Source organism: Cucumis melo, chromosome 7, assembly GCF_025177605.1.
Source record: "Cucumis melo cultivar AY chromosome 7, USDA_Cmelo_AY_1.0, whole genome shotgun sequence".
Lineage (NCBI taxonomy): Eukaryota > Viridiplantae > Streptophyta > Magnoliopsida > Cucurbitales > Cucurbitaceae > Cucumis > Cucumis melo.
In genome coordinates, this window is record NC_066863.1 from 5508253 (window position 1) to 5580341 (window position 72089).

Below are 72089 nucleotides of genomic sequence, written 5' to 3' on the forward strand. Positions count from 1 at the left end.
ATTTTTATAAAAAAATTGTTATTTAATTACTTTTGTAATTTTGAATTATTTAGAGTACATTAAAGAATATAGAAACGTTCCAACAATGAGGCGCTATAAAATACAAATTGAGTGGTCAAATTGGAGACATATGAGTGGATGATGCATAATAACGAGAATAAGGGAAAGTATAAAAAGAAAAAAGAATTGATTTCTTTAATGCTACTATTTATATTAATTTTAGAAGTCTGTTTCCTACGAGCAATATAATTTATATTAGGTGGAAATTTTTTTTATATAAATGTCACGTAAGAAAAATTATATGGATGATACTATTTAGCAATATGTTTTATTTCGCAAACTAATTATCACGATAGATTTCAATTGATAATTAGCAATATGTTTTATTTCGGAAATTTAAATACGTATGCTTCCATATATACATAAATCAAAACATAAACATAAATGAAGTTTGCACAAAAACGTATTTTCAAAAAAGTAGTAGAAGTCAATTACTTAATTTGTAAACATATTAACTTAGTTTACCTTTGAAGATATTTCCAACATTTCAAAACCAACATTGGTATTATGTGATTAGGTTAACAACATTTGAAATTAACGCGTTGTTAGGATTATTTTCCAACAGGGTGTCAATCTATAATTTAGAATGGACGAACACGAGTTGGCGTCTATTGTAAATGCGTTCATAGCATCCCAACGACAGTTGTTACTAATGTTGGAGCTCTTGAAGAACGATACGAAGAGGATAACGCACATCCCGTATGAAACTAGGCATAGGATTAGACAGTTAGCTTACTTTCGCATGATTCATGGGTCAGACCTTGTCTGTCGCCAAAGTACGAGAATGGACCGAAGATGTTTCGCCATTCTGTGTCACCTACTGAGGACCATTGCTGGACTAACGTCGACGGAAGTCGTCGATGTTGAGGAGATGGTAGCAATGTTCCTCCACATTCTTGCGCACGATGTGAAAAATCGTGTCATTCAACGAGAGTTCATGCGGTCGGGTGAGACAATTTCCCGCCATTTCAACATGGTCTTGTTGGCTGTCATTCGACTTCATGAGGAGCTGTTGAAAAAACCACAACCAGTGCCTAATGAATGCACAGATCAAAGATGGAGGTGGTTTGAGGTACACATTTGTCTCGAACTACGTACTTCCAACACAACGACGTTAGTTCTTCTCAATAAATTTTAGTTATGCGATGCAGAATTGCCTAGGTGCATTAGATGGCACGTACATAAAAGTCAACGTTCCAGCAAGTGACCGGGCTAGGTATAGAACACGCAAGGGGGAGGTGGCCACAAATGTACTTGGCGTGTGTGACACGAAAGGAGATTTTGTTTACGTACTTGCCGGTTGGGAAGGATCAGCTGCGGACTTACGCATCCTCCGTGATGCCCTTTCAAGACCTAATAGGCTTAAGGTGCCCAAGGGTAAGTAACAAGGGCATTGTACCTATGAATGGAATTTTAGAAGTAACAACTGCGACATTTTAATCGTGCATTGTGATTACAGGCTATTACTACTTGGTTGATGCCGGGTACCCAAATGCGGAGGGTTTCCTGGCACCATACAGAGGCCAACGCTATCACTTACAAGAATGGCGTGGCCCTGAAAATGCACCTTCAACGTCGAAAGAGTTCTTCAATATGAAACATTCTTCTGCTCGTAATGTAATCGAAAGAGCATTCGGTGTCTTGAAGGGTCGATGGGCGATACTGCGGGGAAAGTCATACTATCCTGTAGAAGTTCAATGTCGCACAATACTCGCATGTTGTCTCCTCCACAACCTTATCAATAGGGAGATGACGAACTTTGATATAGAAGACAACATAGATGAGGTTGATTCCACCCACGCGACTACTGCCGCGGATGACATACATTACATAGAGACGTCGAATGAGTGGAGTCAATGGAGGGACAACCTTGCAGAAGAAATGTTTACTGAATGGGAGTTGCGTAACCAATAGAAAAATTAAATGTTCCCCGTTCATTTTCATACTTAAGTAGTTCTGCCAATAAGTCTTATTTTGTCATAGTTTTTGTAACATGATTATTTTGAATGTATTGGTTAACCAATTAACTTACTGCCAAACTGTTTTTCAGCAGGAGTTCATTGTACTATGAAATTAATCGTATGTATGTTATCTAATCATACGGAACTTAATGAAACTAATATGTTTTGCATTTTACGTCTAGCATGACAAGTTCATCGAGACTACCTAAACATACTTGGACTAAAGAGGAAGAGGCAGGCCTCGTGGAGTGCCTCGTGGAGTTGGTCAATGCTGGTGGGTGGAGGTCCGACAATGGGACCTTTCGTCCCGGGTACTTAAATCAGCTGGCGAGAATGATGGCGTTCAAGATCCCAGGTTCTAATATCCATGCTTCAACCATCGATAGTCGAATCAAATTGATGAAGAGAATGTTTCACGCACTTGCGGAGATGCGTGGCCCAAACTGTAGTGGTTTTGGGTGGAATGATGAAAAAAAATGCATCGTCGCTGAGAAAGAAGTCTTTGACGATTGGGTAAAGGTGCGTTACTAGATATTTGAACACTTGTTTGATTATTTGAATACATGGACTAATAATTTATTATTGCACTTATACAGAGTCATCCGGCGGCGAAAGGCCTCCTTAATAAGTCGTTTGTCCACTATGACGAACTGTCGTACGTGTTTGGCAAAGATCGTGCAACAGGAGGTCGGGCTGAGAGTTTTGCGGACATTGGGTCAAACGATCCTCCTGGGTATGACGCAGGAGCTGCTGATGCTATGCCAGATACGGACTTTCCGCCAATGTACAGTCCGGGATTGAACTTGTCGCCTGATGATTTGATGGAAACAAGAACCGCTAGGGTCAGTGAACGTAGAAATGTTTCAAGCGGGTCTAAGCGGAAACGTCCAGGACATGCCACAGATAGTGGGGACATAGTTCGTACTGCCATTGAGTATGGAAATGAACAACTTCATCGCATTGCTGAATGGCCTATCCTACAACGTCAAGATGCTACCCAAACACGTCAAGAGATTGTTCGACATTTGGAGGCCATCCCTGAGCTCACATTGATGGATAGGTGTCGCTTAATGCGTATACTTATGCGTAACGTCGATGACATGAAAGCTTTCCTTGAAGTTCCCGACCATATGAAGTACCCGTACTGCAGCCTCATTCTTCAAGAAAACCAATGACTAGTTAGTTTGTTTTATTTGTATTAATGAAACTTTTCTTACTTGGACTATATGTTATTATTCTAACTTGTTATGTCTTATTATATAACGAACTTTAAATTCTGTTGAAGTTAATTAGTTTGTAGTTTCGTTTCGCTTTAAAATGTAATGGTATGAATTGTTGTATTATCCTATTAATGTACTGTTTTCGTTCAAGTTTTTTTTTTACAATATTTATAAGTTGGTAATACGTGGAAATAATTTGGTTTAAATACGCTAATGAATTTACGGATTTACGAATTAATTTTGGACGACATAACGTAAGAGAATTATATTTTCAAAACCTAGTTACAGAATTATGTTTAGATTATTCTAATTACATAATTGAATATTGATCATGAAAAAAAAATTATATATTTTTTATTCTTATATTAACATTCCTTATTTAAAAAAAATAACATAAATCTAATTAACGTAATCTTTGCCCCAAACAAGTTTTATAATAATACTACAATCATAACTCTTCCTCCAAACACATTTTATAATAATACTATAATAATAATCTTTCCCCCAAACACATATTATAATAATACTACTATAATAATTCTTTCCCCAAACACATATTATTATAACACTACTATAATAATCCCTTTCCCAAACACATACTATTATAACACTACCAATAATAATTCTTCCCCCAAACACATATTATAATAACACTACCAATAATAATTCTTCCCCCAAACACATATTATCATAACACTATCAATAATAAATCTTCCCCCAAACACATATTATCATAATACTAGGATTATCATAATCCTAGGATTATAATAATCCTTTTCCCCCATAACTCTTTCCCTCCCCCAAACACACCCTTAGAATTTTAGTAGTTTTACAATATCATTCTTATTACTATAAAAAGAGTCTTCTTCGCTACATTTTCTAAAACCTGTCTTCACTTGGTTTATTTTACACAACTTAATTTCTCTCCAAATTCATATTTTGATTTAAAGAAGGATAGATAAGAAATTTTTTTTTGTTCCTTTATCTACACAATTTCCTCTTAGCAAATTCTATTTTGTATGACTGATAGACAAAAACAAAAGAATTACTAAAGATTTTTGTTGCAATCCAAGAGTTTTTAATAATTATATAGGTCTTCCTACTCATGCTAGCATATGTTCGTGGAATGTATTTGGCTAGAAGATCATTCTTGGGTCTTTGAGACTGATATGAATGTTTCATTTGTTATAATATTTTCATTATTGACTTGGATTTTCTTTTCTGTACTAAAAAAACAAGCACACTATGTTATAGACTTAATGACTAGGTAACTGCAAGTATATCTTTTATATTTTCATTTTCTTTTAATTGACATACTCTTCTTTTTGCTACAATAATAATAAATAATGTGAAGTAGTCTTTTATTTTAAGATATATTTTAAAATCAATGTAACCTACTTTTAAAGAAAAATATTTGTTATAATTTAAGAAATTTTGTATTAATTACAATATCTCTTTTCTTAAATATTATGTTTTACATAACTCATTAAACTTGAATATCTTAGCTTTTAAATACAAAAATCTTAACATTCTCATACCTCCTCTTTTTTCTTTTAGGTTAATTTTTTTATTTCAATATTTATTAATTTGTGGTAGAATTTTTTTAGTTTATAATATAAACCTTTTGAAAACTAATTAAAATTCTAATTCTTACAATTAATTATTATATATATATATATATATATATGACAACTATGTTTTGTTTATTTTTATTTGTTTTGAAGTTTATGTTTTTCTTCCTCTGTGTACTTTTTCCTTTAATATTTAATGATATAGAAATAGATCTTTAATAATTAATCTACCGTTCTTATACCCATTCTATTGTTTAGCCATTTTTTTATAATTTTCTTCCATTATTTTTGCCTAAATTTTTAAATAGAATCTAAAAAAAAAATTAATTTAAAAATTAATATGATAGATCGTGATAAAGAAAAAAGTTTGAAATATCACGAGACATTTATATCGATAATTTCTTGTGCAAGGTTAAAGTAAGAAACACGTTACTTTCAATTGAGATGAAGTTACAAAAGTCAACAAATTATTAGAATATTAGAAATACTGGAATATTTATTTAATTAGGAATAACACATTTGATACTCTAACACATTAGATATTCTAATACCTTTAACTGTTTAGAGCTTGAAATTAGTGTACTATAGGATAAAGTGTAGGGACTGAACTTTTGTAGAGTCCACATATTCGTATAACATTTTTATCAATGTTGACTACTTGTTCAATGTATAATTTGTTTCATTTTAACTAATGGATGAATCTAATTGGGAGGCACATGTTCAAAGTTAATTATGAAAAAAATTTCATATTCACTCTCTATTTATTGTGTGTCAAGTCATTATATTTTTAAAAATAAATTGAGTCTATTAATAGTTTCTAAGACACCATGAACTAAAGAAAGTCTAATACTATATAGTATATAAATTTAAACTGAACATGCAAACGATGAAAGCATATACTTTTTCATATTCACCGTTTCATTTTCACTTTTTTTGCGTCTATTTGTGAAAGTTTGTAGCTCTCAACAAAAATACTATTTAAGTTTTTTTTCTATAAAAAGTGACTTAATTAATTATATGTAGCTTTTCTTTAAATAAATACATAAAATGATAGAGGCAAAGACTCAAATGTAAATTGGTATATGATATGATTAGTCATGTTAAAAGAATTAAAGTTTTTAATAACATAATTAATTAGTATAACAAGTTTTTTTTTTTAACAACACATGTGGCTACGGTAGGGAGATTAAATCTCTGACCTTGAAGTTAATATTTTGCCAATAATATTAGTTGAATTATATGCTTCATTTTGGTTAACATATAAAAATGTTATTAAGTTACTATAAGGTTTCGTTTGTTTCATAGGAATTGTCACGAGATTTCAGACAAATATTAAGGGGTCGTTTGGGGGAAGGGTCGAGTTATGGAAATGTTAATATTATGATAAAACTAGTGCTATGATGATATGCATTTAGGAAAAGGATTATGTAGGTAGTGCTATGATAGTATGTGTTTGGGGGAAGGATAATGATAATAATGTTATGATACTTTTTTCCTAAAATATATAAGGTAGATCCAATATACAAATTTCATAGATTTATTTTATTAAATAATCTTATTTTTCTTAAAATCATTTGCCTTAATTTTCTTAATTACACGACATTGTTGACGTTGTAAATTCGGCCGCTCTGTTAATTCAAGAAGAATGTATCCTTTTTATCTATGTTATACATTTATTCATTAACTTAGTCCAGAAATTTCAAAATGTTACAATCTCATTACTGAAATTGAAATTTGTATTTTGTTTTAATTTAATCTTCGATTCACATTTTTAATCTAAGTTTTTCATTAAATTCTCAATATCATTTGTGTTAAATTCAACTTTATGTTTTTTTGGTATAATAAATATAATTGAAATAAAAATTTTCTAAATTGTTGATGCGAAAAATGGACCAACCGTAAAATTTGTTTTCACGGAGGAGACTCGTCCGAGTGCCTATGAGACAAAAGAGAGTAAGTACGGGTGTGATGTTTAACCACACACACTCCAACGCTCAAGTCAGTTTAGTGTTTTGGAGTAGTCAATCAGTGAGAAAATAGTAAATATTCAGGCGTATTTGGACGTATTCAGACGTACCTTCAACCAAATGGTCGTGGTCAGTTATATAACTGTAGGAATGGAATTCCTAAAGCGAAAGCTTATGAACGCCCGTGCGAGTGAAATTCAATTTATGAAACCAATAAATTCAAAGAAAAATAATAAACATGCTTTTCATGGTAAAGGTGAAAATAAACTGACCTTTGTAGAACCAATTCAATTCTTCTTCCAAGCTTGGCACCACAAAATCTTCCTCGTTATTCTCCAAGTAAAGAATCACAGAGAGTTGTGGGCTTCTGTAATTTTGGTGAGGGAAGAAGCTTTTGAGAGAATTTTCTTTTGTTGGGATACAGAGAGATCGTAAGATTGTTTTTTTGCTGTTAAAAAAAAACTTTTCTTTTTATTTTCTTTTAAAACAAATCTCAACAATGGAGGGGGAAGTTATCAAATAACTTCCCCATCCTTCCCACGTAGAATAACTCCCAAGGGAGTTATTCTATTCTATTTGAATATATTAATATATATATATATATATTAATTAAATTAAATAAAATCAATATAAATTTAATTAATATATATTATATCTCATATAACATAAAATTAATATAAATTTAATTACAAATATATTATATCTCATATAATATAAACTTTATATTATATCATATATAATATAACCAATGATTTAGATCTCTCATATAATCTATAGTTCTAATATGAATCGAATTCAATTTTAACCTATAGTTTATTTATGAATCTCATTCATATTATTATTATTATTTGAATCATATTCAAATATTAACTTCTCTCATAAAAAACTTTACATTATAATGTATCAAATAAATTATATTAATTGTATCATATACAATTTATTCCCTTTAATCAATTTGAACAATTCAAATTAAACCAAAATAAATTTGATTCTCATTTATCCTTATTGAGCTAACAAGGGGACCTTATGGACCTACAGATTGAAGCTCTAATGAAATGAGATTAATTAATTAAACTCTTTAATTAAATTTAATCTCTACTCATTAACTATTAGTCATTCCACTAAAGACTAATAGTTGCACTCTTCTAACTGTAGATATATTTTTGTGTCCATTAGATATAACCAATCAACAGTGCAATGACCCTTCACAAATTGCTCGTAAGTACAGCTAGGCCAAAAATTACCGTTTTGCCCCTGTAGTTACATCTAACTCCTTAAGTACCATTGATTCCTCTAATGAACAATAATTATAGTCCTACTATAACTGAACTCCTCTCAGGCCAAGAGAGGGTGTGGCGCCACATTGTTCAAGCCCTGAAATCAACCCTTAAGAGAGCAAATTCTCTACTTACTCCATCTATAGAGAAGGAGTGAATTCCTTCTTGTGTAGCTGCGTTCCCAGCTCCCCAATCAGACGAATCCCCAAAATGGTAGGCATATTGAGTCGGCTACATAGGCCACTCTCACCCATACAAATCAAAGGATCGCCTACATAGGCAGGAGTTCACAACTCACTCAAGATTCAGGTCAAGTCACCTATAGTCATCCTGGTGAAATGTAGTCTCAACTAGTAACGGTGTTAATAAGAGAGACTATTCATTTCATGGTGTACAAAATAAAAAATAAAATACTATAATAGTACACAAAACAAGAAACTAGGGCATACAATATGCACCCAGTAAATCTCCCACTTGCCCTAGGTTAAATGTGGCATGTCACGTAGACCCAGACTCTCTAGGTGACCCTCAAACACCTTAGCCGTGAGGGGCTTTGTAAACGGATCAGCAACATTGTGTGTCGAAGCTATCTGTGTGACGATCACGTCCCCTCGATGCACTATCTCTCGAATCAAGTGATACTTGCGCTCAATATGCTTTCCACGCTTGTGGCTTCTGGGCTCCCTAGAATTAGCCACAGCCCCACTATTATCACAGTAAAGAGTAATTGGCTTTGACATGTTTGGAACTACTTCCAAATCAATCAAGAAATTTCTAAGCCAAACAGCCTCTTTGGCAGCTTCACAAGCGGCAACGTACTCTGCCTCCATAGTGGAGTCAGCAATACATCCTTGCTTGATACTTCTCCAAACTACAGCTCCTCCGTTAAGAGTGAACACTGAACCTGAAGTAGATTTCCTAGAATCTCTATCAGTCTGAAAGTCAGAGTCTGTGTATCCTGTAAGAATCAAATCCTTAGAACCATACACAAGCGTGTAGTCCCTCGTTCTCCTAAGATACTTGAGGATAGTTTTAACGGCAGTCCAATGAGCTAATCCTGGATTAGATTGATATCTACTGACTATCCCCACCGCATAACAAATGTCAGGTCTAGTACATAACATCGCATACATCAAGCTGCCAACAGCTGATGCATAGGGGATATGTCTCATTTCCTCAACGTCTTTAGGTGTCTTAGGACACTGTTCCTTAGACAAAGTAACTCCATGCCTGAAAGGTAGTAAGCCTCTCTTGGAGTTTTGCATTGAATATTTAACAACTATTTTGTCAATATACGATGCTTGAGACAAAGCTAGCATTTTGTTCTTACGATCTCTAAAGATCTGAATACCCAGAACAAATTGTGCCTCTCCCAAATCTTTCATTTGAAATTGGGTTGCTAGCCATTGTTTGATGTCAGTTAGTAAACCTATATCATTCCCAATGAGTAGGATATCATCTACGTACAAAACTAAGAAAGCTACTGATTTGTTGATGATTCTTTTGTAGACACAAGGTTCATCAACGATTTGATCAAATCCATAAGATTTTATTGCGGTATCAAATCTTATGTTCCAAGATCGAGAAGCTTGTTTTAATCCATAAATAGAACGATTAAGCTTGCAAATCTTTTGCTCTTGACCTGGAATTATGAATCCTTCTGGTTGTTGCATATAGATGGTCTCCTCAAGATTGCCATTCAAAAAGGCAGTCTTTACATCCATTTGCCAAATCTCATAGTCAAAATATGCAACAATGGACAAAAGTATTCGAATAGACTTTAACATGGCAACAGGTGAGAAAGTCTCCTCATAGTCAACTCCCTCAACTTGGGTATAACCCTTTGCCACTAGTCTAGCTTTAAAAGTTTGTACCTTACCATCTGCACCTCTTTTTCTCTTGTAGATCCATTTACAACCTATAGGTTTTACCCCATCAGGTTGATCTACAAGATCCCAGACCGAATTGAAGTACATAGACTCCAATTCAAGATTCATAGCTTTGATCCATTCATCTTTATCCACATCCTCCATTGCCTTCTTAAAAGTCAATGGATCCTCAATGTCGCCATCAGATATGACAGTTAAGGTTTCAGTTAAACTCATATAACGAATAGGTAAGTTTGTAACCCTCCCACTTCGTCGAGGTTCCCTCAACGATTGAGGTTGATGTGTCCTAGTAGATAAACCGACATGAACAACTCTTGTTAATGCACTAGGCTCTTCAACAACTCTTGTTGAAGGTTCAGTAGTTTCTTTGGAAAGTTCATTTAATACTATCTTACTACGCGGTTTGTGCTCCCTTATGTGGTCCTCTTCTAAAAATGTAGCATTTGTCGATACAAACACTTTATTATCTTTAGGATCATAGAAGTAACCACCTCTAGTTCCTTTGGGGTAGCCTACAAATAAACATAATTTTGAACGAGGTTCCAATTTCTTAGGGTTATTCTCAAGCACGTGTGCTGGACAACCCCAAATTCTGAAATGACGTAAACTACCTTTACGACCATTCCATAATTTTAAAGGTGTTTCAGAAACACTTTTAGATGGAACACAATTCAAAATATAGACTGCAGTTTGCACTGCATAACCCCAAAACGAATTAGGTAAGTGAGCGTAACTCATCATAGACCGAACCATGTCCAACAAGGTTCGATTTCTCCTTTCTGATACACCATTCTGTTGAGGTGTACCAGGTGCTGAGAGTTGAGATACAATTCCACATTCCATCAAATAGTTTTGGAATTTCAAATCCATATACTCTCCACCTCGATCCGATCGAAATGTTTTAATAGTTTTACTTAATGCGTTTTCAACTTCAGCCTTGTATTCCTTGAACTTTTCAAGGGCTTCAGACTTATGTTGCATTAAATAAACATACCCATATCTTGAATAATCATCAGTAAAAGTGATGAAATATTCAAATCCTCCTCTTGCTTGAACATTCATAGGACCACATAGATCTGAATGTACAAGTTCTAGAGGTTCTTTGGCCCTATGACCTTTTCCAGTAAAAGGTCTTTTGGTCATCTTACCTTCAAGGCATGACTCACATACAGGTAAAGAATTTTCTTCTAACTCACTTAGAAGTCCATTCTTTACTAATCTCTCAATCCTATTGAGATTTATATGCCCTAATCTTAGGTGCCAAAGATGAGCATTTTCTTTTGGAGAAATTTTAAGTCTTTTATTTTGAGTTATTGCAGTTTTGAACATTTCAGTATTAAGAAGAGCTTTAGATGTTAATGATCTTAACACATAAAGATTATTTTCTAACTTTGCAGAACAAATCTCAACACCATTTTTGTAAATAAACACTTTATTTACATTAAAAGTTAACGAGTAAGATTGTTCTAGTAAGCACTTTACAGAAATCAAATTCCTTTTTAAATCAGGAACAACATATACATTTTCTAATAAAAGAAAAGATTTCTGTAAACAAAGTCGAAGCCCTCCCACTGCAATTGCTGAGACGACATGCCCAGTTCCAACTCGCATCGTCATCTCTCCAGTCTCCAACTGCCGCCAGGAACTAATTCCCTGAAATGAAGAACAAACATGATTAGTGGCACCTGAATCTATTATCCAGGCTGAATCATCATTTTCCACTAAACAAGTCTCTAGCACTAGTAAATCATATTTACCTTGTTTAGCCTTCTTCTTTTCTGCCAAGTACTTGGGACAGTTTCTCTTCCAATGTCCCTCTTGGTTGCAATGGAAACATATTCCCTTTGCAGCTTTGGCTTTCTTGGTCGTTTTAGCAGCAGCGAGGTTAGCTTTATTTCCTTGGCCACCCTTCTTTTTCTTCTTCCACTTCTTATTGCCAGATGAAGAAGGCATAGACTTAGTTCCTGAGGTCGAACCCCTATGGAACTTTCTTGTGGAAGTAGCAACATTTGCCTCTCCCTTCTGTCCCTTGATTTTCATCAGAGACTCAAAAGTCTGTAGCTCGTTGAGAAGGGTGGTAAGGGTATAAGCAATCTTATTCATAACAGCATTGCTTCTAAATTGCAGGAAACTCTCTGGCAGAGATTCCAAAATAAAGCTAACCTGACTGGCTTCATCGATGACAGCCCCATTCATTTCTGCCACGTTGAAATGAACCATCATATTGAGAACATGTTCTCACACTGAGGCTCCCTCATTCATACGGGCATTATAAATGTATTTCAGAGCATCATGCTTGATCTGATAAGAGGCCTGACCAAACATCTCCTGCAAGGAGTCCATAATCTCACGAGCAGTGAGCATTGATTCATGTTTCTTGGCCAATACTTCAGATAAGCTTGCCAAGATGTATGCTCGGGCTTTTTCATTTGTCTTGGCCCAACGCTCATATGGTTCTCGAACAGTTCGAGTTGCATTAGCAGCTGGGACTTGAGGACACTCCTCAACTAGGACAAATCTAAGGTCATCGATGATTAGCACAGTGTTGATAGTATTTTTCCAAGATGCATAATTATTGCCATTAAGTTTATCAGCAGCCAGCATATTCAAAGTAGCACTCGTCATTATCAAATTACTGAAAACATACAATTTATTTATATTAGTTATACTAGCATTTTCCATATAAAACCAATCAATTTAGCAAAATTTTAATGTATCCTAAGTGATATCTATTTTGCAATGATGCTTCAGTGAGGTAGGATAAAAATCTCCGTAGGGTGATTAATTATCCCTTCACTAAATTGAGACAATCTCAACTAAATATTACACTAGAATAACTCTTATTCCTATAATAGTTAGTCATCATTGTTTAGTCAAGAAATGATTAACTTACTTAAAAATTTCTTGTAAGTGTAACCTTTCATTTTAGATTCTAGAGTTCCGCCCCAATAAGTAATCCGTAGGGAAAAAACCGATTGGAGCAAAAACTAAAGAAATCTTATCCATTTCTGGAGTTTGAGTAAAATCTAATGCAAACACCTTCCGTAGGGGAACACAAGCAAAGGTGCCTCAAGGCCAAGCATGAGAATTTACTTAAAACTAATGAAAGAGACCGCGGGATGTGTTGACACACATCCCTCTCCCACTTACTATAAACACTATCTCCATTCACCTTGTTATTGACTTACACAAACACCATCCGTAGGGGGACACAAGCAAAGGTGCCTCGAGGCCGAGCATAAGTCTCACGGTGTGAATGTTTAAGGAGAAACATGAAAAGAAAAAATGAAGTATCATATACCTCATTTCCTCCCACTTAGTGTTTTACTTAAAAAAAACAACTTAGAAAATACGGCTAATTATTTATCTAAGTCCATTGTTAAATTGGCCCAATATAACTCTTATATTGGATAGTTTAACAATATATGATTATTGTTCATCAAACACTTTGATAAATATAATCATGTATTGTATGCTTATAAAATGTTTGACTAATTCACCTTCCAGGTCAGTTCCCAGGTAGGGGTGTTCCGTTACCGTCAGCTTAAGTACCCCAGCCTAGACAGAACCTTCCTTAGACAAAGGTCCCTTATAGACAAATATTTTATAAATTTAATCTTTTATTGATATCATTTTAATCCTAATAAAACGAGAAAAGATTAACCCTATTTCTAATCTCATTAGAAATATTATTCATTAAGGTCTAGGTGAATTAATTTTAAACTATTTAAAACTAATTGTGACCTTATGTTAGCATGCAACTCTTTATTATAGATTTTAATTCTAAATTCATAAACTTATAACACTTATAAGGAAAGAAAATAATTAAAATCTATAAACATGCAATTCTAATGTCATTTAATATATATATTCTCTAAGTAATGACATGCTCAATGCATTTTCATTTTCATCACACAATACAACAATTATATTAATGCAATGAAAATAAAAACATCCATCAATCAAACTATATAATACAACATGTTAAATTATAGGATGATGCATGGATATATTAATTATACATGCTATCATATAATATAACAATTATATTAAATATGATGCATGAGCATGCTTAGAAAATCATGCAACTAAAATACAACACTTATATTTAAGTATGATGCATGATAATTATAATCCTAAGGTGGGATTTTAAACTATATGACATACATTATGTATATAATTAGTTTAATAAAACATCACATGCAATAAAAGATTAAAAGCAAAATAGACCGAATTTGGCACTCCTAAAAAAATAATCAAATTAATTTAATTAATTAAAACCAAAAAAAATGAAAAACTGCACAATCTGGAACTCGAAGCCACGACCTCTTGCAACAGAAATGGACAACCAGCCACTGCACCAGGAAGCAATCCACGATGTTTGAAAGACGCGCGTAAAAGATATATTTGTTTTCTTGTTTTTTTTTTTTTTAATAACAAAATCTGCTGCAACTCTGTACAGATTTGAATCTGTACGAACTGGAAAAAAAACTCCGTAATGCCTCCGAAAATCGTTCATCAACCCAGCAACACTTGCCTCGAACGACATGGACTTACAGACTCGATTACAGAATTAAAATGGCCAAAACAACAGCCCCTTACATCAATCAAATTAATGAAAAATAAAAAAAAATTGTAATCTAAGGTGCCAAAATCGAAAACATCTATTTTGCAAACCCACATACAACAATGCAGAGAAAAAATACCCACCTTTTCTTTGAATTTTGTTTCAAAAAAAATTGAAAAAACAATTGCACGATTTGGCTCTGATACCATTTGTAGGAATGGAATTCCTAAAGCGAAAGCTTATGAACGCCCGTGCGAGTGAAATTCAATTTATGAAACCAATAAATTCAAAGAAAAATAATAAACATGCTTTTCATGGTAAAGGTGAAAATAAACTGACCTTTGTAGAACCAATTCAATTCTTCTTCCAAGCTTGGCACCACAAAATCTTCCTCGTTATTCTCCAAGTAAAGAATCACAGAGAGTTGTGGGCTTCTGTAATTTTGGTGAGGGAAGAAGCTTTTGAGAGAATTTTCTTTTGTTGGGATACAGAGAGATCGTAAGATTGTTTTTTTGCTGTTAAAAAAAAACTTTTCTTTTTATTTTCTTTTAAAACAAATCTCAACAATGGAGGGGGAAGTTATCAAATAACTTCCCCATCCTTCCCACGTAGAATAACTCCCAAGGGAGTTATTCTATTCTATTTGAATATATTAATATATATATATATATATTAATTAAATTAAATAAAATCAATATAAATTTAATTAATATATATTATATCTCATATAACATAAAATTAATATAAATTTAATTACAAATATATTATATCTCATATAATATAAACTTTATATTATATCATATATAATATAACCAATGATTTAGATCTCTCATATAATCTATAGTTCTAATATGAATCGAATTCAATTTTAACCTATAGTTTATTTATGAATCTCATTCATATTATTATTATTATTTGAATCATATTCAAATATTAACTTCTCTCATAAAAAACTTTACATTATAATGTATCAAATAAATTATATTAATTGTATCATATACAATTTATTCCCTTTAATCAATTTGAACAATTCAAATTAAACCAAAATAAATTTGATTCTCATTTATCCTTATTGAGCTAACAAGGGGACCTTATGGACCTACAGATTGAAGCTCTAATGAAATGAGATTAATTAATTAAACTCTTTAATTAAATTTAATCTCTACTCATTAACTATTAGTCATTCCACTAAAGACTAATAGTTGCACTCTTCTAACTGTAGATATATTTTTGTGTCCATTAGATATAACCAATCAACAGTGCAATGACCCTTCACAAATTGCTCGTAAGTACAGCTAGGCCAAAAATTACCGTTTTGCCCCTGTAGTTACATCTAACTCCTTAAGTACCATTGATTCCTCTAATGAACAATAATTATAGTCCTACTATAACTGAACTCCTCTCAGGCCAAGAGAGGGTGTGGCGCCACATTGTTCAAGCCCTGAAATCAACCCTTAAGAGAGCAAATTCTCTACTTACTCCATCTATAGAGAAGGAGTGAATTCCTTCTTGTGTAGCTGCGTTCCCAGCTCCCCAATCAGACGAATCCCCAAAATGGTAGGCATATTGAGTCGGCTACATAGGCCACTCTCACCCATACAAATCAAAGGATCGCCTACATAGGCAGGAGTTCACAACTCACTCAAGATTCAGGTCAAGTCACCTATAGTCATCCTGGTGAAATGTAGTCTCAACTAGTAACGGTGTTAATAAGAGAGACTATTCATTTCATGGTCCGGTCTTATACAAACTCTTTGTATAGAATACCCCCGCTCTAATGTCTCGACATAAATGATTAGGATCAAATCATTTGTAGCACTTTAGAACAATTGTAACAACTACAAAGCAGACCGTATTCGTAGTGTCACCAGGATAAGGTATCCAGCCTTATCCATTTACTACAGACCATTTAGGTTATCACTTAAACATGATCCACTTGTATGTCTCTACATACATGTTTAGGTTACAGAAGATAACCTTGGATGTTAGTTTATTGGTTTTGTGAGTTAATGCAACTAAATATCAAATAAAATAAAACACTTTATTTTATTAGATAAATAAAAAGTTTGTATTATATATACAATTACAAACTACAAGACCACGAGATTTAGGGCATCAACCCCAACAATAACATGGTGATGTGTAACCAATACTTGAGTCATAATTGTGCATCTTGAACTTCCACAACCGTTGAGCGATTGCTTTAACCTAAAATCTCATAACAATATTTCAATAATTCAACTACCTTATCCGTGCAATGTTAGATATATTTAAATAATACGTATAAAATGTGGGCTATGTATCTAAATTAATAATTTATCACATTGGGTTATTTTATTTTTATTGGCCTATTATGTGATCTATTTAATTATAAGGTCCAGGATTCCTAATTGAGTATGAACTAAATGGGTAGAAGCATATTCTTAGATTGATTAGGATTTAATGGAGAATACTATGATAGATATGATGGATCAGGTGAACAACATCCGGGACTCTTTGCCAAATACCTAGAGGAATGTGGAATCGTCCCGCATTACACTATGCCAGGGAAACCCAACATGAACGATGTAGCGGAAAGGTAAAATAGAACACTTAAGGATATGGTAAGAAGTATGATTAGTCATTCTTCTTTACCAAAATCCCTCTGGGTGAGGCACTAAAGACTGCAACATATATCCTCAATAGGGTACTTAATAAAGCAATAGTTAAAACCCCTTATGAGTTGTGGACAGGAAAGGAGCCTAGTATTAGGCATTTTCACATGTGAGGTTGTCCAACTGAGGCTAGGCCTTACAGGTCTAACGAAAGACAATTGGATCCAAGAACTATTAACTGCTATTTTGTTGGGTATTCTGAGCATTCTCAGGGTTTCAAGTTTTATGATCCCACTTCGAAATCATTTTTTGAGACTGGAAATGCCAAATTCCTTGAGGATGTTGAGTTTGAAGGGGAAGATAACATAAAGAAAGTTGTCTTTGATGATGAGTTAGTTTCTTTTCCTAATGTGGCCATAGATGATGTTCAGACTCCAATTCCTGACTTCACTATGGAACCAATTATAGAACAAGACAACAATGAAGTCCCTGAAGTGCAAACTCAACAATCTCAAGACGTGTCATTAAGGAGATCCATTAAAGAAAAGAGAAGGGCAATTTCAGATGATTATATTGTGTTTCTTCAAGAACATCAGGATGACATTGGCATAATGGAAGATGATCCAATCAACTTCCAACAAGCTCTACAAAGTTCAAACTCTCAAAAGTAGATAAATACTATGGAAGAGGAAATAAAATCCATGAAAGACAATGACGTTTGGAAACTTGTTGAATTGCCATCAGGAGTGAAACCTATAGGTTGTAAATAGATATTTAAAATCAAAAGGGATTCACAAAGGCAAAATCGAAAGATATAAAGCTCATCTTGTCCAAAGGTTTTTACTCAAAAGGAATGCATTGATTACAAATAGACTTTCTCTTCGATTTCATCGAAAGACCCTTTTCAGGGTAATCGTGGCATTAATAGCTCACTTAGATTTAAAGCTACATCAGATGGATGTGAAAATCGTGTTTCTCAATGGAAACATTGTTGAGACGATTTATATAGTACAATCAGAAAACTTTGTAACTAATAATTCAAAGTCTATGGTGTGCAAATTTGAAGAAATCCATCTATAGTCTCAAACAAGTCTTTCGTCAATGGTATCACAAATTTCATGAAGTAATTACCTCTTTTGGTTTTGAGATGAATATGGTAGAAGATTGTGTATATCACAAGTTCAGTGAGAGTAAATCTATTTTTCTGGTGTTATATGTTGATGACATACTCATAGCAAGTAATGATGTAGGTTTATTGCATGACACTAAGAGGTTTCTCAAAAGAAATTTTGAGATGAAGGATCTTGGTGATGCTTCTTTTGTATTAGAAATAGAAATACTACGAGATTGCTCTGGTATTTTGAGATTATCACAAAAGAACTACATTAAAAAAATTGAGTAGATTTGACATGAAAGATTGTGCACCAGGAGATACCCATGTTGCTAAAGGTGATAAATTTTATTTAGGTCAATGCCCCGATACCACACTTGAGATTAAAGAGATGCATAAGGTTCCCTATGTATCAGCTGTTGGAAGCCTATTGTGTTCATAGTTAGAGTGTTAGGCAAATATTTGAGCAACTCGAGGGTGGATCATTAAAGAGCAGCCAATCGGGTTATAAGGTATTTATAAAGAACAAAAGGTTATATGCTCACTTATCGGAGATCAGAAATTTTGGAGATCATTTGGTATTTTGATTCTGATTATGTTGGATGCCAATACAATTTGTGATCCACTTCAGCATATAACTTCATGTTGGCTGAAGGAGTTATATTTTGAAAAAGCGTTAAACAAACACTTATCGCTTATTCTACCATAGATATGAAGTTTATAGCATGTTATGAGGCATATAGTCATGAAATATAGTTGCAAAATTTTGTCACTAGACTGTAAATAGTAGTTGACAAAGAACAACAAAATTACTTTGTGCCAATAACTCAGCAGTAATGTATTCCAATAACAACATAAACAATACAAAATCAAAGCATGTAGACGTAAAACTTTTAATTGTGAAAGAAAAAGTTCAGAATGGTCAAATTTTTTATAGAACACATAAAAAACAAACTTGATGGTGACAGATCTATTGACTAAAAGTACACTACTAAAGTTTTCCTTGTATGTTGCTCATATTGGTGTTAGTCAATTTTCTGATTCCATGGTTTAATGGAAGTTTGTTATTGAGGATGTTCTTTGACCTTAATTTGTTTATTTTCTATATAGAATAAAGTTGATGGTTTATGTTTTATTATCTAAACTTGTTTATCAGCATGCAGTTTGCAAATGCGGTTTAGCATAAAGTTTTTTAAGAATGATCTCACTAAAGAATTTAGGATCAGTTAGAAACATGCATGATGTAGATCACTTTACATTTAGGTTCCATGCTATCCATCCATACTTGATCTATGTAATTGAACGTATTTGGAATTGGTGATCAAGGAAGGTTTAGTTACAAGGATAGTAACAAAAGTCGCCTTGGTTCCATGCTAATACAGAAGATGGACCAGATTGAGCTAAAGAGAAATTCTATTACTAAAATAACCCGTTTATGCGCGCTTAAGATTTACGTGATCTAATTATATCAAGAATACAAACATAGTCCAAGTGGGAGACTGTTAGATGTATTTAAATAATACGTATAAAGTGTAGGTTATGTATGTAAATTAATAATTTATCAAATTAAATTATTTTATTTTTATTGGGTCTATTATGTGATCTATTTAATTATAAAGCTCAAGATTCCTAATTGAGTATCGACTAAATGGGTAGAAGCCTATTCTTAGATTGATTAGGATTTAATAGGGTTCCTCATTAAACTAGTATATAAAGAACCCTAGGGCTATGGTCCCCGATATACCCAAACAATAAACACTCAGTTTTTCTTTTATCCCATCAAAAGAAAGATCCCACTAAGGACATTCAAGGTTTTGGTTGAGGAAGACAATAGCTATTTTATAGGCATCAGTTTATTGTCATCATCAATTTAAGGAGATGGATTCTGGTATGTAACTTATTCTTGACAGTTTGGCATGAATGATCTTGGTTTAATCTATTATATAGATTTAAAATATTTATTCAAACATGCAAATGTTGAGTTAGACATAGACAAAATAAAATATAATAAAAATACGATATGTGCGTAACACACTCTTGTAAAAAAACTTATGAAAGATTTAGACAAAAGACCTAATTTGAATATAAAATTTCACGAATATCTTAAAATAAGATTTTTTTTTACTTAATTAGGAATTCTCATATTTTTAGGACAATTTTATCCTTATGATTATCATTAACTACATAGGTCATTTAAAATTAAGAAGTATTTTTTTACTTTATTTACATTATATTTATCATTATTGTCTAAATTATAACTTCCTTAATTATGATCTTAATTAATGTGAAATCTTAATTATTAATAAAAAAACGTTACCTTATATAATTTATTTTAAATTATCATTAAATAATATATCTTAAATTTGGTTTCTAAATTATTCATTAGCCGCTTAATTATTTCATCCTTATCTCCATCGTCAACAAATTCTTCTCCGTTACGTCCGCCACCTGTAAGTTATCCAATTTCTCCACCAATTCCGGTGCATCCTCTGTCGGAAAGTTATCGAATTTTTTTACCAATTTCATCCAGCTTCATTCTTAAACACTTTACAATTCGTCCATTATCGATTCCGATTCTGTTATTCACATAATCTCAATTTATTTCCTCCTTTCGTTCGTCTCATACATCCAGTTAATTATTTTCCTCAGTTCATTATATTTTTATGTACTCCATTAAATTGTAGTATTAAATTGTAGTATTCCTAGAACTTTTAACGTTATATTCTGGAATATTTATTTTAGACATATACCACTTCATATATATAACAATGGATATATTTTTACATACAATCCCCAAGGAATATCAATTGTCCGTTATGTGAATTAGTTTATATATACCTCTTCATATATAGTAATGCATATAAATTGAGATACAGTAATCGATTAATATTATTTTTGTATTTTGTTATTTTTTAAATATATACCCCTTCATGTATACAATAATATACATAAATTGACAAATATGATCAGTGTGTTATGTTCTTTTTTTAGATATATATTCCTTCTTATTTACCATAATACATATATATGGACGTCCAGTAACCGTAGAAGATCATATATTTTTTCAGTGATTAGTATATATATACCTCTACTTAATTACAACATAAATTTGGAGTGACATATATTTCTAATATGTTTTGGCAGGATGGCTAAAATTGCAGTTTACTTTGATGATTTTTTCAATGAATCGAACAATTGTGTTAGTTTTAGTGTGTCCGAAATTACAGTTAATGAACATATATACGATGAAGAATTGTATACTAGTCTTAGATCCAAGTTAGGCAGTATTATTGATATGAACAATATTGATATATACCTTTACCTAGGTCCTATAGAATGTGTTAAGAAGGATTTGACTATTACGAATGATAACGATGTTAAATGGGTTTACCATATAATAACATCGAATGTTGAGCGACATATTGCCTTTATTGTTCATTTTGTTGGCCCTTTATCGATTTGTTTGGGTTCATCGTCGTTAAGTTCTTTTCAAACTCAAATCCATGATGATGGGGGTCATTTTTTTTTTAAAAAAACATAGATATCTCTAAGGTAGATTCCAACTTTGCATTGAAAATTCACGACATGTCTTCAACCAAATCTTTGTTTAAATAGTGCGTACAAGGAAGTTTTAATTTTGCAATGCGTAATTGAAGATTACAAATGGTCATTGCATGCTTCTTGTTGTATTCATGGGGATAGGACATTATAGGTTCTTACTAGGTTTGATTCTAAACATACATGACAGACCACTTTTACTGTTATCAAGGACCTAATTAAGAATAAAATAACTTTAGCTGGTTCTGAATTGTCAACTCCCAAAGATATAGTTCATTACATTTGTGCTGAACATGGTTTAAGCATATCTTACCAAAAAGTATGACGTGCACGTGATGCTGTGTTGGAAGAGAATCGAGGATCTCCGAAGGACTCCTACAAGATGATACCCAAATTTGCTTAAATATTGGAACTCAACAACCCAAGTATATTTGCAATATATATATTCATATGTGTAATTATTTTTTCGTCATTCTTTCTTTACCATTTTTTCGTCATATATTTACATATTCTTTATGTTCATAGGTTCTGTTGTTGAGTACAAAGCTGATGCCGATGGTAGATTTCTTTACTTCTTCATGACATTATCTGATTCCATTTCTGGTTGACAACATTGTCGTCTAGTAATTTCTATTGATGGAACAAGTCTAAAGAATAAGTACATTGATACTCTTTTATCTGCTTCAACATATGATGTCAATGATTAGATATTTCCATTAACATTTTGTGTTGTGGATTCTGAGAATGATTCCTCATGGACCTAGTTTTGCAACCAATTGAAGAAAATTATAGGTAGGCGGAATGATGTTGTCATAGTATCTAATAGTGCAAAGCCATAAAGGTAGTATTTTTCAACGTTCTACATTGACGTGCCATGTTCATTTACTTAGGAGCCTGAAGTTGAAGTATAAGAGAATAGTCAATACCGTATTTTATGCAAGTGGGAAGACTTTTAATATTGTAGACTTCGAACACGAAATGCGTTTGTTGGAATCTTCTGCCTCTGGTATACGTGAAGAGCTTGAATCCATTGATTTTGCTAAGTGGTCTCGTGCGTACTCACCATATAGGAGATATAATGTCATGACCACTAATATATTTGAGAGTTTGAATTCTGCCATGCTGAAGGCTAGGGAGTTACCAATATGTTCAATGCTTGAGGTTTTACGAATGATGTTGCAAAGATAGTTTTTCGAATGAAGAAATGAAGTTGATTATCAAGTTATAGATTTTACTAAAACATTTGAAGGTATATTGAGGGAATAGATTGAACATGGTCGATCAATGAAGATATGCTCAATTTATATATACTTACGTATTCGACATATACATCAACATATTGCATATATACATTATATAATTCTTTTGTATATTTGCAATGTAGGTTAATCCGGTTAATAACATGAAATACCAGGTCATAGATGAAACCTCCCAATATGTGATTTACTTATCTACGAAGGTTTGTAGTTGCAGGATGTGGGATATATTGAAAATACCTTGTGCTTATGCATGTGCTGTTTTCACCATGAAACATTTGTTAATTAAGTCAAATGTTTCACCCCTTTACTTGAACAACACTTTGAGATCAATATATAAAGGAGTAATAAATCCCTTAGGCGATCGTCAACAATGACAAATACCTGATGATATTATGTCCACTGTCATCCTTCTACTTAAATGTGGCTGTTGTGGACGTGTTGGTCATAACCGGAAGAGATGTAAGTTTTTATTATTGAGCTAGATTAATCTTTATTTATTATGTTTTATATTTATAATTTAATTAATTTTTCTTTTTATATTTCTAATCACATCTAGTCTTCCATAGATGTTTAATTTCTGTACCCTTAACCATCGACTCATTTTCAGGATTAATGGTGCACTCTGCAAACATACTTTGTAGGAAAATATCATTTTATGTATATTTAATATATACAATTAAATTACATGACACTAAGTATATTTCAATAACTTAATCAGTACCTCATAATCATCCTCTACCTCATCTATTTTTTTTCCTTTTTTTTCTCCTTAGTAGATTTTTGAAAAAATATTAGTAATATACATTTTAAATTATAAGAGCAATTTTCAATGAAAAATAAGTGTACTTTACTGTAAACAAATATTATATACATATATTATATATACCTTTTTGTTTGATTTTCTTCCTCCCTTCTTCACATTTTTTGTTCCTTGTTTTTTCATCTCTTGTTTCTTATCACTCTTTTTTAGCTTCTTAGTATTTTCTTTCTTCTCTTCCCTTCCTTTGATCACTTTCTCTATCTTTCTTTCCTTAGATGCCTACATTTTATATAAACAATAAAAAAGTTATATTAATGTAACGTTACTTTCTTAAAAACAAATACAACTAAGGTTTACATCACACGTACATTTTTATTTCCAATGGCCTTCCCTTTCCCCTTCAATACAGATTCGAACAATCTCCTTTTGGTAATGGGTAAATTGTCCTATAGAAAATAAAATACCATTAACGTACAATTTCATAACTCATCATTTGTAGAATAGACCATTTCCAATTCATACAGATCATAAATAAACCTCATCAGACTTTGAATGAATCGTTAAGTGGTACATCATATGATGTTTCTTCTTCATTCATCTATAAACAAATATAATAAAAGCATTAGCAAATAGCAGATGAAATATATACATTAGTAAATATATAATATACTTACTAGTTTTGATTGTTTTCCTTTGTCATGTGTTGACATTTTTGCTTCCGGTGTTTCAAAGACAACATCTAGTTTCACAAACTTCTGATCCTGGTACACCACAATCTATGTACCTGTAGGTTCTTTTAACTTCTATTCATCATCTTCTAGATATATACTTTGCAGTGGTTCATATTGAATTGGTTCTTCATATCTTACTTCCTCTTACCATATATATACATATTATATTTTTGTTTAACGATTTATACCTTTTCAAATACACATTTAGAAACTAAAAAATATACCTCTGTATTATCGTCAATCACAATTGGATCATCCTTGTTTGATTTAATATGTTTCAACCTTGATCCTAGGCATCTTTCTCTTCGACGCACCATTTCTTTCAACTGCATATACATATTATGATACAATATAAACTACCATTTACGATATTACGATTTTTGTAGATTCCAACTTTTATTTTTTAGTGGAAACATAGTCAAACTTCAAAAACATCATAGCTAAACACTTATTGTTTCATTTAAAAGTTGAATTTTAAGAATATAAACAACAGAAGAAAATATACAACATGCATTACTTAATTTGTGGTTTAAATAGAAAATAAACACTTTATAGACTTTAAAGTGGTGGTTTAAAAAATATAATAAACATTGATTGCTTCCATAGTCTCATTTTCTAAATAAAATAGTATGAAGAAGACTGTTCAAGACTTTAAAGAAATACAATCTGATAGTAAGTATACCCCCTTTTATTTCATATAAGAAGTATAAAAATAGACTCACCGTAATGAAAGATTGCTCCGGAACATAGTGATGGAAGAACTCTTACACCCGGACGACGGACTTGCTAGAGACGAAGAATCAAAACCCTAATGTGAACAATGGTTAACAGTAAAGGACTACGAAAGATGAAGAATGAGAAAACGATGGTAGTTTTGGCCAGACGAAATGCGCTTTTCTTATACGTACATTGATATCCCCTTTTTCACCCTATTAATATCTCAAAACCTTCGGTTTTTATTTTTTTTAAACTTTGTTTACATTAAAAAAGTATGGGTATTGTAATAAATTGGCTCAGTCTTTTGTGAAATAAATTAGCCTATTTAAGATTTTTATGGAATATATGAGGAATAGAATATATCAGGAAAAAAAGTGTAGTGTGTAATATCATATAGCAAATTAGACTATTTGAGTTGAAATCCAAAACTTATTAATCAAGAATTTTTGACAAAAACCGAACAGCCCGACAGTTTTAACAACACCTTTAAAACGTGGAGAGGCAAAATTAAGCCCATTTGACAAGCGAGGCCCAGAGTATATAGATGGACCAAGCCCAATTAAACACAAACAAGAACAAGCCCACTAATAATTTGAGGCCCATATCCAAATACAATTAGGGTTTCAGTCGAACCAATTATAAGTATTGTTTCTAGGATTTACGATCTCATCGTCTCAACAGAACTAAACGGTAATCAAAGCTCCAATCCAGTGTAGAAATGGTGAAATTCATCAAGCCGAACAAAGCTGTTATTGTTCTCCAAGGCCGATTTGCCGGCCGGAAAGCTGTGATCGTCCGAAACTTTGATGAAGGAACCCGCGACCGGCCCTACGGCCATTGTTTGGTAGCAGGGATGAAAAAGTACCCGAGCAAGGTCATTCGCAAAGATTCAAAGAAAAAGACAGATAAAAAATCGAGAGTGAAAGCATTCATCAAGCTTGTGAATTACCAGCACATTATGCCGACGAGGTACACGCTCGACGTTGATCTCAAGGATGTGGTTAATGTGGATTGCTTACAGTCGAAAGTGTCGAAGGTTGCGGCGTCGAAGGAGATCAAAAAAAGATTGGAGGACAGGTTTAAGACTGGGAAGAACAGGTGGTTTTTCACCAAACTTAGGTTCTGAGGGTATTATTTCAAGTTTTGGAGGGCCTTTTTTTTTTTTCTTTCTCTTGATTCAAATTGTGATGAACGATTTTTATTATGACGATGAATGAATGTGTTGATTTTCCTTTAGCTCTAAATGATTTTGAATCGCTCAATCTCATTTAAATTTCTGATATTTGGACCCAGATTCAATACCAATTGTTGATGAAAACAATAAGAATTTTAGAGGATCAAATAGTATTTATTAATAGCGATCACATATAATAGTAGTAGTACATCTAGGGAGATTAGGGAGATTCTTTCACATTGTTCTTTCATTAGTTTGATTCATTCAGTCTCTACTTTTGTTATTTTCTATATGAAAAGTGGATCACTTTTGTTATATTTGTAATCGTAATGAAATCTGCCACCAAATCTGTGATTAAAATGGCAATTCATTATAATTGATTCATCTCATAGTAGGATGAATAAGAATCTCATGCTTATATATTTGTTTAGTTGAAACTTGAAATCTTGATAAAGAAGAAACGGACAATTAAAATTGAGATAATACACAAGCTCCAATTTGACTTTTCTGTTTATTCTTACTTATTCAGAAACAATTGGAGCAAACACTAAAATAGAACTCTCACTTCACACATTCACCTTGATGTTCATGTTCTTTTAAACAAACTTTTCGACATAATCTGCTTTGATCTGGTCGGGTTGGCTACTTCTGTTGAGATTTGAGTTCCTTCACCCTTTGTTCAGTATCCTTCAATGCTTTCCCATAGATTCTTATAATCTGAAAATAATACCATTTTAGAATTATAACAAATGCTCTCTCTACTATTCCAAAACCCATAAATTAGGATCACATCCCCCCTTCCCCCTCCCTAAACGTCAGTTTGTGCTTATGAAATTCTTTGATCAAAGATAATAAATTGATGGAAGGATTTTCTTTTGTAATATGGAAGGTACCTCATCAATTTCTTCAGGTTTGATACAGAAGGGAGGACTCATCGTTATAGTATCCCCAGAGACACGTACTAGCATTCCATATTTCTCACACCTTTCACCAAAATATGCAGCTACCCCTGGCACATTCAATGAAACCCCTTGTTAGAACAAATCTATAGACAATATTCGTTTTTCATGTAGTAAGAAACCTGATATGTTCATCAAGTTATTACTCAACATGTATTTAATATGAAATGTGATGTTATATTTGGAAGTCCTTTTAACGATATGAGTTTAATTCACAGGACACACATAGACAACAAAAGTAGATTACTACCCCATTCAGTAGGAAACGGAGTGTTGGGTGATTTATTGTCTGTGAATTCTGTGCCTGAAATCAATCCGATCCCCCTTATCTGCAAAAAGATCAAACCAGTTGACACACAAAGGTATTAGAGCATAACGAGAATGAAACAATTTCTCGAACTATACCTCTCCAATGATGGGACTGTTTTGGTAGGCTTTTATACCATCTTGAAACCTTGGAGCGAGGTTATTTACTACCTGAAGAATATTTCTCTCTCTACAAAAGGACATTGCACAATACCAAACACGAACACCAGAATGTTAGGTTACAGATATATAATATGTCAAGCTATAAAAAGTTAGTCATTCATATGTTCATAACCATGGAGGTCAACTAACGAAATATTCTTATGGTTGCAAGGTAGTCTTGAGGTTTGTCAACACTTGATTAACAAAATTAGAAAAGATTGAAGAAAAAAAAATCAAACATACTTGTATATCTTCAGTGTTTCAAGTGCCACAGCACACGCAACGGGATGTCCAGAATATGTAAATCCGTGGGCAAAATTACCTGAACAAAATGACAATCAATTTGTGTATACGAGTACGTTTTTGTTTGTGCCACAACTAACGTACCAAGCTTATTGCTTTGAGAGTGTATAACATCTGAAACTTCAGGACTGACAAGGACACCACCAATAGGAATATATGCAGAAGAAAGAGCCTGCAAAGTTCAACGCCAAGAACAAGCTTTATTAGGAAAATATCTTCTTCTCAGGCTATACACACTAAACAAGCTGTCTCGATTCTTCAAATTAGCACAACTTCACTTCACCTTAGCTATTGATACCAAGTCTGGCTTAATATTGTATTTATCACATCCAAACATCGTCCCGAGCCTTCCAAAACCACAAATAACCTATGGCAGCGAAGAGGTTATAGGAGACTAGGTAAGAGAAGTGAAAGGTATGGAGGCAAGTCATATTTGTATTACCTCATCTGCAATGAAAAGAACATCATATTTCTTCAGCACCGCTTGGACCTGCAAATGGAATTGAAAATTAGCGAGTAATTTTCAACTTGTTCCTTTTATATTGTTATGAAGAATAGGAACTTTACTAGCACTCATGAGTATGCATCTAAATAAGAAACAAGTCAGTACGAGCATTTGATGTTTCAAACTTGTCAAGAAAGTAGTAGCTTACTTTATCAAAATATGTTGCAGGAGGAAGTATCACACCACCAGATCCTATAACGGGTTCGGCAATAAAGGCAGCAATCTGAAACAAACAAAGGTTTGAAATACTATAGATTGTTTACATATGTCAAATATTTGAATATTCAAGTCAGGTTTTGGGACATTACAGTTTCAGGTCCTTCCTTCAGGATAAGATTCTCCAAATTGTTTGCTAATCTCGTCGAAAATTCTTCCTCGGTTTCACCTGGCATATTATAGACACGTTGAGCAATATAAAGGAAATGCTCTCAACTTTGATGTCCCATACAAATAACCGAGATTGCACACAATTAAAATAGTTCAGTGACAACCAGGAAGATGATAGCGCCAGAAATGAGGACAGTCTGTGTGGAGGACAAATGGAACCGGAAGATCAAATTGTTGATGCAAAGCTGGAATACTACAATAAAATTTCCTCAGTTAATAGGCGTTGCACAAGCAAGTAATAAAAACCTTTTGAAGTACTTCAAGATTTTCTTGACAAGATGTCTTTGATTATCTTCATACCCGGTAAGACTGGCTGCTACAAGTGTGGAACCATGGTACCTGAGATAGCAAAGATAGCAAGCCTTGGATGAGTGAAATGAGTGAAACATGTTTGATAAGAGCATCGGTTATTGAACATACCCTTTCAAACGAGAGATTATTTTCTTTTTTTTTGGTCGCCCCAGTGCATTATTATAATACCAGACCAGTTTTACCTACACGAGTTAGAAAATGACGTTATTCATATGATTTTACATCAAAGTAGCTAACCACATTGCAGACAAATGTCAATTGAGTTGAGTGAGCTATTGCAATTATGATCAATGCACAATTACATTCAGTTCAAATGGACACTTAATGATCTTAAATGAAGGTTTCATATTTACCTGACCTCTTTTCCTTCAGTAGTTGGCAAAAAGGTAATTATATTTTCAATAGTCAGAATATACATCTTACTGACATGATAACAATGCTGATTGAAGATGCAAAAAAGGCACCTGAGAATCATTCGCTTCTGATCCACTATTTGCAAAGAACACCTTCCCCATTTTCCTTGCTGTAAAAATTTCTAGTATTTCTTTTGTTAGCTCCTGCAGGAGACAACATGATAAAACAAAAGAAAGTGTAAGATCCCTCTGATAATGAATCTCTTTGACTCATCTGTTGCAGCGAAGGTATGAATTTGTTAGAATATTGCTACAGTGAGGTCGCAAAAAATGTATCTTGTTTTAGAGCAATGGTCGTTGCAGCAACATTCTTTGTCATCTTTACAGTGCATGGATCATATTTAGCGAGGTTGCTGTTTATATAGCAGTTTCATTATTTATGAGTCCTGTTATTCAACCTTATAGCATCTCTAGTCAACATTAACATAGCTCAAAACATAGCTCAACTGACACAAAATTTATATTATCAGCCTCAAGGAAAGAGGTTTGATTTTGCACCCCACACTATAGTTTGATTCTATCCAACTTTGCTTGATTTCTTTATAACTGAACTTTCATGTCAGGACATCTAATGGCAATAATTTTTAGTAGCTTTATTCTAGGAAGGTAAAACAATACCAGAGAAGGCTTCGTTGTGCGATTCCAAAAGGAATGATAAAATGGCAGTGTCTTTAGTTGTTCGGTTGCAGCAGCAACAAGCCGAGGCTCACTTCCCCCTGCAAATATCCAATAATCACATGCAACTTGAGACATTTGAATTGCAGCTAATTAGATTTCCGCAGCACACAGACTGGGTACGCCACTAAAGTTCCATTCATATTTCATAGTCCCTCTGTTACGACCTCAAGTCCGCACGATTAGGGTATAAATTTTATTTCTGATTTCAACACCGTGACACCCTCCTATGTTGTATTCACCATGTCTTTCAAGAGCATGCCTGGTGTATATTTAGCCTCCGCAAGCTTGTCTAGACTCCTTTAACTTACTAAGAGCAATTTCATGATTCTACAACTCTAAAAATTAAAAAAAAAAAAAATAGAGCATGCGTCATGTATTTGGAGTTCAACTAAGCTGCAAACATGTTCTCTATTTTCGGTTTGATTGAAACAAGAAACAGATTATGATATTTTAATCGTTACAACACACGATGAAGTTGACACTAATGCTTGATAGAGCCTCTGATACTTACAGTTGCATACAATAACGTTGAGATTAAATTTCTTAGGAGGGCTAGAAATATGATTGACACAAGGAAAGAAATCTTTGACATCTTAATAAGATTGAGAAAATAATGCCACAGAAATATCAAGACTTCAAAAACCATTATATATTTAAGGCAGTAAGAATACCCAAGGATGTGGACCATAAACCAGCAAGGGAGTCGAGATATTTCTTCCCGTTAATGTCGTAAAGATAGGTACCCTGCAGCCATGACAAACAAACCAACATTTTAAAAAGATATCAACGGATTGAGAAAGCCTAAGTCCTTGTGGTACTTCCAGGTAATATAATGTTGAAAGGTGACCAGGAGGTATACCTCAGATCTTTCTATGACCAAAGGATTCACATCAGCAATCTGCCAACCAGGAGTGAAAGGAGCAAGCATACCATGGCCTTTGAAGCTGGGATTTCAGATGTGTCAAATATGTGACATTTCATGTAGATTCAAATTAAAAAATGCTTTAAATGGATTAATATATATATACATGTTGATGTACTGAAAATGGAATTTGAGGGGGTTTGTGAAATATAAAATCTTCTCACATATACTCCAAGTTACCTTTGACCACTTCTTGTATCAATAGTAGAATTATCATCCCTTTGCAATGATGCTTCCGTACTATACTGCTGGGAAAGTAATTGAACCTGAATGAGCCGCTCACCAGAAGTTCTAAAAGCAGCAACATCTTTTGCGCAAGAACCAAGCTGGACAGGATTAAGATGCATAAGTTCATAATCAACAAAACTAACTTACAAATCAGAGAAAACAGCCATGCTTTATGGGGTACATTCTGAAACTGATCACTTTAATAGTTACCCTAGTGCCCAAAGCAAACTTAAGTTCTCAAGTTTGGGGTCCTTTTACTTCCTTCTGCTTACGCAACAAGGAAAGAAACCACCAAGCCCCCGAACTTGAACATTGAATGTTGGCTATGTTAATTAAAACATACTCTTTAGCTTTGTTTCAAAAATATTTCCGTTCTTTCAAATGTTGCAATGCTACCTTTTACATTTTATATAAAATTTTCAAAATTGTTACGGAGTAGAAAAACCATTGGAATGTCGGACGAAAATTTAATGAATCTAAATGTCATTCTTCTAGACTTAATGCAAGCAAGCGTCCTAGTCACCATCGCGTCGGTTTTTGGTCCTGCAAAAGGATTTTCATTCCACAAGTAGTTTTAAAATGTTTATAAAAGGTTAGAGGTATTATAGGAACTTTTAAAAGAATAGGGATTTTTCGAAACAATGAGTAGAGTTTAGAAATAATCTTTTATGATTTAGCCTAAAACTAGGGCTAGAATATGTGAGAAATCAAGAGTGGAACGGAAAATAGAATCGTGAAGTGTGAAAATAATTTTTTTAGATCACCAATTCAACCCAAAAGCTTAAGCTCATGAGTAGACACAAATTTAATCTTTCCCTCACTTGTGGAACAAGTGGAAATCAATATTAAATGAGGAAATAACATTGCACGAGCTTGAATATAGGACCTTCCCGATCCATCTGCTCTTAAATCATCCTAAATCACTAATTGATCCAAAAGTTTAAGCCGAGTGAACGTAAATATAATATAATATCTCACTCTCTCTCACTTGTGTACTTGAAATATGAAGAAAGACCTAACAAATGAAAATCAATATTAGATTGGGAGGAAATGACAATGTACGAGTTTAAAGCCAGGACATCCTGAAGCAACATGCTCTGATACCATCTTAAATCAACATTTCATTCCAAAAGCTTAAGTTTATGGATGAAGGCAAATTTAATATAATATCTAATACTCTCACTCACTTGTGTAACTGGAAATCAATATTAAATGGGAGGAAATAGCATTGCAGAGTCATTTTAAATCACCAATTGACCTAAAGTTGATGAGTGAAGGTAAATTTAATAAGGTAAACTTAATGTAATATCTAACAAGAGTAAGACATGCAATCCAAACATGAGTTTTGGATTACATGACATTGCAAACTCATTCCATTACGAGTCTCCAAATAGCCCCGATATATGTTTCCTCTTTTATCTCTCCAAAAGCCTCGAGATATTTATATTTACTAATTATTATAGTTGATCCCTGGGAATGGTTCGGAAAGAATCCAACTCCCATTAGTTCCAGGGAGTAGGAAGACAGTTTTGGGGCGGACTAAAGCATTTAGAACACCATAAATGTAATTAGCAGTTATGTTCAAGGACTTGAAAAGCGATAAAGACAGTAGAGAATAAACCAAACAGAAAATTGGTTAATCAAAAAACAGAAGAAGAAGAAGAAGAAGATGAAAGATGATCAAATTTGAAAAAGGTAATGATGATCTAAAACCTTGGGATTAGTAATCACACGAAGCAGCTGGTTAAAGCCCATTTCTAGTTCGAGGGAAAGCAATAGATATGGAACTACTATAGAAAGGAAAGGAAGAGCAGTAGAGTGTGCGCCGTACTGGGATGATGAGGCCACACTTTAAAGCATCGGAATTTCACCCTTTTCTCAAATCTCAATAATGGAGTCGTTTCTACTGTGTGTTCCTTTTTAAAAGTTATTAGACACCATAATTTCCATTTCGTCTTCTTCTGGTCTTTGATATCCAACTTTCTCTTAAAACTTTTAAGGCCTAAACGATAGAAAATTGCCATGAACTTTACAGCTCGTTTCAGTATGAATACTTTACAACATAAAAAAGTTGCACAGGACCCTTGTACTTTCAAACTTACCCTTATCCTAAAGTTTTTGACAGAAATCGTTTCTTCTTTTATTCATATCTCCCCGCTTTCTTCTTCACATGTCCATTTGTAATTCCCTTTTCTCTTAACATTGTTACCTTACCTCCCCACTTTGCCATAATCCCAAATCTAGCAAACGAATTTCTTTAAGATTACAGAGTTTAGAGAAATAAAATAACGAACCAGAGGAAGAACAGAGCATCGGCATTATCCAATGAGAACACCAATCGACAGTAGTTTTGCCATTGCCTCGTCGGAACTGAAAGAACTCAAATCAACAATAATCAATGGTTAGATGTTAATTCTATGACGAAGCCAAAAGAAAGGAAAGGAACTACGAAAATCTAATTCTCAATTCTCACAGTTACTCCTCGCCGTCGTTGTCGTAAAAGTGGCCCGTCGATGTCTTTACCGCGGAAAACACTCGTCTTTGCATTTAGAAACCTTTTTTCCCTCCAAAACTTAACCGTAAAAGATATTTTATTATTATTAAAAAAATTAAAATACCATTTTGGTTCTAAAATTCTTTTTTATTTAAATAATAATAATTTTAGATTTTTTTGGAATTTTTTCAAAAATAAAAAAAGTTTGATATACTACTCATGAGACCCTAATTTGGTTCTATTCTTTATAAAATTTATGGGTCTAACTTGGTTTTTAATTAATTCCAAAATCGAGAAGTTTCAATCGATCAGACTCTAAGTTGGATCTATTCTTTATAAAATTTATGGTCTAACTTGGTTTTTAGTTAGTTTCAAAATCGAGAAGTTTCTCATCAATGTTCAACCTTACCAACAAATATAATATGAAATTATAGTTAGTTAATAATAATAGTTTTTACTTAAGGAAATATAATATAGAAATATGTTCCTAAAATTATAGGAAATGATATGTTGCGAATGACCAACAATTATCAATTTAAGCCCATGACACAGAGCATTTTTACACTTGTTCTTGTCATACATTTAAAGTTAAAGATCGATAACACGGTATAAATATGAGAATTCTTTGAGGAAATTGAAAAACATGGATAGAGTAGTAGTTAAGGTTCTTCCTACCACATGTGATATCGATTTTTCATTTGTTTGATTTGTATAATAATTTGAAAATTATTTTTCACCTAAATTTCAAGCGTTCCCTTCTTCTTCGAAAAATAGTCAAACTAGAATGAATTTTGAATATATATAAATCTTTCTCATCTTTCTTCTTCCATCTTTTTGATTTTGAGTTACAGTTTTCTCTCGTTGATTCCAACCCTCTATTCAGTGAGTGTCGTGTAAGAATTGAAGAACAACTAAGATAAACACTTTGCATTGGACATAATTTATGCCAAAATTATTTTTAAGATAGTGGTTTTGCACGATATAACAATTTAGTTTCAAGTTTTTCAAAGATAATTAATAATAAATTAAATTATTTAAAATTTAAAATTTAATAAATACAATAAGAATTATAATAGAATAAATTTTAAAATACATAGAATAAAGAAAGTAAAAGATTCGATTGAAATGAAGTTAAAAACTATATATTTTATAGATTTAATTAGTTGTTTTGAAGAAAAGCAAAAGGATGGTCTTCTCGGTTGATTGCTGCGTCACCCACTACTTAAATTGGTCTTCAAAAGAAATTTTAATATGCAAAGTATGTTGATTTTCAAAGAATATTACAAAATCTACAACTTTTCTTTTTCTCCCATACCCCTTAATTGATAATAATATCTTTTTAAGTGTATATATCGGTATGTGTGAGATGAAAAAGGATATGAACAATTTAAAACCCGTGCTTCTTTTAAAGTTGTGTATACAATGGAGTGTGTAATATCGACCAACCTTAAAAAATGAAACAATTCTCATTTTATTGTTCCTTTGCCTCTTTAATAGATAAAGATGCTTTAAAATGTCAATTGTCTCCATCATTCATTAATTTAACAACCTCCAAACAATCGGATTCAATCGAAATATTCGATATATATATAAATCTTAGCCTAATGTTTTGTATGTTTGTTCAACAGAAAATTATTATAAATTATGTTTCTAAACTTATAAATACGGTGTCTAATAAACCTTCACATTATTAAAAAGTATTTAATTAAGATTCTAAGCTAAGTAACATAAAACTCTATTATTTTTTTTCTTTCGGTTGATGTCTTGAATATTTATTTAAAAGATTAATTAATGGACTGCTATTATCTATCATTGATAGACACCTTGATACTTTTCTATATTTAAAGTATTTTCCAACATTTTTGTTAATGAAAAAACGCAATATTTTAATGCATCGTAAATTATATTAGGTCGTCAATATGAGCTTAGCGCAACCTAGCACATGTAGTACATGTAGATATGAGATGCTAAGTTCGAATCCTTTACTCCAAGTTGTACTAAAAAGTTATATTCGAATTTTCGGTTTATTCCAACCGTTTATAATAGAAAGAGAGAATAAAAAAAAAAAGGATAAAAAAATGAATTGACGCACGTTGAAGCAAAATCCCAAGAAAAAGTAGTCATAGCTTTCTTTAGCTTTAGATAAGATGGAAATTATTAATAATAACGTTTGAAACAAATATTGGTATGACCTATGGGTCCATCCTCTTTGAACAAAATAGAATCCTTTTTTATTTTTATTATCAATTATTGGACTTTACTTTTTTGACTCAATCTAAGTTTTTTATTGGATATTAACTTATCATGCTTTTTCTTTATCAAAATTCAAAATTACAAGTTTATTATTCTATAAAATTTTCACATTTCTATCCTAATTGAATCAGTTTTTAAACTTTCGATATAGATGTCTAAAGCGGTAGATACCTATTTATTATTAGACCAATCGGTAATACTAATACAAAGTTAGTTTTTTCTATATATAAACTATAAAGAACACAAAGTTGAGGAAGGCTTACAGGCCTACACTAAATCCGTTGGTAAAAAGTAAGCATAATATATAGTTAAGTGTTATCCTTATTCGATTAAGAAAAGTGATGATTAATGTGTACTCTTTTTTGTTTGAGAATTATTCTACTTGTATTAGAAAAACGGTCATTGAATTGCATTATTGTGTTTAATAAGATTTTTTTTTTGTTTAATGATTTGTTGGCCTTATAAATAAAAATTAAACTATTTGTGCCTTCGTCTTAAAAATTAAGTTTCTTGGTTATATAAAAAACCAAACCATATTTTTTGAAAATCTAAAAGCAAAACATTTTTTTAAGAAACTAAATGCTAAGAAATCATATAGTTGTTTAGAAAAATATGAAAACGGGTAATCAATTACATGAGAAAACAAACACAAATTTATAAAACTGAATGATAGGGTTTGTTTGGAACTTTTCAAGTGTTTAATTTTGAAAATAAGTTATTTTGAATAAAAATGGAAGTATTTGAGAACCTTGTTAATAATATTAGAAATTCAAAATGTATTTAAATAAAACTTTTACATTTCAAATTTTGGTATAATATTAAAGAATATTAGAAAAGAAGTAACCAAATATAGAAATATATGAGTAAAAGTAATCTTTATTATAAACTTAATTGTTTCACCAATATTAAAATAAAAAGAAAATTAAAAATGGGGCCAAGAATTTTTAAAAAAAGTGCATTATTTGATGATCAAATGATTCAATATCACAGTTCCATGCTCATCTATTTTAGTTTGAAACTTGAAATCTTGACAAAAGTTGTTTTCTTTTTTCAAGAAATGGATGATTAAAGTTTAGAGAATCCACACACTAACTCCATTATGACTTCTTCTTTTTATGATATTCATATAAATTTATTCACCAATAATTGAAGTTCACTCAAATATACATCAATTCTCACTTTATAATACATTCAACTAAACAAATTAAACTCTCCATTCAGATTTGAAATCCTTCACTCCCTCTTCAATGATTTCTCATACATGTTTAACTAACCCGAGTTTCCAAAGTTAAAAAAAAAAAAAAAAGGTTCAATTTTGAGATTCAAATATCAAAATAATACTACAAAATCCAAACTTTAGGAATGCTCCACTATATATCTATAATCCATTAATAAAATGAAACACTCGAGTTAATTTTTAGTTCAACTATAAGTTTGAACGTAGATTTTTAGATTGCAGTTCTTTGACAATAATAAAATTTCTAACATTTACTATCAATTTTTTGGCAAAGTTAATGAATTACAAAAAGGAGAATAGATATATCATAACCTGAGGTTAAGACAAAATTATTTTATAACGACCAAAAGAGTTTAAAAACGATGAAAAAACATACAAATAAAAGAAGAACTCACAAAACACAGCTTAAGGAAACAAGACTCAAGGAGAAGAACAATTAATTGTCTACACTAAAATGACACATTTAATCCAGCACCGTGTCTCAAATGAGATATCTAATGAGTATACTCCTCCCTATAAGAATATGCATCATGCAAAGATAACTTACCTAAAAGGGGTAATCAAAGAATAGATGTCTAGATTGCAAGGGTTTATAGACACTGATGACATAAAACGCTTCAGGTCACCCAACCCCTCCCTCCCAACCTCAATCTACATAGTTTAACAAAACTTTTATTCAATATTTAACATGTCAATAAATGAAATATTATTTTGAGCCAAAAAATCAAGTCACAAAATTTGGATAAATTTTTTAAAAAAAACCACGTCCCAAAATTGAAATTGAAAAGTCTAAACATCCACAAGATCAAAACGTGCAAAATTCAAGCTCTCAATTTTTTATGTTTACAAAAGTGAGGAAACAATAGTAGAGTCGTAAATCCTCTCAAATTAAAAAGCTCAAAATTTAATCGGCATGAAATAGAGTATGGTATACCAATGAAGTTTTTCGTCTTGGTAGATCAATTTTTTTTTCCATATTTATGGATATACGGACTATTTTACATGCATTTCGACTAGTCTTACCTCCCTCCGCAGATTTAAACGTAAAAAAAATTCATAGAAAATTACTTTCAAGGTAGATGGTTATCATTGTCTAAACCATTGACCATCGATTTATCCACTATTTGATATGTTTTAAATGTGATAATATCAATTATAATTTAGATGCCAAATTAAAACTCTCTTTAAAATACATGTGTTTGATATATAGTAATTCAAAAGTTTAATAATATTATTAAAAATGAAGGTTTGATAGATGATGGTAGCTTATCTAATCTATTTCAAAATTTATTATTTTTGTTGCTTGATATATATATATGTATATATATATATATATATATATATATATATATATATATTTATGATAATGTATTAAACCATTTAATTTGTTTGATAGCTTATTGATTTATTCAATTATTTAATATATTTGTTTGATGGTTAGAGACTATTTTGAACTGGTTTTAGGTTTTAGGCCTCGTTAGGGATTTTTTTGCAATTTTTTAAATATATTTATGAGAATTTTAACCAACCAAACTTAATTAACAATTCATCCACAATCACTTTTAAATTTGTTCCAGCATGGAGTTAACTTTAGATTTTAACTTCCATAAAGTTTTGGTATCTTTCCATCAACCATCTCAAATTTATCATTTTGTTAATTTATATTTTGCATTTATTTTCAAAATCTTGAACGGTTCAATTTCTAATAACAATTATTTGTAAACAAAAAAGCTAAAATGGAACAAAAATTAGTTCCAATTCATATATTATTAGATGTATATATTATCAATATTCTACGTTAAAGTCAAATATTATTAGATGTCTAGAACCTCTTTAAGTTGCAAATTCATCCAATAACCTCTCCATCAATTTTTATAACTTTCTTGTCCCCTATTTATGTTTGGTTTTGTAACCATTATTTTCACAACCTTATATATAAAGGTTGTGAAGATCACTTTGTGTACACACCACAATTGAGTTAAATTGTCTTCTATTTTTCTTCTCTTTTCTATTCTTCTATTTAGTTGTTTCTTTGTTTTTTTATTTTATAATATATATATATATATATATATATATATATATATATATATATATATATATTATAAATTATGTATGAAAATGAAAAATAATTTAAAAAATAATCTACTTTTTGTTTTTAAATAGTAATATATTTTTATTAGTATAACTAAAAGGGATTTTTTCAAAAAAAAGGAAAAAAGAAAAAAAATGACAAACTAATTAGACTCCACTGAACAAAGATAAGATAATTAAAAGATAAAAAAATTCTCCTTTATTTTAGGAAACTTGCAAAATGTCTGTGTGAAAATAAGAATTATATATATAGGTCATATATATATATGGTTGTCGAAAACAAAGGTGAGCACCAGCAAAAATGAAAAAGGATTCACGACGGAAGATTAACGGTTAGATTGATTGCAGAAGCTACAGTACGAAAAGGTAGTGCGATCTTATGTCTATGGGATCAGTAGTTAATCTAAGTTGAATCTTATGATGAATAATGAAAAGGGCGAAACAGTGATTCAAGTGGTCATAGTAATCTTTAGAAGAGTAAGAAGATATTGTCGAAGAGATTTACTCATGCATTCAGAAGGAGCATGAAGTTAGATATCATTGAGAATGATTACTCGTGCATTCAGGGGGAGTCTGAAGTTTAAAGCTAATAAACATGTTAAATAATCATATAGTTGAACATAGTTCATATGTTGTATTGGGGTTGTGCGCAGCTCCCCAGACGGAAGAAATTATATAAAAGGTTTTAACAAACCATATAGAGTTATATCAAACCATATGAACTAAATTTTAAAACCATATAAACTAATTTAAGATTATCCAAATTATATGGATGAAATTTAGAATTTAATCTAAACTTATAATAATTATATAATACGTATTTTAATATATTTTTTTAAAATTGAATCGAGTTTATAAGATTGACATATTGTATTTTTAAATGTTTTTATTTAATATAATTCTACATTTAAAATTTTGAAATTCAAATTCTTGATATAGTGAAAACATAATAATGTTGTTTTCAGAATTTATACAGTTTAGAACACAATATCCAGAAACAGTTTTCATAAAACAGAATTGAGATCGTCTGTCAAATAACATATATTATCTTTGAGTTGGCAAAAATTAAACCCTATCGATTCAAAGTGCAAGTGTCAACCCAACCCACAATTTTCGGGTTAGGTCACCATGTTACTTTTTTTTTTTTTTTTTTTTTTTCATTTCATAATTTAAACTATTTTTTAATTCTTTCCTTTTCCACTAAAAGTTAAATTTTTGTAGTGAACAAAATATCATATTTACCTAAATGACCTAAATATGTTAGATCAATTTTTTAAAAAGTTTTTAATCAAATAAACAATAAGTATTTTAGGTAAAGTCAAAGTGTTTACCTTAAAATACAAAACCTAAGTTCATGTAAAATCTAGTCTAGATTCAAATTAATTTAAAATAAAAATAAAAAGAATTCAATGTAAAGTTTAAGCATCCATTCAAAACTAGAGTTATGGCCGGTACATTAATAATAATAATAATAATAATAATAATAATAATAATAATAATAATAATAATAATAATAATAATAATAATAATAATAATAATAAAAAATATTAATATTAATATAAAAAACTGGATTAGGTGGGGTTGAACTTATTAATGCTATAACCCAACCCGAAATATATTCGAATTAAAGATTTAAAATGTGCTTTCCAAGATTAAAAACCAAATGCATATATATTTCAAAATTCATAAACTAAAAAGTAGTTTCTATAATTAGCATATATATATATATATATATATATATATATATATATAAATGATACACTATTGATATTTAGATATATATTACTTTAATGTAGCTAAAATATCTAAAATAAAGTATATCATAATATATTAAGTATTTCAATAATATATTAGGTATATCAAGCAATATTACTATCTCTTGATAACACACAATTTTCTTTTATAACAAAACTAGTTTATAAATATGATTATAGTTTTTTTGACAAAAAAATTAACTTAGAAACGATTAATATAATTTTGGTTTGTTACTGGTTTCACGTAATTCATTCTTAGATGTTGTATGATTAAGATTATATTCTTGAAGCTTGACTATCTGTAATGGTCTCTAGATGATATTATATCTATTGGTATGCAAAATATCATGGTTAAATCTAACAAAATAAGTTTACAGACCTTTGTGAGATTTTTTTAGGAAGTGAATTAGTACATGACATTGGAAGAGCAAATTTCCTATATGCTTCTCTCTCCTTATCTATAATAGTTTTCATCATCATTGTCTCATAAAATAATTCTCTAGTTTTGCAACTCTACTTCCTACAAAATAAAACAAAAAAATAGGAAGTCTATAAGTTGTAAATGATTCTAGAATAGGTAAATGTTTTATGGAAAAAAACTACAAAACGGATAACATAAAATAACTAAGTACAAAAATTTAAAGTGGTGATAACTAGTTTAATAACTCATTTGCTTAGATATTAACAACACAAAACTATACAAAACAGTAAAAATAAGTGTATCAATTGACTAATATAACAAAACACTTTACTTTGTTAAAAAACAATTTAGTGTACATAATAAACCAACATTAAAATCGGGAATTCTGTCATACATGCAAATTAATTGAATCTTCGACTCCAAGGTTGATAGACAAGTACCATATTTGTTGTGCTATACCCACTTTGATATATTGAAAATACACTTCCAATCATACATCATGCATTTATAATCTATTGCAAATATTTCTATTATTTTAATCATGTATCCTATATCGTTTTTTTTTAATTTATGTTTCTTTAGTGACAAGTATTGAATCAAAATAGTATGAGAAAACAAATTAAATTTCACCGAGCCATAATACTGGATATTTCTTTAATTGGTCATTGAAAAAAAAAGTCTAATAAATTATTAGACTTTAATTTTGTGTTTAGTAAACCCTTAGGGGCTGTTTAAGGTTAGGGTTAACACTATGGGCTTGGGTTAGCCCAACCCTAACCCCTGTTTGGCCCACGGTTTATGGAAACCCTAGTTTTAGGGTTTTCATAAATCGGTTTTAATTCCAATATTTTCTTCCCAAACCCTTTCTGCCGAAATCTGCTTTCAATCTGGGCCTCCCTTCAACCCGGTGTTTACACGTTCGTTGGTCAATCTTCTTCTTTCACTTCCGCCTGTATTATATTTGATTTAGGCCTCTGTGTTTACGCCTCCGTCATTATGCCTCTGTTCGTCAATCTTTTTTCTTCTTTTCGGCTTTCGATTTCTCGTTTTCTCTTTGTTTGCGTCTTCTATGTGAACACGCATGTGCGTGTTACCTTTGAAGCACGTCTGTTCGTCAATCTTCTTCTTTCACTTCTGCCTGTATTATATTCGATTTAGGCCTCTACGTTTACGTCTTCGTTATTACGCCTCTGTTCGTCAATCTTTTTTCTTCTTTTTTCAGCTTTCGATTTCTCGTTTTCTCTTTGTTTGTGTGTTCTGTGTGAACACGCATGTGCGTGTTATCCTTGAAGCACGTTCGTTCATCAATCTTCTTCTTTTCACTTCCACCTGTCTTATATTCGATTTAGGCCTCTGCGTTTACGCCTCTGTCATGCGCCTCTGTTCGTCAATCTTTTTTCTTCTTTTCGGCTTTCGATTTCTCGTTTTCTCTTTGTTTGCGTGTTCTGTGTGAACACGCATGTGCGTGTTACCCTTAAAGCACGTTCGTTCGTCAATCTTCTTCCTTCACTTCTGCCTATATTATATTCGATTTAGGCCTCTACGTTTACGCCTCCGTCATTGCGCCTCTGTTCATCAATCTTTTTTCTTCTTTTTGGCTTTCGATTTCTTGTTTTCTCTTTGTTTGCGTGTTCTGATGTGAACACGCATGTGCGTGTTACCCTTGAAGCAAGGCTTCCTTGTCGCTCGGTGTTCAATTTTCCATTTGACGTTGCCCTGGATAGGATTGGATTGGAAATGTGGTTTCATTTCAAGAACGAAATAGAATAAGAGAGAGAGAGAGAATCAAACATGGGATGCGATGCTTTTCCACACGCGAAACCGATGGAATAGAATGGGAAAACTAATGATTTGAGTGAAGTTAGTGCGCAACAGTCGCTAAACGCTACCCTTGTCCAGATTCATTCATTTCTTTTTCTTCTGTATTGCCCCTTCTATCAATCTTCTCTCTTCTGGGTTTTCTTTCTTTTTTCTCTTCTGGGTGTTGCTTTTCTCATCGGGGTATTGTCTTTCTCATCCGGGTATTGTTTTGTTTTGTTTTTTTTTTCTTAATTTTGTTCTTGTTTATTTGTTATTTGTTGTTATTGTACATTTCTGCCCGAACCTTTCTTAGCATGTCGTTTGTCTATTTGGATTTTCTACTTAGGTGCGTATTTCTAAGTTTTTTGGGTTGATTAATGGATTAAAATCAAGTTATTCAATTGTGGTAGTTCTTGTGAATTCATTAACATGGAAACTTAGATCAATTCTGCCAAATGAAACTTGTGAGCAGTAATATTCTTGTTCTTGGTCTTTGATTTCATTGTGCATTTTGCCTTATTTTCTTAGTCTTGGCTATGCTCTGTTCTTTTGGCTGAAGAGAGAAATGGACAAAGAATAATTCTGGAAGGTAGCACACATTCTTTTTGATCTGAAAGTTCTCTTAGTTTTACGTTTAGATTGTATAAAAATAATAAAAGGATATGTTCTGCCTTTAAAAGAAAGGTTTCTAACGTTCTAAGCTTACATTAAAGTCCAGGTACAATTGAAATGAAGTTGGAGATGGAATGTGCAACGATCAATATTATGTAAGATAAGGCACCTTCATCACCAATGAATGGTTTTCTCTCCGTTAATGGTAGCATTTATGAGTTGTGACAAAACCTTCTTAAAAGTAACAAAGATAATAAAAACTGACAAACTAGTCATTTGGAGAATAGGTTCTAAATTTCTAGTACAGGCACCGAGTATACATAGAACATCCACAAATATACAAATGAGCGTGTGAGATTTTCCAGAGTACAAGGTATCATATAGGCAATGTTCACAAGATAATTCAGTCGAGGCTTGGAGCAATCTACTTTTGGAATTTTAGATTAATAAAAAATAAAGATTTAATAATGCATTTCGCTCTTCAGCTAAAAAAATGGAGTAACGGTAAAATGCCTCTTTATTCCTTAATATGGTAAGTGCCATTTTAATATGCCCTATAATTTCGCTCGTGGTTACTGCATAACATATCCGAAGTGAGTGCAAACAAATCTTACTTTTGTTGTGCTTTTTATTAGAACAATTTATCATGTTACACGAGATTCTATTTAGTCTTAAGTTAGTAGAATTTATTAAGAAATTATTTGAAAATTGATCAACTGTATTTACTAATTTGATAACATTAGAGATAAAGATAGATGTTGTCGTTTGAGAGAGTAAGCCAAACTGTTACAACATATTTTTGACGCTTTCGTTATAAAACGACATGCAATAGAATTTTCTTTTTTACATATACAATGTGAATTGGAAAAATAAATTAATAAGTAAAAAAAATCATAACCCTACCCACATAATCCTTCTCCAAAACACATCTTATTTAAAAAAATCTCCGTGGCTACCCACGTAACTCTTCTCCAAACACCTATTATTATAAAATTACATTTCTAAACTCTTCCCCCAAACAAGGGTTATGATAAAATTAGGTTTATCGTAACGCTAGGTTTATCGTAACACTAATCTTTCCACAACTCAATCATTCTCCCAAATGCACCATCAAGTTTTAAAGGTATCTAATAGTATTTTTTATGTTTTTTAAAATTAATGAACTTTATAAATACAAAATTGAATATTTATTCTTGTAATATGTAAAATTCAACGGTATCTTATAAAATTTGCTATTAAAAAATGTGAAGAGATTAAGCATCTCTGCAATACAAATATTTAAACATTTATATATAAAATATAATATCAAAAAGTGAACTTAGATGGGTGATAATAGACACGGACCATGACCTTCGTATTTAAAGGTCGGAGAAGGATTCCCACCTTGCAATTCTTTTATAATATATATATATATATATATATATATATATATATATATATATATATAACTCTCTATTATAAATTTATATTAAAAAAGAAAAAATGTTATAAAACTTGAGATATTTTAAAAATAAAATAAATATTATAGGGTCTTTTATTATAATTTTCTAGAATTGAAGGGCTAAACTATAATTAAAGTTATTATATCTTCTTCCTTCTTCGGTGGACTCCTCAAATGGAGGTCACTCGCCGATAGTTGGATCACTCGCTCCGTTCATCTTTCCGGCAAGAAGGGACGAAAATCTGACGATATGTAGTGATAGAAAAGGAGGAAAGAGGCAAAAGCTAGTTTCCGTTTCAATAAATGAGCTTCGAAGTTCGAAATGAGCCTCAACATCAATGGTATCTTCCGTTAGTAGCATCACCTTGTTTCACCCTCCGGCTGTTTTTCGAGGTATTTGATTCAACTAATTGAGTTGGAAACTTCAAATTTCTTCATGTTCTTGTATTCTTATCTTCAAATGATGTGAATTGAAGTCCGTTAAGCTGTGGCATTTCGTTTTCTGTTGACCTTTCGATGTGCTTCTTCGTATCTACTTCTTGATTTCACGTGTTCTTTCTGTTGGACTAAAGACAATTGAAGTTTTTAGAAGCATGTATTGTTGATTCAAAACTAAAACTTAGTGCTCGGGAATTGGAGGGTGGGGGATCCGGACATTAAAAACTGAGCAATACTTCGGCTTTATCAGCATCGATATGAAGTCTGAATGAGTGGCTTGATTACGTTGACTCTCACCTTATAGCCAACACTAACATTATTAACTACCATGGCTATGGATAATGAGATTTTTGAGAATCTGAGAGTAGGTGAACATGGATTGAGAGATGTTTACTCCTCTTTCCATTGAGAGTGTTCTTCACTTTCTTCTTAGTATAGCTCTTCTTAAAAAAGGCTCCCATGAAAGATGCTGCTTCTTTCGGCTATGGACACATTGTCTACAAAGATGGTAGTAACAATTTTCTTTTTTAAAAATAAACATGGATATGTGAGTCAGTTTCTACTTAGTATGAGAATGCATCTGGATAGCGATACTCACATTTTCTTTCTATCAACAGATCTACAGTCTTGTAGTACATTCAGAACTTTATTCATTAAATCTAATGAACTTTTAATATTTACTAGCCTGCTAGGTAATATCTAACTTCAAGTTCCCTGATGTAAAATTGTGGAACAGATGTATATCACAATGTAACTTTTTTCTGCTTCCTCAAAAATTTGATACCCACAGAACCTGTTCCTTGTGAATTCTCAGGGACCTTTCGTAAAGCAAGATTTATGTTGAATGTTATATTTTGCCCATGGATATAGACCTTGAGCTGCCATCCAGTGATCATGAAAGGTTAGACATTATTCAGAGTCAAAATGATGGCATGAATGTGGGTCAAGCAAATGGTCAGGGAAAGTATGAAAATTCTCTTGGAAGGGATGAGCACCATGAGGAAATGTCTGTGCCCAATGCCAAAAGAAGTAGTGGTGAGGATCGGATGGACATCATTAATGTTGAAACAGACATTAGAATGGGTCCGTTTGAACCAAAAAATGGTTTGGAGTTTGAGTCGAAGGAAGAAGCGTATTCTTTTTATAGAGAATATGCTAGATCTGTGGGATTTGGCATCACTATAAAAGCAAGTAGGCGCTCGAAGAAATCTGGAAAGTTTATTGACATTAAAATTGCATGCTCTAGATTTGGAAGCAAGCGAGAGTCTACTACGACTGTCAACCCTAGACCATGTATGAAGACAGGTTGCAATGCTAGCATGCATATTAAGAAGAGGGAAGATGGAAAATGGTTTGTACACGGTTTTACAAGAGAGCATAACCATGAGATTTGTCCTGATGATTTCCATCATGCTATGAAGGGAAGGAATAAAAAACCGGACATTGCCATTTCTGAGAAAAAGGGTCTGCTATTGGCTTTAGATGAGGGAGATGTTCTATTGATGCTTGAACATTTTATGCATATGCAGGAAAAAAATCCCAATTTCTTCTATGCCATACATTTCAACCAAGAAAAGCAACTGAGAAATGTTTTGTGGGTGGATGCAAAAGCGAGGAATGATTACCAGAATTTCAGTGATGTAATTTTCTTTGATACTTACTACTTAACTAATGGATACAAAGTTCCTTTTGTTCCTATTGTTGGAGTTAATCATCATTTTCAGTATATCTTGTTTGGAGGTGCACTGATTGGTGATATGGCTACTTCAACTTTTATTTGGTTAATGAAGACATGGCTCAAAGCAGTGGGTGGCCGAGCACCCAGAGTTGTCTTAACTGATCAAGAATTATCTTTGAAAGAATCAGTTTCCGATGTATTTCCCAATGCAGTCCACCTTTTCTCTTTATGGCATATATTGAGAAGAGTTCCTGAAAAACTAGGAAGGACTATAAATCAGAATGGCGGTTTTATAGAAACCCTCAATAAGTGCATTTATGGATCTTGGACGGATAAAGAATTTGAAAAGAGATGGTGGGAAATGATAGATAAATTCCAAATAAGGGAGGACGAATGGCTTCAGTTACTGTTTGATGATCGTAAGAAGTGGGTGCCAACGTATGTGAAGAATTACTTTTTGGCTGGAATGTCTACACTTGAACGATCTGGGAGTGTGATCTCCTTTTATGACAAGTATATATGTAAAGAAACTTCATTCAAGGAGTTCAATGAACATTCTGAGATATTTTTCAAGGACATGCTTGAGCTGGAAGCTAATGCTGATTTTGAAACTCGGCACCAAGAACCTATCTTAAAGTCGCTCTCTACTTTTGAGAAACAAATGGCCACGATCTACACAACCACTATGTTTAAGAAATTCCAGTTACAGATATTGGGAGCAGCTTCATGTCAAGTGCAGAAACAGACAGAAGATGGAGCTACTGTAATGTACCAGATTCATGATCTGGAAGAGCACCAGGTCTTCCTGGTAGCTTGGAATAAAACAGAAATGGATATATGTTGTTTATGCCGTTCTTTTGAGTACCAAGGCATCCTTTGCAGACATGCTATCCTTGTTCTTCAGATTTTGGGACTAACTAGCATCCCACACAAATATATTTTGAGACGTTGGACAAGAAGTGCAAAGATCAGGATTAGTGAATCATCAAACCGACTTCATTACCGAGTACAGCGTTTCAACAGCCTCTGCAAACATGCCATTAAATTGGGTGAACTAGGCTCTTTATCTCAAGAAACCTATGATATTGCTAGTGAAGCTTTCGAGGAAGTACTGAGACAATGTGCTTTTGCAAACAATTCTACCAAGAGCTTTGCAGAAACAAATACCTTGGGTTCTGTTGGTTTTGTTGACGAGGAAGAAAATCATGGTGAATATATGGCCAAGTCATCAGGGAAAAGACACATGAGTAAAAAAGGCAAGGTGAGTCGGCACCTGTTTTTGACTGGAGAGCACTGTAAAATATCCTGAGATAAAAAAATATTAGTAGTACTAAAAATCTGTATGATCTCCTGTTTCTACCTTTCAGGCGATCAAGCAGGCACGGTACAAATCGTCCGAGATGGTATGTTCTATCCATTTGTGCTATTGATAGTGCAAACTGCTGCCATTGAGATTTGAAAATAGTATTATTCTTACAATTTCTCTTCAATGGTGGTTCCTGTACATTCGTGCAGGAGGTGGATTCGGGAGCCGCTGCACTTGATTGTTTCCATGGCTCCCTGCCAGGATCAGTACGATGACATCTTTGAAGTACATATCTTCTATTTTTTTTTTTAATGAAGTTCTCAAATATTAGGCTTTACAGGGTCAGTCGAACACAAATTCTCCTTTCTGTGTTGGACCTGAAGATTATTATAGTCATCAGGCTATGCACAATTTGGTAAGCTTGATGATACTTAGGATCATAATGTTCTTGAAGGCATAAGATCCATACTTGACTCTAATTTTTCAGGATCATTCTCCTTCGATCGTAGCTCATGTTGGTCCATGTAGTGAAGGACAAACTATACCTGCCGGTTCATGTAGTGACGGACAAACTATGCAGGTACTGGTCTTTGATTCGATAATCCATGATAGATCATTATGGAACTTGGTTCAACACATGAACTTGATATATTTGTTTTTATTCAGTCCCAAGGACAGCTTATTTGAGGGAACTAAGTGCACGAGGGGGCGTTTTGAGGTCGAGGATCATTTGCAAGATGTGGTATGCCATTGGTTATGTGTGTTTCTTAATGATTACATTTCGGATTTCGGACTCTCCTTTTGCGAGGATGTAGTTCTTGTTGTCATAGGAACAGCCTGATGATTCCTCGACCCAAACTCAATTAACAACCGGGCATATTCAAGATAAGTGACTGTCTGGATAGTTGAAACAAGAACAAACAAGGGCAACCTTGACACATCAAACGAGTCTGCATCGTAAAGTTTTCTGGGTATGATCTAAACGTCAGTTCATGGTTTGTTCTCATATTCTTCCGTTTTGTTTGGTCCTATGTTCTTATTTCTAGAAAATATGATCCAGGAACCAACAGAACTAATATTTAACGGCTTGTGCAGGCAAAGCATTTTTTCTCGTCACAAAGCCACTCTTAATGAAGTAAATATATCGTATGAAATTTTGTGATTTTGAACAATACTAGGTAGGAACTTAATTTTTTTTTTTTTTAAATCAAGAGTATCAGAAAAATCAAAAGAAAGAAAACTGGTAAGTCTTTTGTTTTTATTTTTTATTTTTTAAAATTTAAGTGAAGCTTGTAAACTATACTTTTTCCTTGTTTGATTAACCACTTTTTTAAAAAGTTATAAAATATCGATAAAAAAAGGTTATTAAATTTAGTTCAAATTTTCACGTGTTTTGAAGGAATGTGAAAAACCCACCCAAAATTTGTAAATTAACAAGAAAAATGAAATAGTATTAGTTGGGACTTTAATAGATCCTTTAGACTCGTAAGTTCTTGATGTTCCAATTTTTGTGTTAATTGTTCATTTATTTATCTAACAATTTTTAGAGCAATGACTAGAAAAATAGCAAATTTTAAGGTTTATTTAGGTGAATAACAAAAATTTATTTTAATTGTTAATATGAAAAAATCAGAAAAAATGAAAAAGGTAAAATTGCTACGAAATTGTATTAAATGTCCCTGTTCTCAAAGAAACTCACCTTTTAAATCCAATCATTCTCAAAATACAAAATATTTCATAATTGAATCATGATTTTTCCAAAACAAAGAAAAAATTTACCTCGAATACATTCAATAACAAAAATTCAAATAGAACACACCTCAATGATGCGATAATCGTGATAGGAAGTTTCAACTCATCTACTATCAAAACTAGTCTTTACTTGCGAAGCCAAAACAAAAACTAATTGGTTACATCTATTATTTTCTTCTATTTGTATAACATAAACTTTTAAACATATATTGCTAAATTAAACATATATTGCTAAATTAAAGATATATTAACATACAAAACATGTTAAACAAACAAGATATAGTCTAAAAATTATGCAAATATTGAGAGATCTTAGAACATCATCCTTCCTCCTCCGGATTCAGAGGGGAGTTTACTCCATAGAGAGAGAAAGAAGAGAGAGAAGTAAAATGAGAAACTAGGCTCTGATACCATTAAGGGTCGGATGCCAACTGCTATTTATAGTGAAAGATAATAATTAATAATTGCTGCACAGCAATTATTAACCTTCACTATTGTCTTCACAGTGGTCCAACAATAATTGATAATACAAAAGATTTTTAGAATGGCCGAAAGGACAGACCCCTATCTTGGCTTTTTCTAAGAATCTTTTCTTTTTGAAAATTAAAACTAGTGGGACAGGACCCCCACTATGGATAGAAAGCAGAGTCGATAAATGTGATATGTCTGCTGTTTGTCCTTTTCTTCAAAATGAAAACTTGTTGGAGAAGATAATGACGTCACCCGATTGTCTTCTGCTTGGCATGGAATATAATTCTTGATAGATTAATTTCTCTCTTTGTAGCGCACATGCTCCCAGTTTGGTCTTACTACGGCTTCCCGCCTGGCTGCCAATGGAGCGCCCGTAGGCCCTGCTACAAAAATCGAAATTAACTTCTCAAAAATTCTCCTGGAAATAATCCCATCCAGAGTTATTCCTTTCCGCTGCCTGCGTTGCCTGAGGTTGGTGAATCCTCTGTAGAAGTGTATCATCTCCGTCATGGAGTCTTCTCTTTCAAATGTTCTTCTTAAAGAAAGTTGAGATCAGCAGACTGTTAAAGCAAGGATAAGGTCGGAATACAATGACCTTATCTAAATAAATGCTACAAAACTTAAACAAATTAATTTACATAAATTTACAGTACTAAAAGTTAAAAAACTAAACACTTGAAATACATTTGAAGTACCACATATTTGGACTAATACGGTTGTGTGTCCAAAAATGGGTCGTTGATGTCGAGGCCTTCGTATGGGTCATAGTCAAGATCATCGACATCATTAACGGAGCCTGGGGAAGCGTCCTCTGGTAAATCGTCGTTATCGTCTGAAAGGTTTACAACGACGTTATTGACAACAGAATTGAACTCCTGTTGAGTGCTTGCTCCGGCAAGGGTTGACATGACTGCGTTTTTGGTGAGGAGGAAGGCTTCGTCCTCTTGCCTAGTCATATCTTGGAGATGGATATTGGCTTTAAACCAATCCTTGATCTTGTTGACTTCAAGATGGGAGTAATTGAACTTTTCCCACCATTTGATCCTGAGGGATTTACTCAGGGCTTTGAAGTTTCCTGAAGGTCCTAGCTGGAAATTCCAGCAAAAGATCCAGGGAATTTGGAAATACAAAGCAAACCTAAACGTCTTTGAAAGAGGCGACGAATAGATACTTTGTTGAAAAAGGTGGTACGAACGTTGAATTTCTACCGGAAATATTTCTTCGGAGAGTCCAAAATACATCCACCAATTTTGAAACCAGTTTGGGAAGTGCATTTTGTAAGCTTGCTTGCAAAATGTCACAAACCAAGAATGGTTGTAAGCATGGAGCCAAAATACAATATACCATGCCTTTGTATAGTCACGGTAATTGTATGAGGGTGGTTTGAAAGGGTGAGAGAATTTTCTTCCCACAAACATCCCCTGTTTCCAGTAAGATGGAGTGAGAACACGAAAAATTCTCAACTTTGAATAAATGATCTTGGAGGGATCATTTTTATCTGGGACATGAGTAATTTAACCTGATTTGGAGTCAACTAAAATGTACTCGTAGAAAGTCCTGGTTTTTGAAAGATCCTCGGGCAAGAAATTGAACCCATGAGGAAATATTTGACTACAAACTTCTTGGACAGAAGGTCCATCGAATTCTGGTTCTATAGTTAAATCAACCATTGTGGTTTTGGTGAAATAACCATTAATTGGAGGTCTTGGCTGGAAAATCTTGGGCCTGACGATTTGAGAATACGAGGAAGGATTCCTCGGTATTGCAGACCTTGAGGAAGAAGCGTCCGGGGAAGCGGCACGCATATTTGATGTTGTTGGTCCAGAGGGACGCAACAATTCGGTTGAAGGAATAGGGGGAAGACTCGAAGAGTCTGATTGAATGGTCAAAGTTCTTTGAGCAGAACCTTGTCGTCGCCTGGAAACTTGCTCGAACTGCAAGTCCATGGCGTAGTTTTCTGCACTCATAGGTGACGGTGCAGATGATTGACTTGGGAATTCCTTTCTGGAAGGAGTAGTTCCTGAGGAGGAAGCTACTGATTGAGGTGGTTTCAATGAGCTATTATTTTGATTGTTTGGCGGCGGTTGCCGCTGGTTCGGTGGCCGTTGCCGGCCAGGAGGTGGTTCCATTATGCTGAGAATTCAACGCTGAAGGGGTTTTCAAGAGATGTTCTCTTGAGAGGTAATCAGCAAGTGAATTCTCACTCCCTTTTATAGGCTCAATTTTGAAATCAAAGCAAGATAAAATTGCTTGCCATCTTGCAAAGATTTGCTTGGAGATAAGATTCTTGACATCTTTTTCAAAGATGAATTTGCTTGCCTTTGAGTCAGTACGAACAAGGAATTCCTTGTTGATAAGATCGCCTTGAAATTTTTGAACGGAGAGTACTATTGCCAGAACTTCCTTCTTGACGGTGGAATAGTTTCTTTGTGCACTATTCCATATTCCTTCTTGACGGTGGAATTGGGTACCTAATCCATTTGAGAACTTTGTTGAGAGGCTTGTAATTGATGACAAGCCTTGGGACGCCTTGTTCCTTTTCGGCCTGATTGTTGACGTAAAAAGCCAAACATGACCATGGGCTTTTTGATGGGCTTATTAGTCCTTTGTTGACGAGAACCGTGATTTCGTCCTTACAGATTTTGACCAGATCTTTATTCATTTGAATAGGCCGGGCCTTTGTAGGAATTTGGGCCTCTTTGAATCCGTCCTCATATGGCAATGTTACCATATGCTTCTTTCAATCCCAAAAGGCATTTGGGAGACTCGAGCAAACTTCCTTTTCGAGTTGCTTCTGGAAGTTTTGAATCTTCGATTGAATTAGTGGCTTCTGGATTTCAATAGCCACTTTACTAGCTTTGATGTCGTCTTGAAGGAATTCGATATGTTTTTCTTTCCTTGCAATTCTGTTGATGAATTGACGAACTTCTTCTTCAATATTCGAGATATACTTAGGAGTTACTGGATTGGTGAACTCAAAAGTAATTTCTTTGTCAAATTTCTTTGAAATTATACCCTTATTAGTAACATGAAAAGGATATAATTGGGTTAGGAATGGGGTTCCTAAGATGATTCCTTCATTAAGGTTTTTAACCAAAATGAACGTGTTGACTAAACACACATCTCCTTTGCAGATGTGTACTCTTGATAGCTTGAACTGGATGTTGAGAGGATTTCCACCGACTCCAGATAAGGATTCCTTAGTTTTTTCGAAATACTTAGAGGGGACAAGTCCTTCTTGTATAACGTTTTGATCCTCTCCTGAATCGATAAGTGCAAGAGTTTCAAGCTGGAAGTCTTTGACTTTAACGACTATTTTTGACATCCATTTTTGATTATGGACTTTGCTGATACTATTGATTTTCCCCGAATCTTCTATCAATAGTGCTTTTCCCGCGATTTTTCTTTCAAAATCGTTTAAAGTTTCTGAATTTTCTTTCAAAACTTGGGATTCTTGAAAGGCTTGAAATGCATTTTCAAGGTAGATGAGTCGTTGTTTGTTTTCAGCAACTTCTCTCTTGAGAATTTTTACCTCATGATGAAGATCTTCAACTTGAATGGGTATTTTTGCTTGGCCCTTTACCCGATTCAGTATGTCTTGGTACGAATACATAATCGGATTTTGAATCGTCTTTTGAGGCACTTGTTCTTCTAAACTTTGCTTTAATTTGATGAGGCAAGTTCTTTTTGCTTCTTCATCAGGGATCTGCTCGATGAGGTCAAAAAGAGTTTCTTGATCTTTGGTGATGACATTAATGTGGCTAGAACACTTACCAGCACATCGTCCTGTGCAGGGTATTGCTCCTTCGTCATCGCTTGAGTCACTTTGAGAGTAGAATTCCTCTTCAGAAGAGGACCCTTCTTCTTGAAGAATATTGATATAGTCTTCCTCCGATGAAGACTCCGTTTGAGAGGAGGTATCATCATCCGTTCTTATGGCGTAAAGAAGGGATTGCTTTGTCTCTTCATCTATCGTTAGGGCATTGATTTTATCCTTTAGGGGACAACGGTTTGCATAGTGACCTTTCTGATTGCATTTGAAGCATATCGTATTGGTCTTCGAAGAGTATTTCTTCTTGCCTTTGCCCTTGTAGTAATGATGCCTTCTTCTTTGAGGAGACTCTTGATCTTTAACCTTGCCTTTTCTAAAGAATTTTTTGGAAGAGTACCTTTTCTTTTTCTTCTTCTTCTCTTCCTTTGGTCCTTGAGATAGACCATATTGTTTGCAGAAGGTGCCTAGTTCTTTCCAATAGTCAGAATCTTTGATCACCTTCGTCGTGTGTTTATTCTCTGTGCAGAGATTAACACATATCATTTGAACTGTAGATGAAATATCTCCATAGACGGAGATGATACACTTCTACAGAGGATTCACCAACCTCAGGCAACGCAGGCGGCGTAAAGGAATAACTCTGGATGGGATTATTTCCAGGATAATTTTTGAGAAATTAATTTTAATTTTTGTAGCAGGGCCTACGGGCGCTCCATTGGCAGCCAGGCAGGAAGCCGTAGTAAGACCAAACTGGGAGCATGTGCGCTACAAAGAGAGAAATTAATCTATCAAGAATTATATTCCATACCAGGCAGAAGACAATCGGGTGACGTCATTATCTTCCTCAACGAGTTTCATTTTTGAAGAAAAGGACATACGGCAGACATATTACATTTATCTTTAATGCTTTCTTTAAATGCTTTCTATCCACAGTGGGGGTCCTGTCCCACTAGTTTTAATTTTCAAAAAAGAAAAGATTCTCAGAATAAGCCAAAATAGGGGTCCTGTCCTGTCGACCATTCTGAAAATCTTTTGTATTATCAATTATTGTTGGACCACTGTGAAGACAATAGTGAAGGTTAATAATTGCTGTGTAGCAATTATTAATTATTATCTTTCACTATAAAAAGCAGTTGGCATCCGACCCTTAATGGTATCAGAGCCTAGTTGCTCATTTTACTTCTCTCTCTTCTTTCTCTCTCTATGGAGTAAACTCCCCTCTGAATCCAGAGGAGAAAGGATGATGTTCTAAGATCTCTTTTGGTAATTACTTTCTTTTATGTTTTCTGATTCAGTTTAAAGGGTAATAAGATTGGGTATCTCTCCTCGACTTAGTCTATTCAGTGGTTTGAAACATGAAATTTAAAGAATAAGTTCTGGAAATCCTGATAAAGGAGTGGTGAACCTTCAAGATAAGAACAAGTTCTTTTAATATTCATGATAAAACCATGAGGATATTCAAGTTTAGAGTTGATTGATCGATCGAAAATCTTATTACTATTTAGGCAAGAATCCGTTTTCATGTAAGGAAATAATATCTTAAGGGATCAACGTTCATCATCAATAATCCGAAGGATTCTCTTTCTCCCTCTCATGCTTTCCAAACTACTTTCCAAGCTCTCCCTTCACTCTCCCACGATCATTGACGCAACAGCTTCCTCTTCTTACTCTTTTTTATCTTCAAATTCAAGATCCCAAGATGATCTTTCAACGGCTCTTGCCAAACATAATACAGCCGAAGCCCATCTGGCTCAGGTTGAAAATCGACTCAAAAATTGGTCTATCCCAAAACTAGAGGCCAGCCAAGTGTACAAGATCAATACCTTCAATTTTTCTCAGCAAGACGTTATCCTCATCACTGAAGAAAACGTGGCAATGAAAGATGAATTCACTGCCATCAAACTCTTACCTGAAGAAACTCTCCTCAAGGTCAGAGAAAGGTTCAAATACCTTCACATAGGATGCGTCCAAGTTGCCTTAAAACCTCTATTTAGAGAAGGGTTAGATGTTCCTGTCTACCTTGCTCTTAGAGACAAGAGGCATCTTAGATTTACTCCCTCTCTCTTAGGGATCGTCCAATCAAATCTGGAGCAAGGACCAGTATACTTCAACTGTAGACCAGGCCTCACGGTCTCCCTTCAAGACAAAAACATCATGGACACCATAAGTCTTGATGTTCACTCTCAAGGACTCGAGCTAAAGGATGGATCACTACCTTTTGCAGTCTCATACCGCATCTACTTCAAACTGATGCATACAAATCTATCCCCAAAAGCACCGGGTATCTCACCCAAAGGATATACCATGCTCATGGAAGTCAACGTGGAAAAGTCATCCATGACTATCCCAAGGAACTTAAAATGGGACGAATTAACAAAGAATCCCATTTGGAAACTACAAGGAGAAACAACTCCCATCAAAAGAAGCAGCACAGAAGCCTCAATTACCGAATTTCCTGATGGAAATGTCGAAGTTCAATTCAATACAGGAATCTCTTATCCCAGAATAAGTGAGATAATGAGTAGTCGTCCAAGCACGTCTTCAATCAAAACGGAAACTTCTTACAGAGATACTTTAAGAAGATCTGAATCGATCAGGGCATCAGTAGATTTCTCGCACACAATCCCGGATGTCCATTATGAGAAGGAAGACGGATCCCTCTCTCCTACCCAATCCGATACGGAAAGAAGATCGAAACCGGTTTACAATCAAATTAATGTTATCTCTGACGAAAAGGAACGTTTCAGAGAACATTATGGTGTGTACATCGATCAATGGATCAAGGCTCCCGCTGAAACGAGGAAGCCATTCCACACCATGCCTGACTTCGTTGAAGGCATGTTAAAGCTGGAAAGAGCAAAAAATGAAGCTCTTGTTAAGAAACTACAAGCAGATGGCCAAATTGCCATGATTAAGGGATCAACTGTCTGGGTTACAGCCAGTGGAAAAGAAGTAGCTTCTAATTACCCTCCTGAAGAAGAAGCTTATTTCCCTCATCCAGCAATTCCTGCCATTAAAATGATTTCATGTCCCTACAAAACAATCAATGAGGATAAAGTCCAAAAGGTTGGAGTTCGTGAAATTAAGAATATCCAACATCAGCTCAACATCACAAACAAGATCCTTTCTACAGTCTCCAAGGCAGTAGAACGGATTGAGAATCCGGGACTTCCTTTAAAAAATAAGAATCCCGAAATCCCTCAAATCAACCCAAATCAACCGATCTTTCAGCCAAACAGCTTTAACATCGGCAAGCTCAAAGAAGATGCTTCAGATTATCTTGCTGAAATCAACAAACGCCTTGCTGCTATTTCTCTCAACAAAGATTCGAAAGCAGCAACGGAAGGGCAAGGACCAAAAGGAATCAACATGATTAAGAGAGATTCCTTGCCACAAGCGTCTGACTCAAAAATACTTCCTGTAGCTCAATGGGTAGACATGAAAAATCATTATCCCCAACCATCTCCTCCTGACTTAGGATGGGACGATCTACATCATGAGAAACGAACTTATGATGGTCAATCTCTCATCACTTGGAATATCGACGGATATTCTGAAGCTCAAATGATGAATACGTTTCAAGAAATGCTGCTAGCCGCCACAGGCTACAGCACCAAAAAATCAACATATGAAACAGCTCAAATCCTCATATTAGGTTTCAATGGAAACCTAAGGAGCTGATGGCAAAATTTGCTGACGGAGCAGGATAGACAACGGATCCTGACTGCTACGAGGACAGTTGTCAAAACGAAAAATACCTCTACTCCTATCCAAGTTGAAGAACCGGATATGGTAAATCAATTACTCTATACGATGACCAAACATTTCATCGGGAGTACTCAAATTCATTTGAATTTAGCAAAAGAAGCTCTGCTTGGACTAAAATGTCACAAGATGAGCCGATACAAATGGTATAAAGACACGTTCATGGCACGTCTGTATACCCTGACGACATGTGGAGCTGATATCTAGAAACAAAAGTTTGTCGAAGGATTACCGCACTACATCTCTCAAAAGTTCTATCAAACCATGACAGCCAACTCCGTCAATCAACAGATAAATTGGGCCAATCTCACCTATGGAGATATTTCATCTACAGTTCAAATGATATGTGTTAATCTCTGCACAGAGAATAAACACACGACGAAGGTGATCAAAGATTCTGACTATAGTAAAGAACTGGGCACCTTCTGCAAACAATATGGTCTATCTCAAGGACCAAAGGAAGAGAAGAAGAAGAAAAAGAAAAGGTACTCTTCCAAAAACTTCTTTAGAAAAGGCAAGGTTAAAGATCAAGAGTCTCCTCAAAGAAGAAGGCATCATTACTACAAGGGCAAAGGCAAGAAGAAATACTCTTCGAAGACCAATACGATATGCTTCAAATGCAATCAGAAAGGTCACTATGCAAACCGTTGTCCCCTAAAGGATAAAATCAATGCCCTAACGATAGATGAAGAGACAAAGCAATCCCTTCTTTACGCCATAAGAACGGATGATGATACCTCCTCTCAAACGGAGTCTTCATCGGAGGAAGACTATATCAATATTCTTCAAGAAGAAGGGTCCTCTTCTGAAGAGGAATTCTACTCTCAAAGTGACTCAAGCGATGACGAAGGAGCAATACCCTGCACAGGACGATGTGCTGGTAAGTGTTCTGGCCACATTAATGTCATCACCAAAGATCAAGAAACTCTTTTTGACCTCATCGAGCAGATCCCTGATGAAGAAGCAAAAAGAACTTGCCTCTTCAAATTAAAGCAAAGTTTAGAAGAACAAGTGCCTGAAAAGACGATTCAAAATTCGATTATGTATTCGTACCAAGACATACTGAATCGGGTAAAGGGCGAAGCAAAAATACACATTCAAGTTGAAGATCTTCATCATGAGGTAAAAATCCTCAAGAGAGAAGTTGCTTAAAACAAACGACTCATCTACCTTGAAAATGCATTTCAAGCCTTTCAAGAATCTCAAGTTTTGAAAGAAAATTCAGAAACTTCAAACGATTTTGAAAGAAGAATCGCGGGAAAAGCACTATTGATAGAAGATTCGGGGAAAATCAATAGTATCAACAAAGTCCATAATAAAAAATGGATGTCAAAAATAGTCTTTAAAGTCAAAGACTTCCAGCTTGAAACTCTTGCACTTATCGATTCAGGAGTAGATCAAAACGTTATACAAGAAGGACTTGTCCCTTCTAGGTATTTTGAAAAAACTAAGGAATCCTTATCCGGAGCTAGTGGAAATCCTCTCAACATCCAGTTCAAACTATCAAGAGTACACATATGCAAAGGAGATGTGTGTTTAGTCAACACATTCATTTTGGTTAAAAACCTTAATGAAGGAATCATCTTAGGAACCCCATTCCTAACCCAATTATATTCTTTTCATGTTACTAATAAGGGTATAATTTCAAAGAAATTTGACAAAGAAATTACTTTTGAGTTCACCCATCCAGTAACTCCTAAGTATATCTCGAATATTGAAGAAGAAGTTCGTCAATTCATCAACAGAATTGCAAGGAAAGAAAAACATATCGAATTCCTTCAAGACGACATCAAAGCTAGTAAAGTGGCTATTGAAATCCAGAAGCCACTAATTCAATCGAAGATTCAAAACTTCCAGAAGCAACTCGAAAAGGAAGTTTGCTCGAGTCTCCCAAATGCCTTTTGGGATCGAAAGAAGCATATGGTAACATTGCCATATGAGGACAGATTCAAAGAGGCCCAAATTTCTACAAAGGCCCGGCCTATTCAAATGAATAAAGATCTGGTCAAAGTCTGTAAGGACGAAATCACGGATCTCCTCAACAAAGGAATAGTGCACAAAGAAACTATTCCACCGTCAAGAAGGAAGTTCTGGCAATAGTACTCTCTGTTCAAAAATTTCAAGGCGATCTTATCAACAAGGAATTCCTTGCTCTTACTGACTCAAAGGCAAGCAAATTCATCTTTGAAAAAGATGTCAAGAATCTTATCTCCAAGCAAATCTTTGCAAGATGGCAAGCAATTTTATCTTGCTTTGATTTCAAAATTGAGCCTATAAAAGGGAGTGAGAATTCACTTGCTGATTACCTCTCAAGAGAACATCTCTTGAAAACCCCTTCAGCGTTAAATTCTCAGCATAATGGAACCACCTCCTGGCCGGCAACGGCCACCGAACCAGCGGCAACCGCCGCCAAACAATCAAAATAATAGCTAATTGAAACCACCTCAATCAGTAGCTTCCTGCTCAGGAACTACTCCTTCCATAAAGGAATTCCCAAGTCAATCATCTGCACCGTCACCTATGAGTGCAGAAAACTACGCCATGGACTTGCAGCTCGAGCAAGTTTCCAGGCGACGACAAGGTTCTGCTCAAAGAACTTTGACCATTCAATCAGACTCTTCGAGTCTTCCCCCTATTCCTTCAACCGAATTGTTGCGTCCCTCTGGACCAACAACATCAAATATGCGTGCCGCTTCCCCGGACGCTTCTTCCTCAAGGTCTGCAATACCGAGGAATCCTTCCTCGTATTCTCAAATCGTCAGGCCCAAGATTTTCCTGCCAAGACCTCCAATTAATGGTTATTTCACCAAAACCACAATGGTTGATTTAACTATAGAACCAGAATTCGATGGACCTTCTGTCCAAGAAGTTTGTAGTCAAATATTTCCTCATGGGTTCAATTTCTTGCCCGAGGATCTTTCAAAAACCAGGACTTTCTACGAGTACATTTTAGTTGACTCCAAATCAGCTGAAATTACTCATGTCCCAGATAAAAATGATCCCTCCAAGATCATTTATTCAAAGTTGAGAATTTTTCGTGTTCTCACTCCATCTTACTGGAAACAGGGGATGTTTGTGGGAAGAAAATTCTCTCACCCTTTCAAACCACCCTCATACAATTACCGTGACTATACAAAGGCATGGTATATTGTATTTTGGCTCCATGCTTACAACCATTCTTGGTTTGTGACATTTTGCAAGCAAGCTTACAAAATGCACTTCCCAAACTGGTTTCAAAATTGGTGGATGTATTTTGGACTCTCTGAAGAAATATTTCCGGTAGAAATTCAACGTTCGTACCACCTTTTTCAACAAAGTATCTATTCGTCGCCTCTTTCAAAGACGTTTAGGTTTGCTTTGTATTTCCAAATTCCCTGGATCTTTTGCTGGAATTTCCAGTTAGGACCTTCAGGAAACTTCAAAGCCCTGAGTAAATCCCTCAGGATCAAATGGTGGGAAAAGTTCAATTACTCCCATCTTGAAGTCAACAAGATCAAGGATTGGTTCAAAGCCAATATCCATCTCCAAGATATGACTAGGCAAGAGCACGAAGCCTTCCTCCTCACCAAAAACGCAGTCATGTCAACCCTTGCCGGAGCAAGCACTCAACAGGAGTTCAATTCTGTTGTCAATAACGTCGTTGTAAACCTTTCAGACGATAACGACAATTTACCAGAGGACGCTTCCCCAGCCTCTGTTAATGATGTCGATGATCTTGACTATGACCCATACGAAGACCTCGACATCAACGACCCATTTTGGGACACACAACCGTATTAGTCCAAATATGTGGTACTTCAAATGTATTTCAAGTGTTTAGTTTTTTAACTTTTAGTACTGTAAATTTATGTAATTTAATTTGTTTAAGTTTTGTAGCATTTATTTAGATAAGGTCATTGTATTCCGACCTTATCCTTGCTTTAACAGTCTGCTGATCTCAACTTTCTTTAAGAAGAACATTTGAAAGAGAAGACTTCATGACGGAGATGATACACTTCTACAGAGGATTCACCAACCTCAGGCAACGCAGGCAGCGTAAAGGAATAACTCTGGATGGGATTATTTCCAGGAGAATTTTTGAGAAATTAATTTTAATTTTTGTAGCAGGGCCTACGGGCGCTCCATTGGCAGCCAAGCGGGAAGCCGTAGTAAGACCAAACTAGGAGCATGTGCGCTACAAAGAGAGAAATTAATCTATCAAGAATTATATTCCATGCCAGGCAGAAGACAATCGGGTGACGTCATTATCTTCCCCAACGAGTTTCATTTTTGAAGAAAAGGACATACGGCAGACATATTACATTTATCTTTAATGCTTTCTTTAAATGCTTTCTATCCATAGTGGGGGTCCTGTCCCACTAGTTTTAATTTTCAAAAAAGAAAAGATTCTCAGATTAAGCCAAAAAAGGGGTTCTGTCCTGTCACCCATTATGAAAATCTTTTGTATTATCAATTATTGTTGGACCACTGTGAAGACAATAGTGAAGGTTAATTATTTTAGAATGGCCGACAGGACAGGACCCCTATCTTGGCTTTTTCTAAGAATTTGTTTTTTTGAAAATTAAAACTAGTGGGACAGGACCCCCCACTATGGATAGAAAGCAGAGTCGATAAATGTGATATGTCTGCTGTTTGTCCTTTTCTTCAAAATGAAAACTTGTTGGAGAAGATAATGACATCACCTGATTGTCTTCTGCTTGACATTGAATATAATTTTTGATAGATTAATTACTCTCTTTGTAGCGCACATGCTCCCAGTTTGGTCTTACTACGGTTTCTCACCTGGCTGCCAATGGAGCGCCCGTAGGCCCTGCTACAAAAATCGAAATTAACTTCTCAAAAATTTTCCTGGAAATAATCCCATCCAAAGTTATTCCTTTCCACTGCCTGCGTTGCCTGAGGCTGGTGAATCCTCTGCAGAAGTGTATCATCTCCATCATGGAGTCTTCTCTTTCAAATATTCCTTTTGAAGAAGGTCAGCAGACTGTTAAAGCAAGGATAAGGTTGGAATACAATAACCTTATCTAAATAAATGCAAAGAAATTTAAACAAATTAATTTACATGAATTTACAGTACTAAAAGTTAAAAAACTAACCACTTGAAATACATTTGAAGTACCACATATTTGGACTAACACGGTTGTGCGTCCAAAAATGGGTCGTTGATGTCGAGGCTTTCGTATGGGTCATAGTCAAGATCATCGACATCATTAACGGAGGCTGGGGAAGCGTCCTCTGGTAAATCGTCGTTATCGTCTGAAAGGTTTACAACGACGTTATTGACAACAGAATTGAACTCCTGTTGAGTGCTTGCTCCGGCAAGGGTTGACATGACTGCGTTTTTGGTGAGGAGGAAGGCTTCGTGCTCTTGCCTAGTCATATCTTGGAGATGGATATTGCCATGATTAAGGGATCAACTGTCTGGGTTACAGCCAGTGGAAAAGAAGTAGCTTCTAATTACCCTCCTGAAGAAGAAGCTTATTTCCCTCATCCAGCAATTCCTGCCATTAAAATGATTTCATGTCCCTACAAAACAATCAATGAGGATAAAGTCCAAAAGGTTGGAGTTCGTGAAATTAAGAATATCCTACATCAGCTCAACATCACAAACAAGATCCTTTCTACAGTCTCCAAGGCAGTAGAACGGATTGAGAATCCGGGACTTCCTTTAAAAAATAAGAATCCCGAAATCCCTCAAATCAACCCAAATCAACCGATCTTTCAGCCAAACAGCTTTAACATCGACAAGCTCAAAGAAGATGCTTCAGATTATCTTGCTGAAATCAACAAACGCCTTGCTGCTATTTCTCTCAACAAAGATTCGAAAGCAGCAACGGAAGGGCAAGGACCAAAAGGAATCAACATGATTAAGAGAGATTCCTTGCCACAAGCGTCTGACTCAAAAATACTTCCTGTAGCTCAATGGGTAGACATGAAAAATCATTATCCCTAACCATCTCCTCCTGACTTAGGATGGGACGATCTACATCATGAGAAACGAACTTATGATGGTCAATCTCTCATCACTTGGAATATCGACGGATATTCTGAAGCTCAAATGATGAATACGTTTCAAGAAATGCTGCTAGCCGCCACAGGCTACAGCACCAAAAAATCAACATATGAAACAGCTCAAATCCTCATATTAGGTTTCAATGGAAACCTAAGGAGCTGGTGGCATAATTTGCTGACGGAGCAGGATAGACAACGGATCCTGACTGCTACGAGGACAGTTGTCAAAACGAAAAATACCTCTACTCCTATCCAAGTTGAAGAACCGGATATGGTAAATCAATTACTCTATACGATGACCAAACATTTCATCGGGAGTACTCAAATTCATTTGAATTTAGCAAAAGAAGCTCTGCTTGGACTAAAATGTCACAAGATGAGCCGATACAAATGGTATAAAGACACGTTCATGGCACGTCTGTATACCCTGACGACATGTGGAGCTGATATCTAGAAACAAAAGTTTGTCGAAGGATTACCGCACTACATCTCTCAAAAGTTCTATCAAACCATGACAGCCAACTCCGTCAATCAACAGATAAATTGGGCCAATCTCACCTATGGAGATATTTCATCTACAGTTCAAATGATATGTGTTAATCTCTGCACAGAGAATAAACACACGACGAAGGTGATCAAAGATTCTGACTATAGTAAAGAACTGGGCACCTTCTGCAAACAATATGGTCTATCTCAAGGACCAAAGGAAGAGAAGAAGAAGAAAAAGAAAAGGCACTCTTCCAAAAACTTCTTTAGAAAAGGCAAGGTTAAAGATCAAGAGTCTCCTCAAAGAAGAAGGCATCATTACTACAAGGACAAAGGCAAGAAGAAATACTCTTCGAAGACCAATACGATATGCTTCAAATGCAATCAGAAAGGTCACTATGCAAACTGTTGTCCCCTAAAGGATAAAATCAATGCCCTAACGATAGATGAAGAGACAAAGCAATCCCTTCTTTACGCCATAAGAACGGATGATGATACCTCCTCTCAAACGGAGTCTTCATCGGAGGAAGACTATATCAATATTCTTCAAGAAGAAGGGTCCTCTTCTGAAGAGAAATTCTACTCTCAAAGTGACTCAAGCGATGACGAAGGAGCAATACCCTGCACAGGACGATGTGCTGGTAAGTGTTCTGGCCACATTAATGTCATCACCAAAGATCAAGAAACTCTTTTTGACCTCATCGAGCTGATCCCTGATGAAGAAGCAAAAAGAACTTGCCTCCTCAAATTAAAGCAAAGTTTAGAAGAACAAGTGCCTCAAAAGACGATTCAAAATCCGATTATGTATTCGTACCAAGACATATTGAATCGGGTAAAGGGCGAAGCAAAAATACCCATTCAAGTTGAAGATCTTCATCATGAGGTAAAAATCCTCAAGAGAGAAGTTGCTGAAAACAAACAACAACTCATCTACCTTGAAAATGCATTTCAAGCCTTTTAAGAATCCCAAGTTTTGAAAGAAAATTCAGAAACTTCAAACGATTTTGAAAGGAAAATCCCGGGAAAAGCACTATTGATAGAAGATTCGGGGAAAATCAATAGTATCAGCAAAGTCCATAATCAAAAATGGATGTCAAAAATAGTCTTTAAAGTCAAAGACTTCCAGCTTGAAACTCTAGCTCTCATCGATTCAGGAGCAGATCAAAACGTTATACAAGAAGGACTTGTCCCTTCTAGGTATTTTGAAAAAACTAAGGAATCCTTATCCGGAGCTAGTGGAAATCCTCTCAACATCCAGTTCAAACTATCAAGAGTACACATCTGCAAAGGAGATGTGTGTTTAGTCAATACGTTCATTTTGGTTAAAAACCTTAATGAAGGAATCATCTTAAGAACCCCATTCCTAACCCAATTATATCCTTTTCATGTTACTGATAAGGGTATAGTTTTAAGGAAATTTGACAAAGAAATTACTTTTGAGTTCACTCATCCAGTAACTCCTAGGTATATCTCAAATATTGAAGAAGAAGTTCGTCAATTCATCAACAGAATTACCAGGAAGGAAAAACATATCGAATTCCTTCAAGACGACATCAAAGCTAGTAAAGTGGCTATTGAAATCCAGAAGCCGCTAATTCAATCGAAGATTCAAAACTTCCAGAAGCAACTCGAAAAGGAAGTTTGCTCGAGTCTCCCAAATGCCTTTTGGGATCGAAAGAAGCATATGGTAACATTGCCATATGAGGACGGATTCAAAGAGGCCCAAATTCCTACAAAGGCCCGGCCTATTCAAATGAATAAAGATCTGGTCAAAGTCTGTAAGGACGAAATCACGGATCTCCTCAACAAAGGACTAATAAGCCCATCAAAAAGCCCATGGTCATGTTCAGCTTTTTACGTCAACAATCAGGCCGAAAAGGAACGAGGCGTCCCAAGGCTTGTCATCAATTACAAGCCTCTCAACAAAGTTCTCAAATGGATTAGGTACCCAATTCCTAATCGCCAAGACTTGCTAAAGAGAATCACTCTAGCAAAGGTCTTCTCAAAGTTCGACATGAAGTCTGGGTTTTGGCAAATCCAAATCCACCCTTCTGACCGTTACAAGACGGCCTTCAATGTTCCATTCGGACCATTTCAATGGAATGTCATGCCATTCGGATTGAAGAATGCTCCCTCCGAATTCCAGAAGATAATGAATGATATCTTCAACCAATATCAAGAATTCACAATAGTCTATATCGATGATGTCTTGGTATTTTCCAACACAGTGGATCAGCATTTCAAACATCTACGAGTAGTTCTCAATGTAATCAAATCCAACGGTCTTGTGGTATCCCAACCGAAGATTAAGTTGTTTCAAACAAAGATCAGATTCTTAGGTTATGAAATTAATCAAGGAATCATCAAGCCAATCCAACGGTCTCTGGAATTCGTGGATAAATTTCCAGATGTAATACAAGACAAAACGCAGCTACAACGATTTCTTGGTTGCGTAAATTATATCGGTGATTTCATCCGCGATCTCCGCTCAATTTGTTTGCCATTATATGACAGACTAAAAAAGAATCCAAAGCCATGGACGGACAAGCATACTCGAGCAGTCCAATCAATCAAATCTTTGGCTAAAAGCATCCCATGCTTATCTCTGGTAGATGAACAGGCCAAACTCATTATTGATACAGATGCATCCGATATTGGTTACGGAGGCATTCTCAAACAGGAACTTAACGGAAAAATTTCTATTGTCCGTTATCATTCGAGAATACGGAATAGTGCACAAAGAAACTATTCCACCGTCAAGAAGGAAGTTCTGGCAATAGTACTCTCCGTTCAAAAATTTCAAGGCGATCTTATCAACAAGGAATTCCTTGTTCGTACTGACTCAAAGGCAAGCAAATTCATCTTTGAAAAAGATGTCAAGAATCTTATCTCCAAGCAAATCTTTGCAAGATGGCAAGCAATTTTATCTTGCTTTGATTTCAAAATTGAGCCTATAAATGGGAGTGAGAATTCAATTGCTGATTACCTCTCAAGAGAACATCTCTTGAAAACCCGCTCAGCGTTGAATTCTCAGCATAATGGAACCACCTCCTGGCCGGCAACGGCCACCGAACCAGCGGCAACCGCCGCCAAACAATCAAAATAATAGCTCATTGAAACCACCTCAATCAGTAGCTTCCTCCTCAGGAACTACTCCTTCCAGAAAGGAATTCCCAAGTCAATCATCTGCACCGTCACCTATGAGTGCAGAAAACTACGCCATGGACTTGCAGTTCGAGCAAGTTTCCAGGCGACGACAAGGTTCTGCTCAAAGAACTTTGACCATTCAATCAGACTCTTCGAGTCTTCCCCCTATTCCTTCAACCGCATTGTTGCGTCCCTCTGGACCAACAACTCCAAATAAGCGTGCCGCTTCCCCGGGCGCTTCTTCCTCAAGGTCTGCAATACCGAGGAATCCTTCCTCGTATTCTCAAATCGTCAGGCCCAAGATTTTCCAGCCAAGACCTCCAATTAATGGTTATTTCACCAAAACCACAATGGGTGATTTAACTATAGAACCAGAATTCGATGGACCTTCTGTCCAAGAAGTCTGTAGTCAAATATTCCCTCATGGGTTCAATTTCTTGCCCGAGGATCTTTCAAAAACCAGGACTTTCTACGAGTACATTTTAGTTGACTCTAAATCAGCTGAAATTACTCATGTCCCAGATAAAAATGATCCCTCCAAGATCATTGATTCAAAGTTGAGAATTTTTCGTGTTCTCACTCCATCTTACTGGAAACAGGGGATGTTTGTGGGAAGAAAATTCTCTCACTCTTTCAAACCACCCTCATACAATTACCGTGACTATACAAAGGCATGGTATATTGTATTTTGGCTCCATGCTTACAACCATTCTTGGTTTGTGACATTTTGCAAGCAAGCTTACAAAATGCACTTCCCAAACTGGTTTCAAAATTGGTGGATGTATTTTGGACTCTCCGAGGAAATATTTCCTGTAGAAGTTCAACGTTCGTACCACCTTTTTCAACAAAGTATCTATTCGTCGCCTCTTTCAAAGACGTTTAGGTTTGCTTTGTATTTCAAAATTTCCTGGATCTTTTGCTGGAATTTCCAGCTAGGACCTTCAGGAAACTTCAAAGCCGTGAGTAAATCCCTCAGGATCAAATGGTGGGAAAAGTTCAATTACTCCCATCTTGAAGTCAACAAGATCAAGGATTGGTTTAAAGCCAATATCCATCTCCAAGATATGACTAGGCAAGAGGACGAAGCGTTCTTCCTAACCAAAAACGCAGTCATGTCAACCCTTGCCGGAGCAAGCACTCAACAGGAGTTCAATTCTGTTGTCAATAACGTCGTTGTAAACCTTTCAGACGATAACGACGATTTACCAGAGGACGCTTCCCCAGGCTCCGTTAATGATGTTGATGATCTTGACTATGACCCATACGAAGGCCTCGACATCAACGACCCATTTTTGGTCACACAACCGTATTAGTCCAAATATGTGGTACTTCAAATGTATTTCAAGTGTTTAGTTTTTTAACTTTTAATACTGTAAATTTATGTAAATTAATTTGTTTAAGTTTTGTAGCATTTATTTAGATAAGGTCATTGTATTCCGACCTTATCCTTGCTTTAACAGTCTGCTGATCTCAACTTTCTTTATGATACACTCCAGACTCCATTCCGTCATGGAGTATTCTCTTTCAAATGTTCTTCTTAAAGAAAGTTGAGATCAGCAGACTGTTAAAGCAAGGATAAGGTCGGAATACAATGACCTTATCTAAATAAATGCTACAAAACTTAAACAAATTAATTTACATAAATTTACAGTACTAAAAGTTAAAAAACTAAACACTTGAAATACATTTGAAGTACCACATATTTGGACTAATACGGTTGTGTGTCCAAAAATGGGTCGTTGATGTCGAGGCCTTCGTATGGGTCATAGTCAAGATCATCGACATCATTAACGGAGGCTAGGGAAGCGTCCTCTGGTAAATCGTCGTTATCGTCTGAAAGGTTTACAACGACGTTATTGACAACAGAATTGAACTCCTGTTGAGTGCTTGCTCCGACAAGGGTTGACATGACTGCGTTTTTAGTGAGGAGGAAGGCTTCGTCCTCTTGCCTAGTCATATCTTGGAGATGGATATTGGCTTTAAACCAATCCTTGATCTTGTTGACTTCAAGATGGGAGTAATTGAACTTTTCCCACCATTTGATCCTGAGGGATTTACTCAGGGCTTTGAAGTTTCCTGAAGGTCCTAGCTGGAAATTCCAGCAAAAGATCCAGGGAATTTGGAAATACAAAGCAAACCTAAACGTCTTTGAAAGAGGCGACGAATAGATACTTTGTTGAAAAAGGTGGTACGAACGTTGAATTTCTACCGGAAATATTTCTTCGGAGAGTCCAAAATACATCCACCAATTTTGAAACCAGTTTGGGAAGTGCATTTTGTAAGCTTGCTTGCAAAATGTCACAAACCAAGAATGGTTGTAAGCATGGAGCCAAAATACAATATACCATGCCTTTGTATAGTCACGGTAATTGTATGAGGGTGGTTTGAAAGGGTGAGAGAATTTTCTTCCCACAAACATCCCCTGTTTCCAGTAAGATGGAGTGAGAACACGAAAAATTCTCAACTTTGAATAAATGATCTTGGAGGGATCATTTTTATCTGGGACATGAGTAATTTAACCTGATTTGGAGTCAACTAAAATGTTCTCGTAGAAAGTCCTGGTTTTTGAAAGATCCTCGGGCAAGAAATTGAACCCATGAGGAAATATTTGACTACAAACTTCTTGGACAGAAGGTCCATCGAATTCTGGTTCTATAGTTAAATCAACCATTGTGGTTTTGGTGAAATAACCATTAATTGGAGGTCTTGGCTGGAAAATCTTGGGCCTGACGATTTGAGAATACGAGGAAGGATTCCTCGGTATTGCAGACCTTGAGGAAGAAGCGTCCGGGGAAGCGGCACGCATATTTGATGTTGTTGGTCCAGAGGGACGCAACAATTCGGTTGAAGGAATAGGGGGAAGACTCGAAGAGTCTGATTGAATGGTCAAAGTTCTTTGAGCAGAACCTTGTCGTCGCCTGGAAACTTGCTCGAACTGCAAGTCCATGGCGTAGTTTTCTGCACTCATAGGTGACGGTGCAGATGATTGACTTGGGAATTCCTTTCTGGAAGGAGTAGTTCCTGAGGAGGAAGCTACTGATTGAGGTGGTTTCAATGAGCTATTATTTTGATTGTTTGGCGGCGGTTGCCGCTGGTTCGGTGGCCGTTGCCGGCCAGGAGGTGGTTCCATTATGCTGAGAATTCAACGCTGAAGGGGTTTTCAAGAGATGTTCTCTTGAGAGGTAATCAGCAAGTGAATTCTCACTCCCTTTTATAGGCTCAATTTTGAAATCAAAGCAAGATAAAATTGCTTGCCATCTTGCAAAGATTTGCTTGGAGATAAGATTCTTGACATCTTTTTCAAAGATGAATTTGCTTGCCTTTGAGTCAGTACGAACAAGGAATTCCTTGTTGATAAGATCGCCTTGAAATTTTTGAACGGAGAGTACTATTGCCAGAACTTCCTTCTTAACGGTGGAATAGTTTCTTTGTGCACTATTCCATATTCCTGAATGATAACGGATAATAGAAATTTTTCCGTTAAGTTCGTGTTTGAGAATGCCTCCGTAACCAATATCGGATGCATCTGTATCAATAATGAGTTTGGCCTGTTCATCTACCAGAGATA

At 34.4% G+C, this 72089-nt stretch overlaps 4 protein-coding genes across 12 annotated transcripts; 3 read left to right on the plus strand and 1 right to left on the minus strand.

The window, feature by feature from the left end:
- Positions 1 to 2321: 2321 nt before the first annotated feature.
- LOC127150308 (uncharacterized) lies at positions 2322 to 3196 on the plus strand. The gene is made up of 2 exons (XM_051087721.1): positions 2322 to 2540; positions 2618 to 3196. The coding sequence occupies exons 1-2, from the start codon at positions 2355 to 2357 to the stop codon at positions 3194 to 3196; spliced, it is 765 nt and encodes a 254-aa protein (XP_050943678.1). The 5' UTR covers positions 2322 to 2354.
- A 22695-nt stretch (positions 3197 to 25891) lies between these two features.
- On the plus strand, positions 25892 to 26486 carry LOC103502503 (60S ribosomal protein L27-3-like). Its single transcript, XM_008466456.3, has one exon. The coding sequence runs from the start codon at positions 25961 to 25963 to the stop codon at positions 26366 to 26368; it is 408 nt and encodes a 135-aa protein (XP_008464678.1). The 5' UTR covers positions 25892 to 25960; the 3' UTR covers positions 26369 to 26486.
- Positions 26487 to 26862: 376 nt separating this feature from the next.
- On the minus strand, positions 26863 to 33453 carry LOC103502504 (vanillin aminotransferase-like). Its single transcript, XM_008466457.2, has 19 exons — positions 33305 to 33453; positions 31544 to 31689; positions 31301 to 31385; positions 31113 to 31185; positions 30382 to 30479; positions 29815 to 29907; positions 29459 to 29532; positions 29339 to 29377; positions 29143 to 29231; positions 28960 to 29036; positions 28800 to 28874; positions 28589 to 28636; positions 28430 to 28513; positions 28231 to 28318; positions 28087 to 28165; positions 27781 to 27871; positions 27626 to 27704; positions 27310 to 27425; positions 26863 to 27133 (listed from the first exon to the last, which is right to left on the minus strand). The coding sequence occupies exons 1-19, from the start codon at positions 33344 to 33346 to the stop codon at positions 27059 to 27061; spliced, it is 1551 nt and encodes a 516-aa protein (XP_008464679.2). The 5' UTR covers positions 33347 to 33453; the 3' UTR covers positions 26863 to 27058.
- A 12369-nt stretch (positions 33454 to 45822) lies between these two features.
- LOC103502505 (protein FAR1-RELATED SEQUENCE 2) lies at positions 45823 to 50270 on the plus strand. Of its 9 annotated transcripts, none has more exons than XM_051088009.1 (8): positions 45823 to 46087; positions 46947 to 49071; positions 49178 to 49213; positions 49326 to 49382; positions 49457 to 49531; positions 49626 to 49696; positions 49783 to 49858; positions 49947 to 50270. In XM_051088009.1, the coding sequence occupies exons 2-8, from the start codon at positions 46993 to 46995 to the stop codon at positions 50007 to 50009; spliced, it is 2457 nt and encodes an 818-aa protein (XP_050943966.1). In that variant the 5' UTR covers positions 45823 to 46087; positions 46947 to 46992; the 3' UTR covers positions 50010 to 50270. The 9 variants fall into 9 exon arrangements, 8 of the variants coding, with proteins under 8 accessions (XP_050943966.1, XP_050943965.1, XP_050943968.1 ...); XR_007822662.1 differs by having other exon boundaries at positions 45825 to 46087; positions 49604 to 49696; positions 49947 to 50122; XM_051088008.1 differs by having other exon boundaries at positions 45824 to 46087; positions 46869 to 49071; positions 49783 to 50270.
- The last annotated feature ends 21819 nt before the right edge of the window (positions 50271 to 72089 follow it).

Excerpts from the sequence above, each read along its gene's own strand:
- LOC103502504 (XM_008466457.2), bottom strand. The coding sequence starts at position 33,346 with ATGGGCTTTAACCAGCTGCTTCGTGTGATTACTAATCCCAAG. Across the intron at positions 31,186-31,300 it reads TGGTCATAGAAAGATCTGAG|GGTACCTATCTTTACGACAT; the intron begins GTATACCTCCTG and ends TCATGGCTGCAG. Across the intron at positions 27,426-27,625 it reads TCCGTTTCCTACTGAATGGG|GGGTAGCTGCATATTTTGGT; the intron begins GTAGTAATCTAC and ends TGAATGTGCCAG.
- LOC103502505 (XM_051088008.1), top strand. The coding sequence starts at position 46,993 with ATGGATATAGACCTTGAGCTGCCATCCAGTGATCATGAAAGGTTAGAC. Across the intron at positions 49,214-49,325 it reads GGTACAAATCGTCCGAGATG|GAGGTGGATTCGGGAGCCGC; the intron begins GTATGTTCTATC and ends ACATTCGTGCAG. Across the intron at positions 49,383-49,456 it reads ATGGCTCCCTGCCAGGATCA|GGTCAGTCGAACACAAATTC; the intron begins GTACGATGACAT and ends TAGGCTTTACAG.
- LOC127150308 (XM_051087721.1), top strand. The coding sequence starts at position 2,355 with ATGATGGCGTTCAAGATCCCAGGTTCTAATATCCATGCTTCAACCATC. Across the intron at positions 2,541-2,617 it reads TCTTTGACGATTGGGTAAAG|AGTCATCCGGCGGCGAAAGG; the intron begins GTGCGTTACTAG and ends GCACTTATACAG.
- LOC103502503 (XM_008466456.3), top strand. The coding sequence starts at position 25,961 with ATGGTGAAATTCATCAAGCCGAACAAAGCTGTTATTGTTCTCCAAGGC.